A 67,430-nucleotide genomic window follows, 5' to 3' on the forward strand; every position below is an offset into this window, starting at 1 on the left:
GTGCTTCATAAAGCAATAATATATGGGAAATTTATGTCTTAGTTCTCACAAAACAACCTACTGAATATGTCATGTCTTAGTACTTCCTTAAACAACATTCTACTGGATATGTCATATCTAACAACTTCATAAAACAACATCCTACTAAATATGTCATGTCTTAGAACTTCATAAAACAACATTCTACTGGATATGTCATATCTAACAACTTCATAAAACAACATCCTACTAAATATATCATGTCTTAGACCTTCATAAAACAACATCCTACTAAATATGTCATGTCTTAGAACTTCATAAAACAACATTCTACTGGATATGTCATATCTAACAACTTCATAAAACAACACCTACTAAATATGTCATGTCTTAGAACTTCATAAAACAACACCTACTATATATGTCATGTCTTAGAACTTCATAAAACAACATCCTACTAAATATTTCATGTCATAGAACTTCATAAAACAACATCCTTCCAAATATGTCATGTCATAGAACTTCATAAAACAACATCCTACTAAATATGTCATGTCATAGAACTTCATAAAACAACATCCTACTAAATATGTCATGTCTTAGACCTTCATTAAACAACATCCTACTAAATATGTCATGTCTTAGAACTTCATAAAACAACATTCTACTGGATATGTCATATCTAACAACTTCATAAAACAACATCCTACTAGATATGTCATGTCATAGAACTTCATAAAACAACATGCTACTAAATATGTCATGTCTTAGAAATTCATAAAACAACATCCTACTAAATATATCATGTCTTAGAACTTCATAAAACAACATTCCACTGGATATGTCATATCTAACAACTTCATAAAACAACATCCTACTAAATATGTCATGTCTTAGAACTTCATAAAACAACATCCTACTACATATGTCATGTCATAGAACTTCATAAAACAACATCCTACTACATATGTCATGTCATAGAACTTCATAAAACAACATTCTTCTAAATATGTCATGTCATAGAACTTCATAAAACAACATGCTACTAAATATGTCATGTCATAGAACTTCATAAAACAACATCCTACTAAATATGTCATGTCTTAGACCTTCATAAAACAACATCCTACTAAATATGTCATGTCATAGAACTTCATAAAACAACATCCTACTAAATATGTCATGTCATAGAACTTTATAAAACAACATCCTACTAAATATGTCATGTTATAGAACTTCATAAAACAACATCCTACTAAATATGTCATGTCTTAGACCTTCATAAAACAACATCCTACTAAATATGTCATGTCATAGAACTTCATAAAACAACATCCTACTAAATATGTCATGTCATAGAACTTCATAAAACAACATCCTACTAAATATGTCATGTCTTAGTGAATCATAAAACAACATCCTACTAAATATGTCATGTCATAGAACTTCATAAAACAACAACCTGCTGAATATGTTACATCATAGCACATCATAAAACAAAATATTTTCTCAAATTTTATTATTGTAAATATAATTATGTAAACAATTGCAACAATTAGTAAATACAATACATAAATAATAAACAAAAAGCAAATGTGTAACTGAATTAAATAGATAAAAAAAAGCTAGCATATAGCACTGAAAATTACAAGAAAACAACATCTGTTTAACAAATGAGTACAAGATGTTTTATGAGACTGTAGAAAAGATTGTCTGAATTTAGCTGCCAGTTAATAATTTTTAAAACTAAGAGAAAGTACATTTAATTTGAAAGATCACCAGGAAGGAAGGAACACAAAATAGACATATAACCACATGGGCTAAATAGTGAGAATCTAATAAATAAAAGTATTACTGATATCATTAAAGCCGTCTGGTAAACTTCAGAAATTGTCGTGTAAAGCCATAGTATATATAAAAGTAAACAATGAGACAGTTACCAAAAATAGAAGTCACACAGCCCACAATAGGCCAGTTCAGGGAGACGGTTTTTAGACAAATCTGTCATGTGACTTCCATCACAACGTGACAAAAATGTATGCATCATAATTTCCAACACATGTTTAGCAAACGGATGAAAATTTTTTATTCTATACTGCACAAAATATTTTGCAAATTAAAATCTAATAAGATGGTCACCATCCCTCAGTCGTACAGGAATCAAGATTACGTATTTACAGAACATTAATTATTTCTATACTACCCTACAGAATGACGATTATGAAAGTGCTGGAAACTTTTAATAGAGCAAGGATACAGGCATGCCTTCTATCTGGTAAATGATTTCATAAAGGTGTGCGAAATTGGCGATCTTTTCCAGTGAAATTTTATTGAAATAGGTCATATGCAGAAATTGTGTATACAAGATGGCTACCCCTTTTGTAGATATGAAATGTTTTGTTATGAAAAACTTGTACCAAAAAATAAAATAGGCTGGTACACAACAGTAAAAGATACAAAAATTCTTTGAAATGCATTCTATTATACTAAATCAGATGTCCTGATACAAAGTTCTGAAGACAAACAATCAAACAAGCAAGCAAATGAATAAGACAAAAACATGTTTACATTGTCACAATGTACGGTAGATTAAGAAAGCTGGGAATAAAATATAACTAGAGGCTCTAAAGAGCCTGTGTCGCTCACCTTGGTCTATGTGAATATTAAACAAAGGAAGCAGATGGATTCATGACAGAATTGTGTTTTGGTGATGGTGATGTGTTTGTACATCTTACTTTACTGAACATTCTTGCTACTTACAATTATCTCTATCTATAATGAACTTGGCCCAGTAGTTTCAGTGGAAAATGTTAGTTCAAATTTACAAATTTTATGAAAATTGTTAAAAATTGACTACAAAGGACAATATCTCCTTAGGGGTCAATTGACCATTTCCGTCATGTTGACTTATTTGTAAATCTTACTTTGCTTAACATTATTGATGTTTACAGTTTATCTCTATCTATAACTAGAGGCTCTAAAGAGCCTGTGTCGCTCACCTTGGTCTATGTGAATATTAAACAAAGGAAGCAGATTGAAAATTGACTACAAAGGTCAATAACTCCTACAGGGGTCAATTGACGATTTCGTTCATGTTGACTTATTTGTAGATCTTACTTTGCTGAACATTATTGCTGTTTACAGTTTACCTATATCTATAATAATATTCAATATAAAACAGCAAAATTTCCTTAAAATTACCAATTCAGGGGCCGCAACCCAAAAACAGGTTGTCCAATTCATCTGAAAATTTCAGGGCAGATAGATCTTGACCTGATTAACAATTTTACTTCATGTCAGATTTTCTCTAAATTATTTGGTTTTTGAGTTATAAGCCAAAAACTGCATTTTACCCCTATGTTCTATTTTTAGCCGTGGCGGCCATCTTGGTTTGATGGCCAGGTCACCGGACACATTTTTTAAACAAGAAACCCCAAAGATGATTGTGGCCAAGTTTGGATCAATTTGGCACAGCAGTTTCAGAGAAGAAGATTTTAGTAAAAGATATATAAAATTTACGAAAAATGGTTAAAAATTGACTTTAAAGGGCAATAACTCCTAAAGAGGTCAACTGACCATTTTGGTCATGTTGACTTATTTGTAAATCTGACCTTGCTGAACATTATTGCTGTTTACAGTTTACCTATATCTATAATAATATTCAATATAATAACCAAAAACAGCAAAATTTCCTTAAAATTACCAATTCAGGGGCCGCAACCCAAAAACAGGTTGTCCAATTCATCTGAAAATTTCAGGGCAGATAGATCTTCACCTGATTAACAATTTTACCCAATGTCAGATTTGCTCTAAATGCTTTGGTTTTTGAGTTATAAGCCAAAAACTGCATTTTACCCCTATGTTCTATTTATAGCCATGGCGGTCATCTTGGTTAGTTGGCGGGGTCACCAGACACAATTTTTAAACTAGATACCCCAATGATGATTGTGGCCAAGTTTCAAATAATTTGGCCCAGCAGTTTCAGAGGAGAAGATTTTTCTAAAAGATTACTAAGATTTACGAAAAATGGTTAAAAATTGACTATAAAGGGCAATAACTCCTAAAGTGGTCAACTGATCATTTTGGTCATGTTGACTTATTTGTAGATCTTACTTTGCTGAACATTATTGCTTTTTACAGTTTATCTCTATCTGAAATAATATTCAAGATAATAACCAAAAACAACAAAATTTCCTTAAAATTACCAATTCAGGGGCAGCAACCTAACAACGGAATGTCAGATTCATCTGAAAATTTCAGGGCAGATAGATCTTGACCTGATTAACAATATTACCCCATGTCAGATTTGCCCTAAATGCTTTGGTTTTTGAGTTATAAGCCAAAAACTGCATTTTACCCCTATGTTCTATTTATAGCCATGGCGGCCATCTTGGTTAGTTGGCGGGGTCACCGGACACAATTTTTAAACTAGATACCCCAATGATGATTGTGGCCAAGTTTGGTTAAATTTGGCCCAGTAGTTTCAGAGGAGAAGATTTTTGTAAAAGTTAACGCCGGACGCAGGACGACGACGGACGACGACGACGCCGGACGCCGGACGCCAAGTGATGAGAAAAGCTCACTTGGCCCTTCGGGCCAGGTGAGCTAATAATATTCAAGATAACAACCAAAAACAGCAAAATTTCCTTAAAATTACCAATTCAGGGGCAGCAACCCAACAACAGGTTGTCAGATTCATCTGAAAATTTCAGGGCAGATAGATCTTGACCTGATAAACAATTTAACCCCATGTCAGGTTTGCTCTAAAGGCTGCGGTTTCAGAGTTATAAGCCAAAAACTGCATTTTCCCCTATGTTCTATTTTTAGCCATGGCGGCCATCTTGGTTGGTTGGCCAGGTCACGGGACACAATTTTTAAACTAGATACCCCAATGATGATTGTGGCTAAGTTTGGTTTAATTTGGCCCAGTAGTTTCAGAGGAGAGGATTTTTGTAAAAGATAACTAAGATTTACGAAAAATGGTTAAAAATTGACTATAAAGGGCAATAACTCCTAAAGAAATCAACAGACCATTTTGGTTTTGTTGACTTATTTGTAGATCTTACTTTGCTGAACATTTTTGCTGTTTACAGTTTATCTCTATCTATAATAATATTCAAGATAATAACCAAAAACAGCAAAATGTCCTTAAAATTACCAATTCAGGGGCAGCAACCTATCAACGGGTTGTCCAATTCATCTCAAAATTTCAGGGCAGATAGATCTTGACCTGATAAACAATTTTACCATTGTCAGATCTGCTCTAAATGCTTTGGTTTTTGAGTGATAAGCCAAAAACTGCATTTTACCCCTATGTTCTATTTTTAGCCATGGCGGCCATCTTGGTTGGTTGGCCAGGTCACCGGACACAATTTTTTAACAAGATACCCCAATGATGATTGTGGTCAAGTTTGGTTTAATTTGGCCCAGTAGTTTCAGAGGAGAAGATTTTTGTAAAAGATGACTAAGATTTATGAAAAATGGTTAAAAATTGACTATTAAGGGCAATAACTCCTAAAGGGGTCAACAGACCATTTTGGTCCTGTTGACTTATTTGTAGATCTTACTTTACTGAACATTTTTGCTGTTTACAGTTTATCTCTATCTATGATAATATTCAAGATAATAACCAAAAACAGCAAAATTTCCTTAAAATTACCAATTCAGGGGCAGCAACTTATCAACGGGTTGTCTGATTCATCTCAAAATTTCAGGGCAGATAGATCTTGACCTGATTAACAATTTTACTCATGTCAGATTTGCTCTAAATGCTTTGGTTTTTGAGTTATAAGCCAAAAACTGCATTTTATCCCTATGTTCTATTTTTAGCCATGGCGGCCATCTTGGTTGGTTGGCCGGGTCACCGGACACAATTTTTAAACTAGATACCCTAATAATGATTGTGGCCAAATTTGGTAAAAATTGGCCCAGTAGTTTCAGAGGAGAAGATTTTTGTAAAAGCTAACGACGGACGACGACGACAACGACGGACGCCGGACGCCGGACGCCGGACGCCGGACGCCGGACGCCGGACGCCGGACGCCGGACGCCAAGTGATGAGAAAAGCTCACTTGGCCCTTTGGGCCAGGTGAGCTAAAAACATTAAAGTAAGCTATATAGCTGCCAGTAATATGAAGGTAGTAATCCTTACTTGTGAATAAATTGTTAGAAATGAATACTTTTTGGTTGACAATGTCATATAAAATGCATACAGGTTTATTCATTAAAATAAAGAATGAGTTTCTCAAGAAAATTTGCCAGTAAATATTAACAGTAATGTAGTTAAGGGAGAAAGGCATTCATCTGCTATGTCTGAACAGAAAGATTGAATTATGAAAAAACATGCATTTCCCGTTTGAATGGTTTTACACTAGTAATTTTGGGGCCCTTTATAGCTTGTTGTTCGGTGTGAGCCAGGGCTCCATGTTGAAGGCCGTACATTGACCTATAATGGTGTCCTTTTTTTAAATTGTTATTTGGACGGAGAGTTGTCTCATTGGCACTCACACCACATCTTCCTATATCTATGTTATTATTTAGATTATTTTTCAAAATTAATATTCATTCTCTTCAAACAAAAGCAGCAGTCACAAAAGTTCATTTAAAAAATGTCACTTACTTAAAAAACGGTACAGTAAAAATTCATTATCACAAAATTAATATACTAAATCCCTGAGAATAAGTTTAAGTAACAAATATATCACATAGATGTAAATGGTTTCACATTTTACTCCATTAAGTATGTGTATACCTTTATTTTCATTTCTGATAATGTAAGCATATTGTGATGAATTGAAAACGTCAGTCATATTAATTCTTTTATTTGATGGAGGTGACAAGTTAAGGTCTTTTCAGATTCTTTTTTTTGCTCATTATATCACTTCACAATTAGACTCTGAGGTTTCTTTCACAAATCTGTTGAAAGAATGTATTACTCATCATCTCATGGTATATTTTTAAAGCATATTCTCCATTCTGGAAGGTAGAATTAATGAATGAAAGCTCTGTTTAAATGAAATATAATGATAAATGGAATTTTGTTACACTGTTTTTGTTCTTTATTATCTTTGGTCTAAAATTTGATTGCCCTTTTTAGATTCTCTTCATCTTTTTATTTGGAGGTTAGTGTTAAATGCAGCAATTCAGTGGTATACATATTCATTTTCTTTGGCATGATTTAATTGTTTTATGTTCCTTTCAAAAGGACTTTTATATATAATTTTCACACATTTAGGCACTATTAAAAAATAAAAGTGATTCCTATTTATCTAACCAATCTAAAGTTACATGAAAATATATATTTTTTGATTGCAATTCAAAAAGACATAATTTTTTGTCCTTTTTTTTTTTCATACTGTCAAATTAAAAACTTCAAATTCTTTCTGTAGATTAAGATTGCAATCCACATTTGCAGAAAACATGACGCCTACTTTTTTTAAAGATCTGACCAGCTGTTTTTTCAGGTGACCATTAAGTGTTCTCAAATCAGTTCTTAACCCTTTCCTCCATTAAAATTATTTTTTAACACACTTGATTCGCATAGGATTTTTTCTATAAAAAAAAAATCATCAGGTTTAAAGTAAATATGAATTTGTAAAACATATTTCACCAATGAAATTCCAGTCAGATATTCTTATGAATATCCTTTTTATATTAGATACAAATATTATCAAATCTGATTCAGATTTGTCTTAGGTAAGACGTTTCAACTGAGGCACAACACAGGCGTCAAAAGGCGTCATTATGAAGTAAAGGGGGTGGTGTCAAAAAGCGTCATTATGGAGGAAAGTTTATCTATTATACCAATTCAAATTTCTACAGTGATGTTGTTTGTAGAGCATGTAAATTTAAATATGATCCATGTAAACTCATTGATCCTTTCATTACATTTATTCTGTAAGGTTATCAATATAACAGGAGTAAGATCTTTGAATATTGTTTTATTGGTACTACCAGTGATTTTGTTTTTAATAAATAGAAACATAGCCAAATATGTATTTCTATATAGTTATGAAAACTTATGGTCCTACATCCTGTTGATACTATTTACTTTGAATTTGACATTGCATAAAGTAATTTTTTTCTCAGAGTGATTGTGATGTCCTTTTACAAAATTTGTTGGATGATACATTTTGTATGACTTGATGTAATACAGATTAGGGGTTTGATAAATCTTGACTGATATAGATATTAGCACAGATGGATGATACAGATCGATTGTCATTGATTGATTTACACATACAATTTACTTGTTTCTAATAATACATAATTATAAATTAAAACATTAATACAACAAATTATGATATTGTGTAGTTAACAGTGCTGACTATATACTGTGAAGAAAAAAAATTATACAAAAAATGTATGATTTATAAAAACATCCCACAAGTTTATTTATGACATAAACTTAATATAAAAAAAAAATACAATATGAAAGATTACTTTACAAAAATGCCTAAAAAATTTCCTTTACAAAACTAAGCTTTAGAAAACACAAAATAAATTACAAAACCCAGAAATACAAACAAAAAATATTGTAACATTATTTAAGTCAACATTTGGATACATCTGGCTGATAACATTCCTCCAATAAACATACTCATTATAGTTGCTATAGATAAGCTATTTAAAAGTCCCATACCAGATATCCCATGTCCACTGAAAGAACAAAAAAGTTTGATGAGTATAAACAATACTGTAATCATACAACTTCTTTAAAGAATACAAATTATACAGATCTATTTTTTTTCTTATTTTCATAATTGTTTGGTTCATTTGGTTCATTTGTTTTAATTTTTTGTTTGCCACTGGCAGTTTGAAAACCAGGTGAATTATATTCCAGAAATATTCTTACTATACAGTATGGGTTTTACTCATTGTTGAAGACCATATGGTTGCCTATAATTGCTTATATCCACTTCATTTGAAATCAGGTTAAGAGTTTTCTCATTGGCAATCATACCAAATCATCTTATTTTTACATGAACACAATTTTTAGGTTGAAACTGACTGTACTATTCATAAATTTAGTCATTTTACTTCCCCAAAACAAGACAGAATATAGTCAGTTTTTACCTGTACAGCTTTCACCCTTCAGCTGGTTATCATGATTTCAAACTTTTATATTTTTTGCTTTCCAAACTTTACTTTCAAGCATACCTAATCAATAAATTTGAGAAAATAATAAAGAGACAAAAACTCGACCAAAGAACAGAAAACAGCTGCAGGCCTGCAATGGGTCTTCAACACAGTAAGAAAATCCAGCATCCAGAGACCGCCTTCAGCTGATCTGCCTCATCACACTAAACTTCGAAACTTATTGCTTGGACACACACTACATTATCTTGTAAACTATTAGAGCATCAACCTGAAGCACAGGGAGGCACTCTACTAATTAAGGTTATTCCATAAACATGTGCCATGTGCACTAGAACTGCTACCATGTGTTCTCTTTCAAAAAAAGAAAACAAATGCTACAAAACCTAAACATAATATAATCTGAATCACAAGCATTTATTGACTTTTTTGCAAATCATGAAAGCAATAAAATAAGTACCTTGTGCAGCCTTCAGCAAGTCTAGCACCAACAATAATTAATACACCGCCAGAGAATGACATTAGTGCTGATTGGCCTTCTATAGTTCCAGAGGTCCCAGACAATTGAGATGATAAACTGGCTCCATGGATGGCTGCCACAACAAATACTACCTAAAATAAAATATTTACTGAAGTTGTTTTTTAATTACATGATATGTTGAGAAATAGCACACCATGTCAAACAATGGTTTTCAAATTTTAATTTGTTGTTACTTTAAAAAAATGGGGTTAAATGATAATTGATGACTTTATCAATGGCACTAAAAAGTTTAAGAAAAACCTGGTTTGCTGACATTTTTTTAATAATTTTTAAGTGGAGAATAGGCATCAAATGAACTGACCTCTCAATACCTTTCTGTTTTTCACTTATATTTATACAGAACATACTCCCTATCTTTTATATTCAAGTTTGACAAACATTCTGTTTATGTAAAATAAAACAAGTGTCTGTGCTTATTTTATGGTTTTATAGACATTGATATTACAAATCATTTATCAAATAAAGACTTCTTTATCCTAAAAAAATTAAAAGAAAATAATTATTATTTTATGCTTTCTTTGGTCTAAAACTTTTAATATAAAAGACTTACTTGCCACCAATTAGACAATCCTGATTTAAATTTGACAAGATATGGCACTTTTTGTTTCATTTTGTCTGTTATCAAAACTTGTGCTGTCACTGTACAATAACTACTGCTAGCACCTACAAAATTCAATCAATTTATCATGTCATTGTTGTTACAGTTTAATAAATTACAAGGTACAAGGTCTATATTGTATAAACAAAGAAATATATATCTTTGATCATATTTTAAAGTTAAATAAAGTTTTTCATTGTAATCATAAATTTTGAAATCAATATTCTATGTCAATGTAAAATAGTGTACAGACAAATATGCCTCAGACAGACTTTCAACTTTTCTTTTTACATTTCCACATTTATATCAATGAGTTTTTTATTTATTATACGAGATACAAATAGGAGACTGTTATCATAATGCACTAACGTAATGTTAAGAATGCTGCAAAATAAAATTTTTGTGTTCTATGCAATCTTTGTGAACTTTTAAGGAGGCTCGCAGGTACAAACATTTCAGCAAAAAATAAAAAATTTGTTTTTTCATTACAAATTTTATTCATTTCCCTATTAGTTATTACTTTATGATATGGTACAAAAAATCAACCACAAAAGTCCATTCGTTTTGGCCCCAAATAACTTTTAAAATGTTTATATCATTGAAAAAGCTCCAAATTATCTCCCTTTGGTGCAAAAATGCCATTTTTTGGCATTAAAATTGAAATACCTTTTTTTAACTCATTGGTGACCTATATTTTTTATTATTGTTTTCAAATAAGCTGTACATATAATAATTGTAAAATTTAAGCAATTTCTGTAATTCAGTTCTTTTTTTTATTTCGATTTTACATGTACCTCTATTTCTCCTGTTAGTTCAACAGAGAAAATGACATTGACAAAAATGTATGTTTCTTTTGGAGGCAGATTGTGAGCTTAAATGAAAGGTGACCCCATTTTTTATTTCATTTTTCTATTAAGTATATGATAAAAGTTATTTTATAAATAAATATAGCAAAATCCTATATTAGAAAAAAAAATTGATTTATACCCGCGAGCCCCTTAAGCCAGTAAAAATCAAATTTGGAACCCAACCTATACATAATTCACTATGTCAAGTCAGTTTGAAAACATATATCCCCAATAAAAATTTTTTAAATAGTTTCTCTTTTCAGGAAAACTTATTTTTTGTAGAGCTTAGGCACAGGCACTCGTCTCAGAATTTTTTTCCCTATATACCTTTATATAACAGGTATATGGGAAAAAAAATTTCTGAGACAAGTGCCTGTGAGCTTAGGTCACACATATGAACCCCATGTTTCATTGGAATTAGAACATGGCTTTGTTTACAAATTGAAAACAAGCCTGTCAAGTTAGAATAACATATTTTTATATCTAATCCAGTAAATAATTAAGAAACGGCTTTGGTTCGAAATAATACTAAAATACATGAGATTTCTGAAACATTCAAGTCCAAAACTAAGTTTTCGTCTTTGACCTGAACATTTTTTTCTCAAATATTGTAGACGTCATCATTTTATCATTATTATTATTATAACATTTTCTATAATATAACTTACCCAGAAGTCCACCTACTATCAGGATCAATGGAACCTCAAGACTTCCAACTATCAATCCAGTGAAAAATGGTGGCCAACTTGATGCTTCCCACATGCTGGTACTCTCTGAATCCTTCAAATATGTGCAATAAGGAACAGAAAGGTTTACCAATACTCATTCAAATTATATTTACACCTCAATTTGTACATTAACACTCTTTATTTAGGTGTTTACATGTATAAACCTTTGGTCTATACAGACAATAAATGAAAAAAAAGTATCTTTGTAACTTGCAGCTATGTATAGCGAAAGTACTGTAGGAACATTATGGATTTATACTGGACTACGTTGTATAGTTTATCAAATGATATATTAAGAGAGTTATTCTTAAATAATTGTGACTTTGACTAAGAGGATACACAAAACACATTCCTAATTCAGTTTTAGTTTATCTATAAGGATATCTTATATAAACTGGCTCACATTGATGACTTGTCTGTTATTTTTCTACAGCTGTTTGTAAAAATATTCTGGTACTTTGATTCGAAAAAACAAATAGCAATTTGGTTAGAGTTTTTAATGAACTGAAACACTAACAATCAAAGTCAGAGTAATTCACCTTTATTTGTATAGAAAAAAAGTTTCAAACAAACCTTGACTTCAGTATCCCAGGGATAAGCTATTTCAAGGGTAAAGACAATAACACTTAATATGGCTGCCACAGGAATTGCTGAAGTATGATATGGAGAACCTAACACATGGAATATACTGAAATATAATAAAACAATGGTGATAACACTTAATATGGCTGCCACAGAGATTGTTGAAGTATGATATGGAGAACCTAACACATGGAATATACTGAAATATAATAAACAATGGTGATAACACTTTATATGGCTGCCACAGGAATTGCTGAAGTATGATACAGGGAACCTAACACATGGAATATACTGAAATATAATAAACAATGGTGATAACACTTAATATGGCTGCCACAGAGATTGTTGAAGTAGATATGGGGAACCTAACACATGGAATATACTGAAATATAATAAACAATGGTGATAACACTTAATATGGCTGCCACAGGAATTGCTGAAGTATGATACAGGGAACCTAACACATGGAATATACTGAAATATAATAAACAATGGTGATAACACTTTATATGGCTGCCACAGAGATTGTTGAAATATGATATAGGGAACCTAACACATGGAATATACTGAAATATAATAAACAATGGTGATAACACTTTATATGGCTGCCACAGAGATTGTTGAAATATGATATAGGGAACCTAACACATGTAATAAACTGAAATATAATAAACAATGGTGATAACACTTAATATGGCTGCCACAGAGATTGTTGAAGTATGATACAGGGAACCTAACACATGGAATAAACTGAAATATAATAAACAATGGTGATAACACTTAATATGGCTGCCACAGAGATTGTTGAAGTATGATACAGAGAACCTAACACATGGAATATACTGAAATATAATAAACAATGGTGATAACACTTAATATGGCTGCCACAGAGATTGTTGAAATATGATATAGGGAACCTAACACATGGAATAAACTGAAATATAATAAACAATGGTGATAACACTTAATATGGTTGCCACAGGAATTGCTGAAGTATGATACAGGGAACCTAACACATGGAATATACTGAAATATAATAAAACAATGCTGATAACACTTAATATGGCTGCCACAGGAATTGTTGAAGTATGATACAGGGAACCTAACACATGGAATAAACTGAAATATAATAAAACAATGGTGATAACACTTAATATGGCTGCCACAGAGATTGTTGAAATATGATATGGGGAACCTAACACATGGAATAAACTGAAATATAATAAAACAATGGTGATAACACTTAATATGGCTGCCACAGAGATTGTTGAAGTATGATACAGGGAACCTAACACATGGAATAAACTGAAATATAATAAACAATGGTGATAACACTTAATATGGCTGCCACAGAGATTGTTGAAATATGATATGGGGAACCTAACACATGGAATAAACTGAAATATAATAAACAATGGTGATAACACTTAATATGGCTGCCACAGGAATTGTTGAAGTATGATATGGGGAACCTAACACATGGAATAAACTGAAATATAATAAACAATGGTGATAACACTTAATATGGCTGCCACAGGAATTGTTGAAGTATGATACAGGGAACCTAACACATGGAATATACTGAAATATAATAAAACAATGGTGATAACACTTAATATGGCTGCCACAGGGATTGTTGAAGTAGATATGGGGAACCTAACACATGGAATATACTGAAATATAATAAACAATGGTGATAACACTTAATATGGCTGCCACAGAGATTGTTGAAATATGATATGGGGAACCTAACACATGGAATAAACTGAAATATAATAAACAATGGTGATAACACTTAATATGGCTGCCACAGGAATTGTTGAAGTATGATATGGGGAACCTAACACATGGAATATACTGAAATATAATAAACAATGGTGATAACACTTAATATGGCTGCCACAGGAATTGTTGAAGTATGATATGGGATACCTAACACATGGAATATACTGAAATATAATAAACAATGGTGATAACACTTAATATGGCTGCCACAGGGATTGTTGAAGTAGATATGGGGAACCTAACATATGGAATAAACTGAAATATAATAAAACAATGGTGGTAACACTTAATATGGCTGCCACAGGGATTGTTGAAGTAGATATGGGGAACCTAACACATGGAATATACTGAAATATAATAAAACAATGCTGATAACACTTAATATGGCTGCCACAGGAATTGCTGAAGTATGATACAGGGAACCTAACACATGGAATATACTGAAATATAATAAAACAATGCTGATAACACTTTATATGGCTGCCCAAGGAATTGTTGAAGTATGATACAGGGAACCTAACACATGGAATATACTGAAATATAATAAACAATGGTGATAACACTTAATATGGCTGCCACAGAGATTGTTGAAGTATGATATGGAGAACCTAACACATGTAATAAACTGAAATACATGTATAATAAACAATGGTGATAACACTTAATATGGCTGCCACAGGAATTGCTGAAGTATGATACAGGGAACCTAACACATGGAATAAACTGAAATATAATAAACAATGGTGATAACACTTAATATGGCTCCCACAGGAATTGTTGAAGTATGATATGGAAAACCTAACACATGGAATAAACTGAAATATAATAAACAATGGTGATAACACTTAATATGGCTGCCACAGGAATTGTTGAAGTATGATACAGGGAACCTAACACATGGAATAAACTGAAATATAATAAACAATGGTGATAACACTTAATATGGCTGCCACAGGAATTGTTGAAGTATGATACAGGGAACCTAACACATGGAATAAACTGAAATATAATAAACAATGGTGATAACACTTAATATGGCTGCCACAGTAATTGTTGAAGTATGATACAGGGAACCTAACACATGGAATATACTGAAATATAATAAAACAATGCTGATAACACTTTATATGGCTGCCACAGGAATTGTTGAAGTATGATATGGGGAACCTAACACATGGAATAAACTGAAATATAATAAACAATGGTGAAAACACTTAATATGGCTGCCACAGGAATTGTTGAAGTATGATATGGGAAACCTAACACATGGAATAAACTGAAATATAATAAAACAATGGTGATAACACTTAATATGGCTGCCACAGGAATTGTTAAAGTATGATATGGGGAACCTAACACATGGAATATTATCAGATTATTACATGGCATTTTTCATATCGCATGTATTATCAGCCCTAGGTTCAATATCAGCCCAAGAGCCGCATGGCTCGAGGGCTGATATTGACCGAGGGCTGATAATACATGCGATATGAAAAATGACATGTTATGATCTTTTTATCATATGCTTCAACAGTAGAGAAAAATAACAGATTCATATATTGATCCTTTTACATGGTTCCCGAAGTTTAAAGAGTTAAAAAGTTCACGGCCGTCGGACCCAAAATTTGATACATTCAATATGAAATCTTTCTATCATATGCCCCAACAGAGAGAGAGAAAAAAAAACATTTTAATATGGACGAATCTACAAAAAAATAATTCAACAATACACATAATGATCATTGTTTGGAAAAGTCAACTTTTTAAGAAACTTTCTAAATTATGTTTCAGAAAAACTTTTAAAAATGCATTTATTAAATAATTTGTTTGGTTTGTTTTTTTTTTATTATTATTATTTTAAACAATATACTTTCCAGTATTCAAGTAATAGACCACTTTCGAGTTCATCCGTCACCGGAAAAAACTCGTCAATTATACGCGCTTTTATCACCGTCATTTGTGCGTTTTGGGGCGTCGTCACTTCCCTTCCAATGTTGAGCGAGTGGTTGGAAAACTATAATTCTATATTATACGAATTATTCGGCAAATTGAATTCTCAAAATTGACAATCAACACTGCTGTCATTAGGGAATTGTCAGTAAGTACCTACAGAGCAACCATTTTTTCTAGTTTATCCTGCACAAAGACGATCACTAAGACGCTTGATGAACGTCAATAGTGCAGGGATACAGGCGACCCCCTCTATCTGGTAAATGACGTCATAAAGGCGTGCATAATTGACGAGTTTTTGCCGGTGACGGATGAACTCGAAAGTGGTCTATTGTTTTGTACACTACTTTGTAATGTTTTTCACTGAAAACGTAGCACTGAGATGTATTTTCCGGAATTGGCCGAGTATTACCGGAATGCCATGTGATAACGTTACGGAAAGGCATGTGATAACAATCGAAGCATGTGATAAACTTTTCATATCAGCCCGCTAAGCACCAATTAAAAAAATATGGAATTTACGTCAATTTAATGCTATTATCATACGGTAAAATTTATATGTTATTTAGTCTAAGTATATGATAAACTGAAATATAATAAATAATGGTGATAACAGTAAGAATGCACAGATGTAATTGTTGTTTTTAGATTAAGACAAAACTAATGCAATATAATCCAACTTTTAGATTAAGGGTACAACTTTACATTCATATTTATATTAAGGTAGACACCAACATTAAATCTATGCACCAACATTTGTTGGTATCAATTAAAAAAAAATCCATCATGAAATAATATGGTTCATACTTCTAACAGACTGATAAGTTAATGGCTTAGTGAAAAATATACAATGTACATACAACTGATATTTTACTGGTTTGTTTGGTTTAGTTAATGACATCAAGGTTGGTTCCAAGACTCCATATAACAATGCCCCAGCTAAAGTTCCAAGTAGTGTATACACTGTAAAAAAGTATTTTATCATAAATCGCAGTTGTGTCTTGATGGATCCTTTAAAAAAGCAAACTTGAGAATACATTTTGTGTGAATCTATAATAAAAAGCAAACTTGAGTACACATTTTGTGTGAATCTATAATTCCTTAAATAAAGTTCAGAGTCACTACTTTTCATATCAGTGAAAAACATTCTTAAATTTGCCGTACTATCATCAAATCTCCAATCACCAATGAATTTTCCTTGTTCATACAGAAGTTTCCAATTTAATAATGTAATAAACTGATGACAATGTAATTTTGTATTTACCCCCCAGATACCATAAAATAAACTGGTGTTCCAAAATCCAGGTGAAAAAATACCACAAATATTGAAATAATCATAATCATGTTATCCCATTGTAGCTGTAAAATGTTGTTTTTTTTTGTTTTTTTTTACTACCAAATAAGTGACAAATTGGTTAAAATATATTAAAATGTGGGATTAGGTCTTTGGTTATTTTGTATATATTAGTTCATCTTATATGTATATAATTATATGTATACTTTTATACATTTTTCCTGTTAGTGCAATATTGTCAATTCAAGATGATCCTATAAATGTGCTTGGTTTTATATCTTGAGTCTCTTGACTCCTTTAATGCATAATAATTTTAAATAGAAAATGGCATTAAAATTACCTCAACACAGTTTCTTTATCTACATCTTAATTGCAATCTTCTATAGAACAAGATGACATAATAAGGAGCATATATATACTTTACTTACCAGCATTCTGTGTACCTGTACCAAGCTGAGCAAATACAACACCTGGACACTGAAAAAATGTAAATATAGCTTAAGTCTTTATCTTATAACTCAAAATAAAACTGAAGTGAAGGAATCAGTATGTTTTCCACAATATTTCATCTGATGTTGTTTCATAACCAATATATATTCTCTTACAATTATATTCAAATTTGAGCTTAAATATAGATTTTAATTTATTACAAAATTTCTGAATTTATCAACACACATAAAATAGCCATGTTTACTCATGACTGAATACAAATTTTGAAGCATTCCCCTAAAAAAATCAACAAAAGTAAAAGAAAACTTCAATATATCTGCAATCAATCTGTAATGTTTCAAGTTACTGGATGGAAAACTGCTGGAGGAGTTGATAACACAATGTTGGTATTGTCTTTTGTAAACTTTGCTGAAAATGAAAAAGTGAAAAAAAAAAAAAATAGAAAAAATTGCAGCTGCACAACTTCAATATGTGTGTAATTTTTCTGTGAAATTTCAGTGATATTGATTGAAAACTGTAACTGTAAGAGAAGTTGATTACAAAAAATGGTCCAATCTTTGTAAATATTGTCAAAAAAATTACTAAGATCACAAGTCTGGAAAAAGGTGATGACCATTAGGATAAAACCAACTATCATCTCAGTGATAACTTACTGTTCCACCTAATGCCATTCCAATTCCAAGGATGAAACCACCTAACATCACAGTCATATAGCCTTTTCCTTGTAAGTCATTCACCAAAGTCTGTCTAGCACTCAGGAATTTCTGTCTGGTAAATGGCAGCATAGACAGCACAGACATACAGAACATACCTAAAACAAAGAAAACAAGGTTATACAAGTATTAGCTATTGTATGGATATCTTCAAACTTCTGAGTATTAATTTGTGATTTTGTTCAAGCTCTCACATGAAAACTTCTCTTCCATGGTTTATTGAATTTTGAAACACTATTTAGATTGTACTATCTTCATTATTTGGGCTATTTGTCATATTAATTTCATTTATTTATTCAAAATTAAATTCCTTAAAATTTACAAAAATTTTGCCATTTCAGTACACTTGCACTTAGTCAATACAAATCCTTTGATTTTTTTTGGAATTTACATAAAACATGGTACCATGCATACATTTCATTGGAATATATACGTACATAAATGAATAGATTAACATTTAGATAGAAAATTCTATCTAATAAGAACTTTCAGTCAGGTAGGGGAGGTGGAGATGTTAGGATGTTAGCACTGCTTAGTAGACATTTTGTTTATATCGCCATGTCAACAAAAGGAAACAAGAAATGTATCTTACAGTACATATATACTCATTCTATATTACTATTAACTCTGTTCATATGGTTAGGAAAATGACACAAATATCAGGGCATCAATTCCACAGGCGCTAATAGTATCAGACAGCAATGTTTTATTTGAAGTTCTCAACTATCTGTTTCCAGGCACTGCTAAGATGTCACATGTAAACTCAATTTGTAACCATAAAATTGTCAATTGATGTTTGCAAATATTAAAAAACATATCTGTATTATCTTCTAAGTAACAAACCTGAAATTACAGCTGATAAAAACATCTTTAGCATAACAAATCTCTTCATGGACATTTGATCAACTACAACTGATGGTTCAAATACTGTAAGGACAAATAGTTTTGTACATGTATTATATTTCAAATATTTATTATAATCTAGATATATTGCAGTAAGATTATCATCACAATTATCCAAACTCACATTTATACTTTTGCTAGATTTGGTATCTTATATTTAAATTTATAATTTCTATCAGTGGCAAAACATATATGGCAATTAAAATACAAACATTGAAAAATATTTTTTTGTTTTTATATTTTGTATCATTCAAACTGTCAGAGAGAGCAAATTTAACCTTCTGATATAAGTGGTTAAACTTTCATTTAAAAACAACAAAATTGATATATGCCAATTTTATATGGGTTTGTTGATATTTTAAAATAATATGTGTGTTTCCTATTACATCTTTTAAAAATAGGGAAGGCAGATAGGGATTTTTTGTTATTTTACCATATTTTTACATTGAGTTTATGGGAGTGACATTCTGACTTTAACAGTGCTTATAGAAAAATGACAAAAGAACTTTAGGGTAGGCTATTTTTTAGCTTAAAAATAGAGAGGATCGGGTTATAGGAAACACACATCTTTTTTAAATTTTAAATTTTTCCTAAGAACTAGAGAATGGTATGAAATAATGTTTTCTTACATACCAGTAAATCGTGAGCAAGAGAAAATTCTGACATCAAGATATCATTTGTAAATAAGGTAATATAATCTGATGCAAAATAAAATCAGGTATTATTTTTTATTAATTATACCTTTACTAAATATGTTATAGCATTTGATGGTTTATCTTTTTATCCTGATTACACTCTATTTTACTAGAATTTGTTTTCCCTTTCTATACTGTCAGAGGGTAAAAAATAATGTCTTCCCACTGCAAAATCTCTAAAAATCCTATTAGGCTGCTTTAAAAAAATAATTTAATCCATATATCAGTTTGTAATTGCTTTCATAAATAACTTCCAGCTTACCTCTTCCCTTTTCAATAACAAATCCAAAGATTTCCCCACAAATAAAAACTGTGCATCCTATTATTATCCCTCTGAAGGAGCCAACAGAAGGTGGTGTTGATTGAGTCTGTATACCTGTCATTCTGTTAGAACCAATCATGGTGCATCACTTTCCCCTTAAATATAATATGTCTTTAGAAGATAATAATTATGCGAGTTTGTCTTTAAGAAACATATAAGTTTGAACATTGAAATGTCTCAACTGTTTTACTGAAAATTAATGACTACATTTTTATCTAAAATCTTTAAAATTAAGTTCACACTGCAGATATTTCAAAAATATATACATTTATCAATGATCTAAGAAAATAGAGTCAAGATAGATAAATCTTGTCAAAATCACTATACCACATTATATAGTTGACCTGAAGCTTAGTAAGCTATAGTAATTGAGAATTAAACATGTTACTAGTAAATAATATGAAAACTATGTTGATCATGAAATGGAGATCAAGGTCACAGTCAAATAAAATATGCCAGACAGACATGCAGTAACTGAGAAACTAACCTTATATTGAAAACTTAGCCTTGTTCAATTGAAACCATGAAAATTATGTTCCTGACAAACTATCATCATCATGTACACCTTTGCAATCTTTCTTTACACCAAATTAGTTTTTTTTCAATTAATTCCTCAAATTGCATCCCATTATTGTTTTACAATAGTTTCTGAAGTCCCCTTATCATAAATTAGTTTTAGTTATGACCGTTTGAAATTGTTTTAGCCATGGTGGCCATGTTGGTTTGATGACGTGACAAGGTCATTGGATACATAATACGGGCCGCATAATACATTGTTCAATCCAGATATATGGCAAGCTGTTTTACTATTCATTCTAACTTCAAGATATCTAATAAAATTTATAAGATATCTTATATAGCTTATGATTTATCTTAAATAGTTTATTAGATACCTTATATAGTTTATCACGTTTATATTGTTTATAAGATATCTAATATCATTTTCTTTAAAAGATATCTTATAAGTTATACTATTTGACATTTCTAATAAACTATATGAGATATCTTACAAAGGATATAAGATATATTCTATAAAAAATAATATTAAGATATCTTATTTAGTTTCATATAGTATATGAGATAACTTATATAGTATATAAGATATATTATATAGTTTGTAAGATATCTTATATATATATAGTATATAGTATATAAGATATCATATAGTTTATAAGATATTATATATATATCAAAAGATATCTTATATAGGTTATATACATCACCCCTAGTTTTTGGTGGGGTTCGTGTTGCTTATTCTTTAGTTTTCTATGTTGTGTCATTTCCATGGCGTTGTCATTTTATTTTCAATTTATGGGTTTGACTGTCCCTCTGGTGTCTTTCGTCCCTCTTTTATAAGATATCTTATACAGTTTATTAGATATCTCATAGTTTAGAAGATATCATAATATTTTCTTTATAAGATATCATAATATTTTCTTTATAAGATATAATATTTTCTTTATAAGATATCTCATAAATTATATGAGATATCTTATAAACTATATTAGATATCATATTTAAACTAATCTATATAAGATATCTTATAAAGTATATTAAATATCAAAAGAAAAATATATAATAAAAGTAATCTTATAAACTTAACTTAAGAAGATATTTTCAATGGAAATTGTGCCGTCTCAATGCATTCTTTATAGCACGAAAACCCACAAGTCCAAAAATAACAGTTACATTAATTATTTGAGACCTCTGATGAATGATGATTGATAAGAATATTTTGACGAATCATGATAAATTTTTAGTCAATTAAATAGATGCAAACAGTAGCAAAAAATGACCATTTGACAACTAACAATAAAGGACATTACTAACCTCTTTATATATGAGATATCTTAAATAGTGTCTATTGCCTATAAACGCATTTACACTTTTGGTATTAAGTTGAATTTTGTCTCCAAATGACCTTAGCGCATCCACTTGTATTTTTGTCCATCTGATGAGTTAAGCCTTTTTCAACTGATTTTTATAGTTCGTTCTTTATATGTTGTACTGTTATACCACTGTCCCAGGTTAGGGGGAGGGTTGGGATCCCGCTAACATGTTTAACCCCGCCACATTATTTAAGTAAGTGGCTGTCCCAAGTCAGGAGCCTGTAATTCAGTGGTTGTCGTTTGTTTATGCGTTACATATTTGTTTTTCTTTCATTTTTTTTTTATTTAAATAAGGCCGTTAGTTTTCTCGTTTGAATTGTTTTACATTGTCTTATCAGGGCTTTTATAGCTAAATATGCGGTATGGGCTTTGCTCATTGTTGAAGGCCGTACGGTGACCTATAGTTGTTAATGTCTGTGTCATTTTGGTCTCTTTTGTGCTGCATGGTTATATACTGATATGAACTCTTGCTTTATATGTTTAATGTTGTGTGCATCACTCGATATGTATGTTTTGTTTTACTTGTTGTTATGTCGGTTTTAAAAGCTCTTCAGAGCTTATGTTTGTAATTGCTTGCTTATACCGACTCTAAATAAAGCTTTATGTCTATTATGTCTTATGTCTCTTGTGGACAGTTGTCTCATTGGCAATCATACCACATCTTCTTTTTTATATTAGATCGCCTCCGAATAACCTTCTGACGTCAAGCAACAATCACTTTTTTATAGCGACGTCAAATGTTTTGAATTGTTATGTCAAAGTTTACAGGAACCTGTGTGATTTTATGTAATGGCAGACAAATTTGCATACAAGTGTAAATACATCTATAAACGTATTTACACTTTTGGTATTTAGCTGAATTTTGTCTCCAAATGACCTTAAATCGCCTCCGAATAACCTTTTGACTTCAAACAACAATCACTTTTTTTATTGTGACGTCAAATTTTTTAAATAGTTATGTCAAAGTTTACGGGAACCTGTGTGATTTTATGTAATGGTGGACAAATTTGCATACAAGTGTAAATACGTCTATCATTATCTATCTTGAAATTTTAATAAATAGTAAAACAGTTGCCATAAGGATTCTCTCACAGGCACTTGTTTTCTATCAATGGGAAGATCTTCTATCTCTATATATTACGAGATATTATAGAGATTATAAGAGATAATAGATCTTCCCATGGATAGAAAACAAGTGCCTGTGGATTTGTGGCTAAGTTTAAATTTGGGAAGTAGATTAGAGGATAAGATTTTGTAAAAGATTATAAGTCTGATATTTTAATGACCATTGACTGTGCCAGTATGAAAGAGTACCTGAAATGAGGGAGGTTTTTTCTGGGTGCTGCAGCAGTCACAGCAGTGTTTGTTTACTAAAATTACTTCCCTTGAACAAAAAATAATCCAATCACCCAACCAAAATAAATAACACCAAACCCACCACATAAAAGTTAGGTTTAAAGAAAAGTGGATAAAATGATTAGTTATTTTAAATACGAAAATAATCTTAACAATAATTTATAATCATTTTAGGACATACATTACTATAAGAAGGATAAAAAAATACAGTGCACCGGGGTTCGTTGTTTTTTGTAATACGGTAACTGGTGATTGGTTGACCCAATATTATCCAATCAAAATTTAGGACACCCGTTTCGAATTTTTGTTTTGGTTTTGTTGTGCTGCATGGTTATATACTGATATGAACTCTTGCTTTATATGTTTAATGTTGTGTGCATGACTTGATATGTATGTTTTGTTTTACTTGTTGTTATGTCGGTTTTAAAAGCTCTTCAGAGCTTATGTTTGTAATTGCTGGCTTATACCGACTCTAAATAAAGTTTTATGTCTATTATGTCTTATGTCTCTTGTAGACAGTTGTCTCATTGGCAATCATACCACATCTTCTTTTTTATATTAGATCGCCTCCGAATAACCTTCTGATGTCAAGCAACAATCACTTTTTTATAGCGACGTCAAATGTTTTGAATTGTTATGTCAAAGTTTACGGGAACCTGTGTGATTTTATGTAATGGCAGACAAATTTGCATACAAGTGTAAATACATCTATAAACGTATTTACACTTTTGGTATTTAGCTGAATTTTGTCTCCAAATGACCTTAAATCGCCTCCGAATAACCTTTTGACTTCAAACAACAATCACTTTTTTATTGTGACGTCAAATTTTTTGAATAGTTATGTCAAAGTTTACGGGAACCTGTGTGATTCTATGTAATGGTGGACAAATTTGCATACAAGTGTAAATACGTCTATTATTATCTATCTTGAAATTTTAATAAATAGTAAAACAGTTGCCATAAGGATTCTCTCACAGGCACTTGTTTTCTATCAATGGGAAGATCTTCTATCTCTATATATTACGAGATATTATAGAGATTATAAGAGATAGTAGATCTTCCCATGGATAGAAAACAAGTGCCTGTGGATTTGTGGCTAAGTTTAAATTTGGGAAGTAGATTAGAGGATAAGATTTTGTAAAAGATTATAAGTCTGATATTTTAATGACCATTGACTGTGCCAGTATGAAAGAGTACCTGAAATGAGGGAGATTTTTTCTGGGTGCTGCAGCAGTCACAGCAGTGTTTGTTTACTAAAATTACTTCCCTTGAACAAAAAATAATCCAATCACCCAACCAAAATAAATAACACCAAACCCACCACATAAAAGTTAGGTTTAAAGAAAAGTGGATAAAATGATTAGTTATTTTAAATACGAAAATAATCTTAACAATAATTTATAATCATTTTAGGACATACATTACTATAAGAAGGATAAAAAAATACAGTGCACAGGGGTTCGTTGTTTTTTGTAATACGGTAACTGGTGATTGGTTGACCCAATATTATCCAATCAAAATTTAGGACACCCGTTTCGAATTTTTGTTTTGGTCGGCGGCCCGATTTGGGAGAGGATAAAGAAAAAGCAATGGACGTGCAAAATATGAAGTACAGTGAAATGCAAAAACTTGCTAAACAAGTTGGCATTAAGGCTAACATGAAGGTAAAAAATCCATGGGCATGGGGAATCATAAAACCATAGCTCTTTGGTTCTGTGCTGATCCGAGGCGCGCAAAGGCATAGACCCCCCCCCCCCCTCTTTTTTCTAGACACTTGTTTCTGTCAATGTGGGGTTAACTTTCCATACCCTTACGAAAAAAATTTCGTACGGGTATGGATAGTAGACCCCACATTGACTTAAACAAGTGCCTGTGACTAGAAGACAACCCTTTGTTTATGTTTTTGTGTTTACTTATTTTTATGGCCCCGCAAAGAAGTTGTCGGTGCCATATAGTTTTACCCTTGTCCGTCATTCTGTCCTTCCATCATTCTGCAACAAAGCATGATATGGAGTTTTTTCTAAACGCCTTCAGATATTGGGCGAATTTGTGGTATGTGATGAGTTAACCATGATGAATAACACATCAAGATTAAGTTTCGTTCCGCTTCACTAATTTTTGTCGAAATAACAGGTTTTGGACTTTGATAAATTGTAGAAAATCACAGTTATACACACTTTTTTTCTATACACCTTGAGATATTAGGCTGATTTTTGGTACGTCAGTTAACCATGATGAATGACACTCAGACAGATCATGTTTTAGTTTCATTCCCCTGCTGTACAGGGTTTGACACAAACTAAATGTATCTACTAGCCAATAGGGCTAGTAAAATAATTCTCTACTAGGCCCTATTAATTCACTAGCCCAAAGGCATGACCCCATCTAGGAGGGTCTGGGGGCTTCCCCACCCAGAAAATTTTGATACAAATGAAGCAAAATCCTGTGTTCTGGAGCATTTTCAGAGGGTTTTGAACATGTTTTGTTTCATGAAATTTCCCTGGTTTGCTCATAAAAAATACACCGAAAAAATATTTTCATATTTTAATCATCTGTATTTTAATTGTGTTTGACTTCATTTGAAGACCCCTTTAGATGATTACAGGTCTCATCCTCATTTTACTCATCATTATTAGTGTCTTAAATGAGGATGGATAAAAATTTAATATAAGCAGCCACTACAGGGGAAAGGCTGTTTTTTTGTCATAATTCTTCAAGGACTCCATCTTTTCCCCTGTTGTTTTTCAGTTTAATCTTTTCTTTTGCAGGGAAAGATTTCATTCCTAAAAATCTGCATAACAAAAAATCTGTATATTTTCCCCAGAGAAATGTACCTATAATTTAGTAAATATACATGTATTACTCCCAAAACATTTATTATGGTTTGTTTTTCACAAGACAACAGGCCTATCATGCGCTCATGGCGCAGCTGTTTATTTTTCGTTCTATTGATTTTCTTACTAATATTGGAGCATATGTTTCCATGATAATTAATTTACTTTAGTGGCTGTCATCATTACAGAATTCTTTTCATTTTCTCTACTTAAATTTCTTTTAGCCCATTACTGTTAACAGAAGATTTCAAGCACAAAGTGACATGCACTGACTGCTCCCAATGTTTACAGGCATCAAATTGAAAAATTAATATGGAAAATCTTAGGAACTGATGATACGTCATTTGAAGATTCCATGCATTGCATTCAGAGCCTATAGGAATATAGCATGTGCATTTGCCACCTGATTCACATATATACTATGTATAATTATAAGTTCAATTGGCATATAAAGAATTATCTTCCTTAACAAAATTTCTGTTTGTCCCCTGTTTAATACTTGAAAGCTCAGTCTACCACTTTGCAGTTAATTGATGATCATTATTAACAATGCCAAATTGGTAATCGTTCCCAAATTGAGTAACTTAATGTATCCTTCTCCATTGAGCTATACTTTCCTAGCAGGGCTCACACTACTTCAGAATTATAGGGAGAAGTGACTTCTCTTTTTGAAACTGATAGGGAGAAGTGGTGAGATTTGAAAGAAAAGTGCTCATTTGCGCGGTGCGATACAATGTTTGGATTTTACAATAGTATAAAGGGCCATATGTAAATAATGTTCTTTTTATATTGTTCAATTCATATCTGAGTAAAAAAATTACAATTAAAGTAACATTTGAAATTAAAAGTTGTTTAAGTTTTACTAAGGTTCTTGTGAGAAACTACCAACTAAATATCTAGCACTAAAAAAAAAAATATATTTTAAAAAATGTAAAGAAATTATAATATATCAATTACAATTTAATTAAAAATTATCTTGTGTATGACATTCAGTGTTTCTCATAAAAAAAATATAAAAGTTATTAAGCTGGGCCAGAATATATTGATATTAGTATAATAGTCTCAGAGTTAAGCAACTTTAATCAATAGTTTGAAACAATCCATAAAAAATATAGGGAATTATATACACCAATCAATTAGATGTTACCAAAAGTCTCTTAATGCGTGTGGAATGCGTAATTTTTCCCTTTGGGATCAATATTCTTCTGTCAGCTGTTCCATCCGTGCGTCCGTAGTAATTATTGTAAAAGTACAGATTTCGGTCATAGCTGGTCCGGTTCCGATCCGGAGTTTAAAAATCGGTCAATGGCGGACGAATGCAAGAAAATTTACAAAAATAAACGATGTTTGACAAGTTATTCGGAAAGGAACATGACGTTTCTAATGCAATAAATGGACTAAAAATTTACTGGAGGCAACTTTTATCACGTTTAAATGAAGTAACAAACTTATGTTGCCGCCGAATTTGAGGTTGATGTACGTTTTCGAGTAACAAGCACCGGAACTTGCAGAAATGCACGAAGTGATAAAAAGTTGTATTTTTATCAAATAACCTGCTACACACTACGAAGACAATGCTTCAACCTCTTTTCTAAAGATAATGAATCGTTTATGTCTGAATTTCTTTAATTATCAATAAAAAATTGATGTTTCATCAACTTGGTAAAAATTGAAAATGTCCGATGACGGAAGCGACTGAAAGCGACTATCGTCAAGAACAGGGCGACTTGTTTTCGCTTTTGGGGGTCGGGGAAAGCGAAGTGACGGTCGGGAAGGCGACTTCTTCGCCCAAGTCGCCTGGTAGCGTGAGCCCTGCCTAGTGTTTAAAAAAATTGTTTCATCATCCTTATTGGATTCATTTTAGTTTGCAAGATTAAAAACAGCTCTGATAGAGTATTACCAACAGGAAAACAAAGAAAACAGCTCAACAACACCAACTTTAAAAGAAGAACAGATGATGGAAAAAACAGAAGAGGAAATAGCAATCACTGTAAGGAAAGATGAACATATATATATATGCGTTTTGTTAAAATATCTTTTTTTTGTGTTCACTGTTTATCAAGGTCACTATCAGTAAACTTCGGCAACAAAACCCAAAAGTTAATTACTGTGGAATTATTTATTTTTGTGCGTATTAATGTTTGTTGGTTAAGGAAAACAGACTATGTGGATATTTGATTTTGTGGTGTTTGTCGAAGTCTGCATACAAACCTGTAGAAAATTGGTTATTTGTTGTACATTTAATTTCGCGGTTTACATGTACCCATAAAATCCACGAAAATTGGTATCCAACAAATAATTATGAATCCACAGTACATTGTAACAGCCAAAGTTTTCAATCAACAATCACCAAATGCAATATGTTTGTTGATTTAATGTTATGGTTTGCGTAATAAATGTAAAAACAGTACTTTTCACTCTTTTGGTCTTTGGGAAAATGTTGTTTGTGCTGTATTTAGACCCTTCTACAACAAAATTTGCTTTACATGCACACGTTTAAAAATTGTGATATTTCTTATGTTTTTACAAAAATCTGCTTTCGGTTATCTTTTGAAATGAAAAAGTTAGATGTCTGTCCACGAAACCAAAATTTCCAGTAAATGTAAAAAATTTCAACCTCATTTATCTCTTAAAGTAGCAAATGAAGATATATTTTTATGTCATTTTTGAATTGACAAGGTGAAAAGTAGCTTGTAAGCAAACTTTCCTAAAAAAAAATCACCATTTCTGGAGATGTTACCTTTTTGCAGGTATGAAACAATGACATCTATTCAACACAACACAGAAAGTATTTTTAAGTGTACTGGAAATTTATCTATTCTGACCAGAATTTACGGTAAAAGTATCAATTGGAACAAAATTGGCTTTGTAAATTATAAATCTCTGATACTGTACATATTTGAAAGATTTTTTTCTTGTGCTAGAAATCATCTATTTTTCATCACATACTGCAAAAAGAAGTAATGAGAGTTTTGTTTTCAGGTGCAGACTTCTCCAAAGAATGAAGAGAAAATAGAACTATTAGAAGAAAAGCCTGCTATCAAAGGAAAGAGAAAAGCAAAGTCAAAAAAGACATTAAAGAAAAAAGAACAGGAAAGCAAGGTTAAAATATTAAACTTTGCTCTTATAATAGCCCATATAGAACTTAAAAAACTACATTATCATATGAAATGATGGTTTCCCATATAACCATACCTGCCAACTTTCACGATTTAGGTGTGTACTACACGATTTTGACCCTTTGTCACGATTGCACGATCATGATCGTGAAAAACCCTCTAAAACACGATTTTGTGAAAATCTACACGAAAAATATGATTGTTCCCGATTTTGAACTGTGTCCAATGGAATACAATTGTGTTCAGTCAATCAAATTCTATGTTTCTCATGATCATATTAATCAGCCAATCAAAAAAGTTTTCTCTCAAGAATATTCTAACATCCTAAATTTTGAACTTGTGTTGTATTCCTCTGTTTGTTAAAATCGTGAACATGGCAAATGGTTTTTCACCTGCAAGGAGGTTCTTACACAGAATAAGAATAAAAGCATGACTGGTTGACAAACTTCAATGATGCAGTACTACCATAAAGATAATAAATAGTAGTTTATCACTAATGTAGGTGTTGTTCCCAACCTGATAAAGGTCCTTCTTTGTGCATAATTTTAAATTGGAAGAGTCAACAATTATTTTATATCCTTACACATGAAATTGATTCCTGGTCTTGCAACCACATGTTCATTTTTTCTACTGATATATAATAACTAGAATCATGCAAATAAACTGAAGAAAAAGGCATGTAAGCTCATCTTACAAATATGACACTTTTTCTAGACCACAAAACAGCACGCGCAAAATAGTCGTCGCAAAGTATTGTAACCTTTGAAATTGTTGTCGCGCACTAAAACCCCCATGGGCACTTTCAAAAGTTGGCAGGGTTGTATAACATGTATAATAGAAAACAGTTAAAAAAATATTAAAGATATTACATGTACTGATTACTTTTCAACTGTTTGAATTATGAGTATTTTTCTTCTTGATCATGATAAAATGAAAACTATGGATTTATACAAAATTCAATGCCTTTTCAACATTTGCAGTAAAGGACACTTGTTAAATTGCTATTATATGTACATCTAATGTGGTGTTTGCCATGTAAACACCTAAGAGCAAGGGTGTATATAAAATAAGAAAACAGGGTATGGCCTTACACAATGATAGAAAAAAAATACTTTAGATGTAAGTGTTTGGAATAAGAGGAGTACAAAGTTGTTTTGTATTAATTATAAACATAAGTTATATTGATTTGACTTATGATAATCAAGAGTTGAAAAAGATCCCTGTTCAACAAAGGAAATATCTCAAACCTGTAATTAAGATTTTCTGAATACAAATGTAGCTGAGCAGGAGGCTGCAGTTTAATGTAATAAAATTATGATTTTGGGTAAATATTTTAGCACTAGAAAGAGTTTGTTGGTTGTTTTTTTCTCACAGAAAGACAAAAGGATTGTTAAAAATGAAACATCAACTTCAAAGTCCAAGAGTTCAGTTAAAGCAGAAATCAGAACACCAGGAACAACCAAATCAGGAAAATTAGGAACATCAAGTCCATTTACTTCCAAAGTTAAAAGTGCCAAGACCACTCCAGCAAAAGTTCAACAAAAATTGAAAACACCGCACCTTCAAACGCCATTGAACAAAAGTGAATTTACCCCACATGCTGTGAGAGCTAAAAGTTTTATTGGTACACCACAGAGTGGCAGTGCTACTGCAAAATCTGCACAAAAGAGAAAGATATCAAAGGTACAAAGCAATTTTTATTTAAATGACATTTGATATATTTGTAAAAGTGAATTGAGTTTAATATCAAGTACAGTTGCTCTTTTAGTAAAAGTCAATCTGCTTAAAGTTGATTGACATTTTCATGGCAGAAATCCAAGACTAAAGCTTTGAGCCTTGTACAAGTCATAATTTTTGCCATTTCTGCTGTCAGAAGGAAAATTATCTGCTGCAATTCTATATGATGAAAAGCTATCATACCAAGTATAAAAGCTTTCTAGCAAAATGGTCTCAGAGGAGTTGCATAGTATTTTCAAAAGTAATAAAAAATGTTAAAAAAACATGAAAAATTGAGAACTAAAATGTTAACACTTTCAGTACGGAATTGTTTTTTTTGGCGCGTTCGTATAGCCGGAGATTTATTAGCACGAGCAGTTTCGTGGCCGGGATTAATTTGACATGTGCTCATAAAAAAATCGCCTCGGAACTTCAAACAGCAATTACCGCTATTTGAGATCGATTTTCATTAAAATATTTTAAGGTTAAGTCGTACCCTACTTGTTTTGAGTTGTGGTGTGGTTAGAGCGATATGAAACGGAAGAAATATCAACAGTTTAGCTCTATGACGAACGAGTTTTTTTTTTATAACTGAATGTTTACAAATACATGTCTGCGAAGGGGAGAGTTTCTTCTGACCGTTCCCTTTCTGGGATATTTACTTACGTTTTATGTTTCATTTTGTTTCAAAGAATAAGATGAAATGTCTATAACAACACCATAACTGATTGGGAAGACGATAAACGACCGACAACACGAGAATTACCAGCGATTGAAATCCGCCATTTGCAAAGCGTCGTTCATGTCAACAACAATTAAAGAGAGATAACTCAATTGTAATTTGGCGGACGACAACTCTTTTTAAATACGTTGCCGTATGTTTTTAAGTCACTTGGGTAAAACAGAATTTCTTGTTACGGTTCTATGACAAATAAAAATTTGTACTTGTTCAATGATCAAACAAATAATCTCTGTACTTGTCAAAGTAAATTACCTTCCTTGAAAATATTCATTTCAAACTAAGTAACAGGCATGCAACCTAATAGCAATTTAAGCAGATAAAAAAAAAATACTTTTAAAAAAATCAAAATCAAATGAACAATTAGATATTTGACCAAAAAATAATATTATTTTGATTTAATTTTTAAACTGCTATAAGGTCATGTAACAAACAAAAATAACAGTTTTCACAATTTTTTGTTACTTGCCTCTTTTCAAGTCTTTAATTTTTTTTTCATTGTCCAGTTAACTACTATTTGTTGTCCTGATCTCTCTATAAAATTCCTTCTTTATTTTAAAATGTCTCTTGATACCATCTTTTTAAATATATCCTTCATCAGTTATTCTTTAGTTTTGTTCATAGTTTAAATAAATAAATTCGCAAATTGAAACGGTAAAGTCAATAAATTCAAAATTGTCTGGAACTAACAACACAGCTATAACACTAACAGTAATTTTTAACAGAATGGAACACCGTGAAACACTCTGGGAGACAGAGGTGCTTTCCACAATCTAGACAGCCAAATTTTGTTTGTCTACGCGTCTCTTGTTGATTGTTTTTCACTCTCATGTGACAGACATGGCACCAACTTTTATTTCCAAAGGAACCTGGCAAGTGTCTCTGTGTAAGACGGTCATCAACCGGGACAAGTGATGGGCGGCCTTTACGAACTGAACCACCTGTATATCCAGCTATCAGTCCTGCTGCTACTGCCTTGGAAAACTTCAAAAAGGTTGTTGGTCTCTTACCAGGGCCTGGTTGATGATGAGGAGAAGCCAGAAAAAGCCTAAAGGCATCAAATTTCAACATTTCTATCATTGTGAAGAAAATCCTTTTAGGCCATTTCAGTGTTTTGTGTTGGAAAACATAGTACTGGATGTACTGGTCAGCCCTATCAACCCCTCCCATGTACTGTGTGTAATCAGAGATCATCTGTGGACATGGTATCTCTTGTCGTTGAAAAATACCATCTGCTTGTTGCACATTCCTCTGCACTGCACCTACTGAGAAATCATGTATGCTTGAAATTAAGTTTACATTTTTTTTGTCCTTCCATACAACAGCAGCCACTGCATCTTTCTGTCTAAATTGCATGTCCCCACGATTAATTACACCTTCAGGGTTTTTCTTCATAATATCTTTAGGAAGCTCTCTCCTATTTATTCTTACAGTCCCACATGCAGCAGTGTTAAAATGTTGAAACAAGTCTGTAAATAAGGCGGGAGAAGTGAAGTAATTGTCCATATAAACATGGTACCCTTGCCCTATAATATTTGCCTTTTCAATACAATTTTTGACTACTCTGTTTGCAAGACCAGGAGCTGCACCAACTGTTTTCCCACAGTATACCTGACAGTAGGAAACATATCCTGTATTAGCTTCCGCTATCGCCCACATTTTTATTCCCCATTTGGTAGGCTTGGCTGGCATATACTGCTTAAAAGACAGTCGTCCTTTGAATGGAACCATCACCTCATCAACTGAAAGTTGTCGTTTAGGGATATACTGGCTAACCATAGAATCTGTGAACATATCCATTAACGATTCAATTTTGTATAATTTAGAATAATTTGGATCCCCTGGCTGTGGGGCTTGCTCACTATTTGAAAAATGGATGTACCGCATAATTTGCATATAGCGATCCCTTTTCATGACTTTACTGAAGTAGGGGGTTTCCAGCATAACATCTGTGCTCCAGTAGGATTTTATGTCTGGTTTTACATTGATACCCATTAAGAAACATAAACCTAGAAAAGCCTTCATTTCTTCAACAGTTGGTGTAATCCATGGAGACTTGTTTTCATCAGGATGATCACGAATTTGTTTATTAGCATACCTGTCTGTCTCCTGTATGATGTATTGCAAAATGGCATTGGTAAACAGCAATGAGAAAAAATCAACAGGCTCTTTATCTGGATCTAAAACTGTGGTAGGACCAGTATTTCCACGTGGTAAAAATATGTGTGGTAATCCCCTCTCATAATAATCAAAATTTGCATGCCACCCATCGGCTTCAGCAGGACGGTCACCAGCCTCATCAACAAGTGGGTCATTTTCATCAGAAAATTCATTATCACTATCAACAACATCTAAATCACCTATCCCAAGCTGTTCAAGCCTATCATTGTACCGCTGTGCAGCTAAATCAACTTCATTTGGCGAAAATCCGTCAAACTCCTCATCCGAAGATTCAGACATTTTTTGTTTGTTTTCCCAGACGACAATACTACGTTTTTCACTACAATTTTACTATAGAACCGCCTTTTAGCCTAGAAAAATTTGATTGGCTGCATAAAAATATGGATTTCCTTATTTGGGAGAACACCTGCAGGTCGTGTGAAATTTATTTGTCGGCAAAAACCGTAAACTTCCGATCGTCAACAGAGCGTAAATCAACAACATGCGAAGATGATACAGAAAGAGACAGCCATTACCGGCTTATCTTTTTTATTAAACAGTCATAAGTAAATATTATTAATTTTTAAAACAGCGGTACACACATGGTTTAAATATTTTGTGTGTAAGGTAATGACCTTTCATTTTTTAAAGCGATCACGTTGACTACACATGTCAACAAAATTAAAAAAAATGGCGGCATATTATTTTATCATGAACGCAAATCGAAAGTACGAAGAAATGACATACCAATGACTTTTATTGTCAAAATTTATACATAATATTAATAATTGAAACCTGTTCACACATTGTGGTAACGTACGCTTTACAGCTTTACGTAATTGATCTAATATTAAAACTGAAAGTAGGTCAGAGTATTTTTCGTTTTCCATGATGCATTATGGCATCACGCGGCCGTAGCAAGGTGATGCATTAAGGCATCATACGGCGGTACCAAGGTGATGCCTTATGGCATCATACGCCTTGAATGGGTTTTAATTAATATAGTATGGTCAACTGTGCAATGGTGACAATCAATCTTATCAAGTATAAACATGATAAAAGCTTTCTGCCCAGTAATCTAAGAGACAAATCAAAAGTTAAATCAAAGCCACAGTATAGTATGGGGAAACACCAACTACTAATGCTGACAAACAATCTTACCTAGTTTGAAACACATCTTTCTGCCCAACATTTCAGAGGAGTTGCATTTATAACACGTGCTTGTATCTAAAAGGTTAGTGTCCTGAAATTTCTGTATAATCTGTCAATCCAAATGATATTTTTGTATGGGCAAGAGAATATCATGTCATATATCCAAATATGAAATTTTCCTGTCAATAATTCAATGATGAAAAATTTCTATCGATTTACCCATTGTGGAAAGCTTTCTGTTCAATGATTCCAGTATAAAAGATGTTTATGACCCACCTACTATACACCAGAAAAAAACCCAGAACTATTAACAGGGCCTTTCCTAAGACTAAACACATGCAGCAGTATAAAATAACAAATCTGACTGAATGACCCATTATGTTTTGTTCTTTGTACATTGTAATGCACAAACTGGTTCGCCTACTAACTACTAGGCTTTGTTCATAGCATTAGATACAAGTGGATTCCAGCTTCATTATGCAATAATATAAAGAAAAGAAAAATTAGAAATTTTTTATGAAACAGAAACATTAATTAATTTTGATACAGGAGGAAGAAAGGCCAGCTAAAAGAACAAGGACATCTTTTGAGAAATCAGCAATTTCTAGTGAGCCCTCACCAAGACCATCATCTAGAAGGTCAACCTTCAGTGTTGAAAAGACCAAAAAGGAGAAAGATCGTGGATCAGTAAGTCCAAGCACCCAGGATTTAGTCAGTTCAATGGATACAGACAAAAATGATGAGGAGATGAAAAAAAATTTGATGCAAGCTTTGGACAAAAGAATAAAGGGGAAAAGTGAGTATAAACATGATAAATATATAACCATAAATTTTGATATATTGGTTTTATTAGCACCCTTGATGAAAGTGCCATAATTAAGCACTCAATTCTCAAAACAAATAAATGTAACAAAAAAAACCAATAAGTTTCTGGGGTATCTTAGTTTAATATATTTACTAGTTTGTAATTTACTTTTTAGTTTTAATACTAAATGTAGAAAGTGTCACTATGAAAGTTTTCTTCAAATATATGTTACACTCCCAAACGTGTCTATCCCCCCAAAACGTGTCCGTAATATTCAAGTTTGCCCAAATATGTCTGATTTTATAAACCCCCAAATGTGTCGGATAATTACTATTTGTCGAAACGTGTCCACTGTTAAACACCAAAGCGTCTCATGTCTTTAAGCACTCAAACATGAATGTCCTAATGACATCAATAACGTTAACATTTATATATAGCAATTCTATGATGGGGGACACAGTTGATGAAGTAGTCATTTTCAATCATTTTCATCCAAAAAATTTAAGAGCGAGTAAAAGACCAATTTTTTTATGACTTCAGAAAGAAACTACTTCAACCTACGTTATGTAATAAAAAAAATCCAAAATACATCTGATGGCAAGAGTGAAATGCTGCAAAGGTTATTATGCCCAGACAATAAGACAATCATCTTCACGAGGTATCTGATTTTAATAATACCTACAATTTAACTGAGCATGGCTGCTAACATTTGCATCCAATATAGCGAGCGAACATTTTTTTATTTTACCAAGGTTATACTGCCTAAAGTAATTTATTTCTATTTTTTTTAATAAAATAGTAAAATGACTAAACGTTAAGGAAAAAACAATTACCAAATAACCTCCGTATTTATAAAAAGTTCCAATAAAAGAAAAAAAAGCTTGATATCATATGGACACGTTTGGGCGTTTATACATTTGACATGCTGTGGCGCCCTTTTACATTTAGACATGTTTTGTAGTTTAGTGACGTTATGTGGACATGTTTCGGGGAATCAGACATATTTTCTGAGTGTTGCATATATAAACTGTTTAAGGATGTATTCTTCTGATGTTTCAGTCTCCTTGAAATCTTGTTCTGGAATTATTTCCAAAATATGTGATACAAGAGGAAAATAGCAATGGATTTTTAATAAATATCATAATCAAACTAAACTCTGTGAAAAAATTGGGAATTTACAATAAGTAGTATTTAAGTAATTTTTTTTATTATTATTTTATTACCAATCAAGGCAGCCTGTTTAGCCAAAAATATGAGAAAAAAGGTGAGGGGTACAAAAAATGATTTACTAGAAACATGTACATCCCATATCACTTTTGTCTTTTCAAAATCTTTAAAACTTGGCCCAAAAATGGGCAAAAACTGATGAAAAATGGCAAAATCATCAAAATTGGGTACTTTCAAAGGGCTGTAGCAAAAAAAGAAGTGCATCACCATATGATTTTTGTCGAGCCTGCAACTTTTGTTGCAGAAAGCTCGACATAGGGATAATGATCCAGAAGCGGCGACGTTAGCTTACTTATTAAATGCTTTATATTTAAGAAGGTGGAAGACCTGGATGTTTCATACTTTGTATATGGATGCCTCATGTTAAGAAGTTTCCATCAGTCAAATGTCAAATGTCCTTGACCTCATTTCATGGTTCAGTGACTACTTGAAAAAAAAGTTCATATATCTCAGATCCTATAAGCAATAGGTCTAGTATATTCGGTGTATGGAAGGACTGTAAGGTGTACATGTCCAACTGGCAGGTGTCATCTGACCTTGACCTCATTTTCATGGTTCAGTGGTCAAAGTTAAGTTTTTGAGTTTTTGTCTTTTTTTCTAATACTAATTGCAATAGGTCAACTATATTTGGTGTATGGAAATATTTTATGATCAATATATCAGTGGTGCAGGTTTTATTTGACCATGACCTTATTTTCACGGTTCATTGCTCAGTGTTAAGTTTTTGTGTTTTGGTCTGTTTTTCTTAAACTATAAGCAATAGGTCAACTATATTTGTTGTATGGAAGAATTGTTAGCTGTACATGCCTGCCTGGCATGGTTCATCTGACCTTGACCTCATTTTCATAGTTCATGGTTAAGTTTATGTGACAGTTGTAATAAAGCTTTATATTAAGGACTATCAACATAATATCAATGATTAGTAAAGAAGGCGAGACATTTCAGCGTGTGAAGTCTTATTTCTTCACCAATTACTGTTTTTCAGTCATATAAACCCAAAAATCAGGTTAAGAAAAAAAGTTTAAATCTAGAAATGTTTAGCTCCTCAGACAAATGTCAGAGGTGTACATCCTTAAAGAAAAAAATGCATTTACAGAATGATTATATAGTCCTTAAATATTTCATTTTAGCAAGATTAAAATTGGATTTTATCATTTCCTATGGTTACAAAATCAACCCACCAAAACAATTTAAAGTGATGACCCTTTTATTGCGACCAAATGAAACTTTTTTAAAGATTCATCTCCTCTTGGTCAATCCATTTAAATTTTTGTCTGTTATATTGTATCATTGAATAAATAAAATAGCAATTGTTCTCTGTAGTTTTTTCACAGAGACCTATAAATTTCTTCATTGAGAAATCTTATCAACCATTGATTATTAAATTTACCTGAGTAAAAAAAACTTTTAATTGATAAGCATACATGTTTTAATGAATGAACATGTAAATAGTACCTGAATTAATATGGATACTTGATGTGAATTTATTACCTCAAACTCTTATGTATTTATCTTTTTATTTGATTGGATAAGTGGTTGGAAAATAAGTTATTGATGTTTTAAAAGTATATTCAGCTTATTTTTGTTTACAGCAGAAACAATAGGTTCAAAAGGAAAAATTACAAACAGTACACAAATTCCAAGATTTGCAGCCTTTTTAGAGAAAAAGAAACAAGAACAAAGTAAACCAATAACTCCAGGTAAAATAGATAAGTTAAACAAGAACAAAGTAAACCAATAACTCCAGGTAAAATAGATTAGTTAAACAAGAACAAAGTAAACCAATAACTCCAGGTAAAAAAGATTAGTTAAACAAGAACAAAGTAAACCAATAACTCCAGGTAAAATAGATTAGTTAAACAAGAACAAAGTAAACCAATAACTCCAGGTAAAATAGATTAGTTAAACAAGAACAAAGTAAACCAATAACTCCTGGTAAAATAGATAAGTTAAACAAGAACAAAGTAAACCAATAACTCCAGGTAAAATAGATTAGTTAAACAAGAACAAAGTAAACCAATAACTCCAGGTAAAAAAGATTAGTTAAACAAGAACAAAGTAAACCAATAACTCCAGGTAAAATAGATTAGTTAAACAAGAACAAAGTAAACCAATAACTCCAGGTAAAATAGATTAGTTAAACAAGAACAAAGTAAACCAATAACTCCTGGTAAAATAGATAAGTTAAACAAGAACAAAGTAAACCAATAACTCCAGGTAAAATAGATAAGTTAAACAAGAACAAAGTAAACCAATAACTCCAGGTAAAATAGATTAGTTAAACAAGAACAAAGTAAACCAATAACTCCAGGTAAAATAGATTAGTTAAACAAGAACAAAGTAAACCAATAACTCCAGGTAAAATAGATTAGTTAAACAAGAACAAAGTAAACCAATAACTCCAGGTAAAATAGATTAGTTAAACAAGAACAAAGTAAACCAATAACTCCAGGTAAAATAGATTAGTTAAACAAGAACAAAGTAAACCAATAACTCCTGGTAAAATAGATTAGTTAAACAAGAACAAAGTAAACCAATAACTCCAGGTAAAATAGATAAGTTAAACAAGAGCAAAATAAACCAATAACTCCTGGTAAAATATATAAGTTAAACAAGAACAAAGTAAACCAATAACTCCAGGTAAAATAGATTAGTTAAACAAGAACAAAGTAAACCAATAACTCCAGGTAAAATAGATTAGTTAAACAAGAACAAAGTAAACCAATAACTCCAGGTAAAATAGATTAGTTAAACAAGAACAAAGTAAACCAATAACTCCAGGTAAAATAGATAAGTTAAACAAGAGCAAAGTAAACCAATAACTCCTGGTAAAATAGATTGGTTAAACAAGAACAAAGTAAACCAATAACTCCAGGTAAAATAGATAAGTTAAACAAGAACAAAGTAAACCAATAACTCCTGGTAAAATAGATTAGTTAAACAAGAACAAAGTAAACCAATAACTCCAGGTAAAATAGATTAGTTAAACAAGAACAAAGATTGGTTAAACAAGAACAAAGTAAACCAATAACTCCAGGTAAAATAGATTGGTTAAACAAGAACAAAGTAAACCAATAACTCCAGGTAAAATAGATTGGTTAAACAAGAACAAAGTAAACCAATAACTCCTGGTAAAATAGATTAGTTAAACAAGAACAAAGTAAACCAATAACTCCAGGTAAAATAGATAAGTTAAACAAGAGCAAAGTAAACCAATAACTCCTGGTAAAATAGATAAGTTAAACAAGAACAAAGTAAACCAATAACTCCAGGTAAAATAGATTAGTTAAACAAGAACAAAGTAAACCAATAACTCCAGGTAAAATAGATTAGTTAAACAAGAACAAAGTAAACCAATAACTCCAGGTAAAATAGATTAGTTAAACAAGAACAAAGTAAACCAATAACTCCAGGTAAAATAGATAAGTTAAACAAGAGCAAAGTAAACCAATAACTCCTGGTAAAATAGATTGGTTAAACAAGAACAAAGTAAACCAATAACTCCAGGTAAAATAGATAAGTTAAACAAGAACAAAGTAAACCAATAACTCCTGGTAAAATAGATTAGTTAAACAAGAACAAAGTAAACCAATAACTCCAGGTAAAATAGATTAGTTAAACAAGAACAAAGATTGGTTAAACAAGAACAAAGTAAACCAATAACTCCAGGTAAAATAGATTGGTTAAACAAGAACAAAGTAAACCAATAACTCCAGGTAAAATAGATTGGTTAAACAAGAACAAAGTAAACCAATAACTCCAGGTAAAATAGATTAGTTAAACAAGAACAAAGTAAACCAATAACTCCTGGTAAAATAGATTAGTTAAACAAGAACAAAGTAAACCAATAACTCCTGGTAAAATAGATTAGTTAAACAAGAACAAAGTAAACCAATAACTCCAGGTAAAATAGATTGGTTAAACAAGAACAAAGTAAACCAATAACTCCAGGTAAAATAGATTGGTTAAACAAGAACAAAGTAAACCAATAACTCCAGGTAAAATAGATAAGTTAAACAAGAACAAAGTAAACCAATAACTCCAGGTAAAATAGATAAGTTAAACAAGAACAAAGTAAACCAATAACTCCAGGTAAAATAGATAAGTTAAACAAGAACAAAGTAAACCAATAACTCCAGGTAAAATAGATAAGTTAAACAAGAACAAAGTAAACCAATAACTCCAGGTAAAATAGATTAGTTAAACAAGAACAAAGTAAACCAATAACTCCAGGTAAAATAGATTGGTTAAACAAGAACAAAGTAAACCAATAACTCCAGGTAAAATAGATTGGTTACTTGGCTTAGATAACCATCTCACCATGCATGTGTAACTGTATTCCAGATAACTCCAGGTAAAAAAGATTGGTTACTTGGCTTAGATAACCATCTCACCATGCATGTGTAACTGTATTCCAGATAACTCCAGGTAAAAAAGATTGGTTACTTGGCTTAGATAACCATCTCACCATGCATGTGTAACTGTATTCCAGATAACTCCAGGTAAAAAAGATTGGTTACTTGGCTTAGATAACCATCTCACCATGCATGTGTAACTGTATTCCAGATAACTCCAGGTAAAAAAGATTGGTTACTTGGCTTAGATAACCATCTCACCATGCATGTGTAACTGTATTCCAGATAACTCCAGGTAAAAAAGATTGGTTACTTGGCTTAGATAACCATCTCACCATGCATGTGTAACTGTATTCCAGATATTGTTTTTTATTGTCCACCTGTTTATTGATAAATGACAAAGCAGAATTAACATGGCCAAAAAACAGTTCTGCTGTACCTAATATTGCAAAGTTGTAAACATCCAGATTTCAGAGTTTCCCTTAAGAATGTGCAATTAGCAAAATCATTAGATCATTTTCATCAACTTATAAGTTCAGTTCAAAAGCTGACATTAAGCTTTATGACTGTTTTTGGTAAGGTATTTGGGTTGAAAGAACAGCAATTGAGATATATACAACTGAACAAAATTGTGTTTGTTTATCTACTTGCTTGAACTTTGTTCCTATTTTATTTTTGCAACAGTACATATTATCTACTGAGTGATGATAATGTAATGGCTTCATCTTGTTCCAGTTCCACACTTTGTTCTGAATGATGACCATAAAATTTTCAGAGCTATAGTTAGCTTTTAAAAGTTTATTTATAGGAAAACCATGAGAAAACATCATCTTTGCTAGCCAAGGGTTACGATCCGTCCCCGCTCTTTCCACCCTTGGCAGATTAATCCAACATTTGTGAAAACAATGTTGCGCCGTCTATCGGAAGATTAAAGTCACGTCCATTCCGAATACATTATTGTTGACCAATGGTAGCACTTGAACTCTTCAATTTGGAGGTAAAAACACGGTAGCGTCTAGATTCTACGCACTTGGTAAAGCCGGAAACGAAAATATATGTCATCATTCATGCATTTGTGCATGAAACATACACAGGAACTTCTAATAGTTGATTAAAAACATTCAAGTTGTCACTAAATTAAATATAGTAGTATGTTTAGGAATGTAAAGACTTGTTGCACAATAAACAAGTGACAATTGTTTAAAAACACCTTCTACATTTACACGTGATCATGTAATAGACACTTTTTGATTGGATGCAGCGAGTTTCAACTGCAACCAATGAAAATCCTCATCCTGTGTCTCTGAAATTTTATCTCAATCCGCCAAGGGTGGAGAGAGCGGGAGTGGATCGTAACCCTTGGCTAGCGAAGATGGAGGAAACATATGGTTTATTTTAATGGTTAGAACATTAAACATTTTTATAACTCCAAAAAATGTTGATAAGCACCACCAAAATTGGTTTATAAAGACAAATCCTTCTACAAATGTAATGATTGTTTTAATAGTTTAGAACCTTTTGGTGAGCAATGATTTCTTCAGCTAAATTTTTAAGCATATAGAACAGGATATATGTCAGGCAATATGGATCAGAATGTTTCTAGTCAGTAATTAGTTTAATAAAGAATAATGTTTGCCAATGCAAATGCATAAGTTTTTAATATTTTTATGAAAAAAAACATAACTGTGTTTGGAAATTGTTAGTTTTCCTGTAAATATCTGAACAAATGCCACCAACCCATGAAAAGAGTTAAATAAACACCAAATCATTGTGTTAATATTGTAGTTTTTATTCATACACAGATTTAGGAGTTCCTTGATAGTGAATCCTTTAAAATTACAGGGAACAAAGACTGGACCAAGATTCATCAAAAAGAATTTGAAAAGTTTGACTCCATAGATGTGTATCTAAACAAAAAAAGAAAGCATCGAGAAGAGACCAATATGTCTGTAAAGAAAGCAAGAATGTTGGTAGAACAAACAAAAGAAGCTATTAAAAGACTAAAGAATCATAAAACTCCTGCAAAAGAAAACAAGGTTCATATTGAATAAATCTCTCTTAATTTTCATAGTACGGAATCCTTTACTTTTGGTTACCATTTCTTCAGTGGTGATTATACCCCCGCTTTAAAAAAGGAGGGGTATACTGTTTTACCTCTGTCTGTCAGTCCGTCCGTCCGTCAGTCCGTCCATCAGTCCGTCAGTCCGTCAGTCAGTCCGTCCCATGAAACTTTCGTCACATTTTTCTCAGGAACTACACATCCACCTTTTCTGTAATTTGGTATCAACATTTATATATGTCAGCCATACCGTGTGATGCGTTTTCAGATTCATCACTTGACAACTTCCTGTTTACCGAACACTTGTCTGATTTTACACATGATAGCCAAGTTGAAAATTTTCGTCACATTTTTCTCAGGAACTACAATACAAGGATTTCTGAAATTTGGTTTCAGGATTTATATAAGTCAGCTATACCGTGTGATGCGTTTTCAGATTCATCACTCGACAACTTCCTGTTTACCGAACACTTGTCTGATTTTACACATGATAGCCAAGTTGAAAATTTTCGTCACATTTTTCTCAGGAACTACAATACAAGGATTTCTGAAATTTGGTTTCAGGATTTATATAAGTCAGCTTTACCGTGTGATGCGTTTTCAGATTCATCACTCGACTACTTCCTGTTTACCGAACACTTGTATGATTTTACACATGATAACCAAGTTAAAAATTTTCGTCATATTTTTCACAGGAACTACAATACAAAAATTTCTGAAATTTGGTTTCAGGATTTTTATAAGTCAGCTATACCGTGTGATGCGTTTTCAGATTCATCACTCGACAACTTCCTGTTTACCGAACACTTGCATATTTTTACACTATTAATATTATCCACTTGCGGCGGGGGTATCATCAGTGAGCAGTAGCTCGCAGTTTCACTTGTTTTTCTAGCTTTTCTTTCTAGCTTTGAATTTAATATTAAAGTTGTTCTATACAGGCATACTAAAAGGGTTTTAACACATAATATGGACATATACTATGAAGATGTCATAACTTGTACAGTAGATTCCACTTAATTGCATACCGCTTAATAGCATAATTCGGTTAATTGCATAGTTTTCTCCTGCACAAAACCATTTCCCATTCATCTAATGTTAAATTGTCCGGTTATATGCATAGCTCTACAAGTGGCCTTTCGGTTTATTGCATAGAAAATTATTGCCGTCTAGATATGCTTAGTTAAAACTGACGAGATTTTTTACCGGAAACGGCAATTTGGTAAGTAGAATTTTCTTGAATGCATCCTTATTTTCGTTATTATTTCATATTTACTTTTGTGTTATTAAAAGTTTTAAAACAGTTTCTTTCGTGTTTATATTATGGAATTTGATTTAAAAATAAACCTCGATGTCTACACAGGTAAAGTTTCCCATGTTCTATTTTAAGCCTCGAGGTCATAAAAATGTCAAACAGGTAATTGTTGTAAAAACACTGACCATTCTACATGTATCTCAAACTTGAAAGGGTGTTAATAATTGATTGGATTTAAACAATCGTCCATAGATTACATTTAGGGTTAATTTTAAAAACAATAATTATCGATCATGACATAACCAATGTGAACTCTAGTAATTGGGCTTGGGGTGATCTGTATATTAATGTTAAATATTGTAGGGCATTTATATATATGGTTAAAGAATTTTATACATCAATCATTTAATTTTGATATTTTATGAAAAGAGCATTCACTATTAATTATTATATTTTCTCATTTTCAACACTTGTGTCCAGCAAATAACCCGTACAGGGCCCCATATACTGTTTTGCATATACGAAACTAACGAGGTGTTACTTCACTGTCCAACTGCATATCAAAGGCAATTCATTACACATCTATTGATAAAATAATTATAAACTGTGAAGTATTGTTTAAAAGTTTATTTTAATCAAAGCATAGCAATGTACAATGTACATATGGGTCATAGAAACAAATCTATTTTTAGAACAGTTTATTTTCGTATCCCAGGTAAAGGAAAAGTCGGAACTCAAATAAACTAAAACAAAATGTGTTTATAATCTTTATTTAAAGAAACAAAATAAAATAACACATATGAGAATATTAGAATAAATCAACATTCAGTATGTTGTATGTGGATTACAGGCGTTCATCTTTCTTCAGGGATTTCCTGATCTGTTCTATCGATGTTATTTGACTCTGTCATTTGGCATTTCGGATATAAGCATACTCCGCTTTATTGCATAATTTTGTCTGACAAATAGGCTATGCAAATAACCGGAATCTACTGTACTACTTTCTTCAATAGTTAACAAAAAATTGAAAATAAACAGAGGTTCAATTTTTTCTGCATTCAGAGATAAATCAAATTAACATTTGGTAGAAAGTCATCAACAAGGAAGACATAAGGGGACCAAAATGAAATTTTAGTTACCCCTTGTAAGTGAGTAATAAAAGATAATGTTCAGATAAATAAAAATAGTTAAGAGTTATAGTTTCTTATAGACTGGTATTTAACCATGTTACTTGTTCTCCAAGAGCAGACTGCTTAGTTCTGAAACAAAATAGTTTGTCTAGGTAGTAGTTGTTTCTCTAATTTTTGTGCTATTTTCACATTTCCTGATCTGTGTGAGAAAAATATTTTTCCTCACTAGTGAAAAATCTGTTCTCGGCAAATGATTAGTCCAAATTTGATTATGATGCTAAATGTTTTGTTTGCTTCTGAATTTTCCTATTGTGACGTCATGAAAAAAGGCGACCATGTCTGATGACGTCGCATATAAAGAACACAAGTTTCTGAAAATCTTTGAAAAAGAAGGATAAAAATCATTAGAGAAACAGATTCCGACACTATAACTCATGTATTACGATATTTCTCCACTCTCGACAGTTAAATTTTAGTTATTTAAAGAGCTCGGCAAGCCTCGCGCTTTTAAATAATAAAATTTAACTGTCTCGAGTGGAGAAATATCCTAATACACTTGTTGCAGTGTAGGAATCTATATATCTTATTGCTGACTATTACCTTGTGATCTAGCTCGTTTAGAATCCATTTCAGTCTGTGCTTAAGTTCAATGCATGGTATATCAATATGACAATTTGTTACCCTGAATATACAAGAGAAATATTTCCTGGACATTTTTTATTCATACATTTTCCTTATTTCAGACAAAAACAAAGACTTCTAAAAGTGCATTACTACTAAAGTCTCCAGGTTTCAACTCTACAAAAGTTTTTAAACCTACAGTATTATCTACAAAGCAAATGAATCTTGAGTTTTCAAAAACCAGAAAATCTCCAAGGACAAGTGTTACTGGGTTTAAGCCAACTGTAACATCAACAGACAAGATGAATTTGAACTTTAATAGCATGGCAACCCCAAGTAATGTGGGTACCAAGACACCAAAGACTGACCCTAGGAAATCAACTGGATCCATGCTTCAAAGAAAATCCCTCGGTATGTGTTGTTTAAAAGAGACATCTGTGAGTGTCACAGATCTCATTAGCTTGAATGAAAATGTTTTGTAGGGTAATTAAGATAACAGTTTAAGAATGAAGATATCAAGAGCATATTTAACTTAAACACTTAGAAGAAAGTGTAATACAACCAAAGAGGCAAATGTGTTTTATGAAATTTATAACTAATGGCTATCAGCTTAAATTAATCATTAAGCTTACACACATATAATGGAAAAAATGGATTCTGTTTTGATATATATAGCAAGCACAATTTGAAATTGAATAAGTCAAGGGTGTAGAATTTAATGGGAAAATCACCTGTGTTTATTTGTGATATATCTCTTTTGAAATTTTGTGACTTGATGCAAAAGGTGTTTTAGCAATGGCTATTTAAATAATTGTTTGATCTTTTATAGCAACACCATTCAAATTTAATGCCACATTAAACTGCACAGTAGACGTTAACAGATCAGTTAAGAGGCCATCTTTTGACCTTAAAGCTAGTCTATCTAGACCAATGACCTGGAAAAGTCACAAAGGAAAACTGAAATCTGTGGCTGAAACCTATTCCAGCAACAGTGCTAAATCAGTCAAGGTACAGGCAAGGTCAGTGGAATTCAATCATTTTATGACTATTTTCTCTGTTTTCAACTAACAGATGTACTTTGATTCTTTCATTATTTCAAATAAAAAGCGATAAATTTGGCACTCCTTCAAATTGGCCTCAATCAGAAATAATAACATGCTTCAGAATCACAGCAAACAAGGATTCATTTTTCCAGAAAACTATAAATCCCAAGTCTTTTCAGTGAAATGTTCAAATATACAAAAACAAAAGCTTTGAAATTTATCAGATAATATAGACATTTTATTTACTCATATTTGCAATGGCCATTAATTAAAAATTTAATCATTAAATAAAAAAAAAGAAATAGATCTTTTAAAATTATGTTATCTTGGTAGTGGTATCAAAACATTGATTAATAATGGTGAGCATATCTGTTCTGTGAGATTGTTAACTATAATTGTGTTTGCATGTTTTAAAAAAATGATATATGATCTGTTACCTTTACAGTTTACTTGAGTTTTAAATTTTGAATGTTCATTTTTGATGATTTAAGAGTTAATTTTATATCAGTAGCAGACCTGACTGTACCTTTATGTTTTTATTGACAGGACTTGACACTACCAAGTTGTAGCTGATTTTATCATTGGGTCAAAGTTAATCAAAAGACGACAATACTAATCTAGCTAATTGCCTTCTACGCTGTATTATTGTTGGGTTTAAAAAAATAATTCATAAAAAATAGTGTGAAAGAAACAATAGGATGGTTATGCTTTATTTTGATATTTGTTAAATAAAAGTACAATGTCAATGAAGTAAACAGTATTCATAAATAGAATTTCAAATATTTTTTCATAAAATATTTCACACTTATTATATTTGAAAATTTGTAGTAAACTGGTATAATATGTTACAATTTCTTGGAAAAATCCTTATATTAAATACAACTGAAAAAAGTTTGTATGCGTTATGACCTTACTTTTCTGCTTCAATGCAGGTTGTGACCTGGATTTTCATTTTCAGAGGTTGACAGGTATACATTTGTATTTTATTATCAAAATTACATACAGACCCGACAGATCTGTGTGTCGACTGTTTATTTGGGTATTATGAGTCAAAAGACAACTATATCTGAAGGATAAATAAAATGATGTGAAGGTTAACTTTTTGTCAGACAGGGTTCATCTGAACTTGATCTCATTTACATTTGGTGCATAGAATGATTGTAAAATGCACATGTCCGTCTGACAAGGTTCATATGACATTGACCTTATTTTCATGTATCCTTGATAACCATAATGTTATATTTATGTTAAATTAGTCCCTGGTCCCTTGAGCTGGTCACTTCAACATATTTGTGGTAGGGTGATCAGCTGGGGCATTGAGTACATTTTAAAGATATATTTTGAATAACAAACAAGAATGTGTCCATAGTACACAGGTGCCCTTACTCACACTATCATTTTACAAGTCCAGTGGACCGTGAAATTGGGGTCAATACTTAAATTTGGCATTAAAATTAGAAAGATCATATCATAGAGAACATGTGTACTAAGTTTCATGTTGATTGGACTTCAACTTCATCAAAAACTACCTTGACCAAAAACTTTAACCAAAACTTTAACCTGAGCTTCGCACTATTTTTTTCTTTGTTCAGTGGACCGTGAAATCGGGGTCAAAAATTTAAATTGGCATTAAAATCAGAAAGATCATATCATGGGGAACATCCGTACTAAGTTTCAAGTTGATTGGACTTTATCTTCATCAAAAACTACCTTGACCAAAAACTTTAACCTGAAGCCGGACGAACAGACAGACAGAGGAACGGACGCACAGACCAGAAAACATAATGCCCCTCTACTATCGTAGGTTGGGCATAAAAATAAACCTAAAGCTATTATATTTATGCTTTTTCATGGAAAGATAACTGGTTTTAACCAATCTGATGCATTTATGACAGACTGTAGTTACAGATACTTATGTTTCAGTCAGCACCCTTGTCGCATAATAAACCTTAAATTCCTGACCATGCTGCATATCATGTAGCTGGAAAAGTTACCTTTTTGGACCCTGAATGAGTCAAATATAATGTCATTCATTCCTTTTTTTATCATAATTATTGCTGTTTTAATTTCAGAGAAGAAAGACGAACTTCTGCTATGAATAAAAGATCAGACCAGAAATTTAATGCACATATGGCAAATAGAAGTGTTGTTTACTAAACAGGAAAATGTCTTCTCAAATCTCAGTGTTTTTACCATGGAGTAATAATTTTTAAAATTTAAAACAGAAATTACCGGACATACAATTTTTGCTGATTTTATGTTGACTTGTTGATGTTTTTGTCTTATTATATAGAAATTTTTACACTGTAAATAGATTAATGTTGATATATACAATGGCAGCATGGAATAAATAATAAACCTCTATTTAGAATAAACTATTCTTAAGTATAACACATGAACGTTATCATTGTGAAACAATGTTTGTGTAATGTTTATATAATAACTCTGTTTGACATCCCATATTTACTTGTTATGGATGTCTTAACAATTTTAACATTTTAACATTTGATCACATTTATTTGGATCCATTTTGCATTAACAAAAACATACCATCTCAGAAATTTTGTAACTGCATCATTCTATCTCTAAGTAGAATGCAGAGATAACTCATCTTATTGTGTCAGAAAGTTTATAACTACATCATTCTATCTCTAAGTAGAATGCAGAGATAACTCATCTTATTGTGTCAGAAAGTTTATAACTACATCATTCTATCTCTAAGTAGAATGCAGAGATAACTCATCTTATTGTGTCCGAAAGTTTATAACTACATCATTCTATCTCTAAGTAAAATGCAGAGATAACTCATCTTATTGTGTCAGAAAGTTTATAACTACATCATTCTATCTCTAAGTAGAATGCAGAGATAACTCATCTTATTGTGTCAGAAAGTTTATAACTACATCATTCTATCTCTAAGTAGAATGCAGAGATAACTCATCTTATTGTGTCCGAAAGTTTGTAACTACATCATTCTATCTCTAAGTAGAATGCAGAGATAACTCATCTTATTGTGTCAGAAAGTTTATAACTACATCATTCTATCTCTAAGTAGAATGCAGAGATAACTCATCTTATTGTGTCAGAAAGTTTATAACTACATCATTCTATCTCTAAGTAGAATGCAGAGATAACTCATCTTATTGTATAGCAATATAATATTTCCCACAGAAAGTAACCAAAAGTAAGCATGCAATAAATTCTAATATTGCATTAGTGCAATAAATCTTCAAAATTCATGACGTCATCAACGACAAAATCTTAGTTTAAACAAACTTTTACCTTCAAATATTATATTGCTATACAATAAAAGGGTTATTGCATGAATATTGGGGAATATTGTCCCTCGTAGAACATATATTGCACTCGCAAGCTCGTGCAATATAAAGTTCTACTCAGGACAATATTCCCCAATATTCATGCAATAACCCTATATTATTGTGTCAGAAAGTTTGTATGAACATCATTTTATCTCTAAGCAGAAGTCAGAGATAGGTCACCTGTTTGTGTTAGATAGCTTGTAGTTTAATGATTCTATATTTCTTTTTTTTTCTCTTGTTTTACTTTCTTCTTATCTGCTGTTCCTTTTCACAAAAAATTAATATGTTATTGATTGTAGAAATATGTTCCTTTTGTAAATAGTCTTATCTCATATTATAATTCATTGTACAGATACATTAATGTCTCATTTAAACATTATTGATTATTTTAGGTCTCATTTCATTTATCTAGTTTTTTCTTCATCAGTGTGATCTGCAAAAAAGTTCTCTTATGTTGAATTGTGCATTGAAGCCAATTTTATTGAAAATTAAATTTTAAGCAAAAGTGTAAGACTATATTTAAAACTGGTGCTATTTTTTGTTATCTTCTTTAACACTGATATAGTAGGAAAATTTTGTATATTATGCTGAACAGTTTTTTCACTATACATACTACAGAACTGAGTTTTTGCAAATGTATTATTTAACTTGTTTACATTGAAATGTTGAAAATGAAACATACAGAAAGCTGTTATTATAATCTGTTTTAACTTAATGTAGTTAAACACATTGTCATTTAGAAGCATATTACACTTATTATCCTTTTATTTAACTATATCATTGAATAGACATAACCTTGTTTTTAAACATAACATTTTTGTACTTTTGATATTTTAAATCATTTTAAAGTACAAGTTTTCTGTCTCAAGAATCTGAAAATCAAAAGGTCATACATTTATTTTAATCATTTTAAAATTATAGGCTACTAAATGAGCTCATTTTGTTAATGTTAAATAATACTTTTATTTCATGTCTTCGGAATATTTATTTTAGGGAAAATAAACAGAAATTGATAATGGAATTTGTTATTGTTATTTTATTTGCCATTCATGCCATTTTTAAAAGTGTGTATAAAAGACTAGTATGGATGGATAACTCTGCATTAAAGAGTGTTTGAGATGTTGCTTATTATAGCACACAATTTTTTTGAAAAACAAACAGCTTCATCAAATGCTGATACATGTACATGAATTGGATTATATTCAACAGCTTGTAATCTTAAACCGTGTTTAACTGACTAGGTTAAGTTTTACATATTATTTTGTTCTCTGGTGTTTGTGTTAAATGTTACAACAAAAAAGTTAATTCTAGCTTTACCTTAATTGTGAGTAAGTACATGAATGAATATGAGCAAATAACAGCTCAGTGCATATTGCAATGCAGCATTTTGTAGATAGGCAATGTCCAAGGTCAGTTCTCAGTTGTCCTCCAATGCTATGACACTGTAGAGTTAGATTTAGGGTAACTTCCCACCATTTCATGATTCATTGACAATAGTTAAGTATACAAATTTTATTTAAACAAATCATATTATTTGTTATACCTGTAGGAGCATTCTTGCAGCAATTTCCAGCATATAAAAGTAGGTCACTTTCATTCATTATTCAGTGACTTGGTTATTTTCATCATAGTTTATCAGTGGCTGAGTGATCTTTTAAAAAAGTTTGTATAAAGAGTTCACAAGCCTTTGTTGAAGGTTACCCAATACTTTGACTAAAGTGACAACTACTGTAGAAACATTAATTTTCGAGGGGTTAAAATTTCTTGGTTTGGTCTCTATATAAGAATTCATTGGGAATTAATTTTGTGGTTTCCAGTAATTAAAATGGATATTATATGTAGGTTCAATTTTCATGGGTTTTTTAATTTCGTGGATATATTCTTTCCATGAAATAAATGAAATTAAATCCTCCACGAAAATTTCTGCTTTTACAGTATTTCAGCGCATTCCAGACTGAAGTTAAATTTCCATATCTCTTAAATATATAAGGTATATCATGTCAATACCAACTGCTTTGTTGTTAATTTCTATCATTTTGGTTCCTTGTGGAGAGTTGTTTCATTGGCAATCATATCACATCTTCTTTTTTTTATATTTCATCCCAAGTTGAGTCAAGCTAGGCTTGAACATTGGTATTTGATGCTTTTTCACTTGGCATGCAGCATTTAGGAGTGAGAGCAAAGATTAGTCAGCTTGGATTCAGGATAATGTGTCTGAGATGATGGATATATCTTACTGCAGACCTTATGACCTTGTCAATTTACAATTTCAATGTATTTTAAAAATAAAAATTAATACAATGTATATTCTTGTTTAGTCACAATAAACAGGTAATGTCACAGCTTATTGCAAGGTTTTATATATAATTTCTCCCTATTAATTATGAACTCAAAATACTTCTAAAAAAATATTGAATTTGGTTAATATTCTGATGATATTATGAAATCAATATTTAAAAAAAATTATGTTTGTATTACAAATTTTGTAAGGAACGAAATAAAATGAGTAAAAAAAATTTGAATGTTAGAAAAATATATTTTAGCCATGTGATTTTAAATTTATAGTTTCTGTTCTCATTACATCATCAAAAACAAAATAAGTAACTATAGAAAAAAATTTAAAAGGTACATAACCGCATTAACTTAACTCCCCTGAAACGGGTTTTGACTCCCATATATATATTATAATTCTGTGTTAATTTTCACCAAGGATACATCATTGTGATACATATGCTCAAAAGAGAACACTTAAATGCTTTGCATTATTGAAATTGAAATTTATGTAGCATCGCATCAATCTTCAAGAAAATCTTATGGTCTTAAGTTTGGAAATAGTCTTGAAAGATAAAGGAGGGGGGCAATAGGGGTTAACAACACCTCGATTTTGGCAAAAACAGATAACAAAAAATGCAAAAATGCTGATAACAGTTAACAAAGTGGGATGAAAACAGTTACTGAGTTAGCTTAAATTGATCTCAGACAACAGTTAACAACATCTTGAAAAGCGCCATAACAGGTTAACACAAAAAGGTATTGCCCCCCCCCCTACCCCCCCTAGATAGTTTAATAGCAAATATAATAATAAAATGGTTTCAGCTAATGTTCATAGTTGTATACAAAATCTGTGATAAATAGACACCTATATATACAATGTTCTCCTCAATTTTACATAATGCACATCATTGGAAATGCTGATTCATGTCTTTATTTTGTATGCTAATACTCAAGTCTGAAATCATTCTAGCGACCCTGTTTATTTAAATATTGAATTAGAATATACACAATGTGAAGGTAACAATTCAACCATGAAACACATGAAATTATTAAATCTTAACATAAAATGTTTATGGTATAAAAAACTACATTATTTATAGTATATTTATAAATATATAAAACTACAATAACAAGAGATCTTATGTTAATTGAGATTAAAATTACTGAAGGCAAGCATAAGAAAGATCAGTAAATATGAACAAGTTATTCATTAACATATGAACACAACATACCATGCATACCAGTGCATAACTTTAATACCTTGACAATTATACATGTTCAGTGCAATAATTATAAAACTTGGATCCATCTTTCATACACATTTTTCACATACTTGCACAAGAGTCCAAATTAAGCACCAGTCTATGTAACCCATACTATTAATTGCAGTATTATCAACACATAGATTTTCCCTTCACCATATTCTGAGAACAAGTCAGTGGTAACTTTACTCCTCTTTCTAATAGATTAATTAATTCATTACATCCATGACAACATGCAGCAAATGGACTAAGTAAACAGTAAAATATAGCACAAATAAATCCAATTGGCCATCCAAATACCAGTAAAATTATAGCCCATAATATACTCCATAACCAACCACAGTCTGCCATAACTGTCTATACTAGATAATTGGGCAGATCCTGAAAATAAATAACAATTACTTGGATAATTTATTTTTTACTTTGGGAGAAATATCTGTTTGCATGCAGCAATGTGTTAAAGTAGTGTCAGGCCAGACTGACTTGAGCCTGCACAGGGACTTTCTATACTAAGTTAGTGTAGATATCATAGTCCCTGGCCTGTCCCACTGAGGGGCGCATTACGTTTGCGCGCATTTGGGGATTAAAATGTTTTACGTTTGCGCGCAGCTTTTGATTACATTTGCGCGCATTCATTTTACAGGTAAATTCAGGTAAAATTTAAATTAAATTACAATTGACTATATATATTTTTCATTTTCATAATAAACATGACTATCAATTATTAATTTTGAAAATATTTCTTAATTCAAATTGTAATTTGTTCATATAAAATTGTAAAACAAATTTTAAAGTGAGCATTATAAACTCCGTAGTATAGCTTAAGACATACATGTAACTTCATTGCGAATGTTTCAGAATAAAAAGTGTTTCAATGAATAGTGATCGTTTTTAAAATTAGTAAATAATTTAAGTTATTTTTTTAAAGTTACACCAAGGCACAAACATGGAGTTTCGGCACGTAACAACATGTGAAGTAATGAATTTATCAATTATACCTTTACCTTTTTTAAGATTAGCTATGTTTAAGCATTTTAACAATTTTATCTGTATAGATTTCTAGGATTTAGTGCTTGTGCAAAATAAAACGGAATTATCTTGCTCGAAATACCACTTCCACCTCATCGTTGGTGAGCAGGGTAAATAATTGAACAAATTATAAATAAATAAGTATTATTACCTGTATTTTACCTGGGTTTACCTGTCAAAAAAATGCGCGCAATTGTAATCAAAAGCTGCGCGCAAACGTAATGATTTTTGCGCGCAAATGTAGTGGTAATGCGCGCAAACGTAATGCACCGCCACTGAGTGAGGGCCCTCATGGGGTTTTTGATTATGTGATTACTTGGCCGTTTTTTTAATGATTATTTGATTATTAACCCAAATATTTCATGATTATTTGATTACCTAGGACTGTATTTTTAGTTTATGATTATTTGATTACTAAAGATAAGCAAATATTTAATGATTATGTGATTATATTGGCAAAAAAATGGTGATTATGTGATTACTAGGACCCCCCATGAGGGGCCTCCTGAGTCTGTCCACGCATAGATGTAATATACATCTATGGTCCACGGTAGCCTTTTGCATTTGTTTATATCTAATTATTTTCGTTACATCAACAAAATAATATTATAACGCGAAGTTGATAAAAAAAATATATTTTTGTTGTGATATTTCAAAATGTGAAACCTTACTCGTCGAATATTCATTCGTTATAAATAGGGGAATTCAATAGCAGGTGCATTACGTATCGCTCAACGTTGTGGTATAAGGTTTCACACACACATTTGTTCGTGTAAATATCGTATAAAATAGTGTATAAAATGTTACTTACAAACAAGGCCTTCGCTTTTACGTGATTTAATTTTTTTCCGGGTGTTAATACCACATCCTCGTTGTTTACACCGGGAATAAGGTCATTCATGGGAGACAACTCTATAAGTAAAAAACCGGCTCAGCCTTAGCAGATTAAAATTTTGTTTAACAATTCAATTCAATATTTCATTGGAAAGAGCACAATAGAGGCGTGATCCAAATACAGACAATTATAATATTAAAACAACATATAAAGATAAGATAAGATAACTTAATTAGCACTAACGCATTGACAATAAATGGTTATGGCAACAAATTAAAGACAAACTACAATAACATATATACAATGAAGGAGTGACAGTGGATAATTATGAGAGAATATATATAAAATAAAAGAGAAGCATATACATTATTACAGAAATCAAGTACCTTTTAATAATGAGTTTCTCACCATCAAGCATTCATTCAAATAGTTGACAATAATTTTTAATATTGTTGGGGAATTACTATTTAGAATTGATATAAATGAAATAAAGATGCATGCAACAACAAGTCATAAGTCAATTCTATGTATACCATTACATTATGAACTGATATTGATGGTGTCTTCCTCCTATTCCCACTTTTTAAAAATACTATTCCTTCTATTCCCACTTGCAAATAACAATAGATGTTTTGATAAATAATTTGTTTTTATAACAATCAGGGTTAATTAGAATTTCACCTAAGATTTACCTGTACTTTTTTTTTAAAGCATAACATATTTGGTACACTGTTTAGGTATAATACCTTGTTTATTTGTAATATGTTTCTTTTTTCATCAAATAAATACTTAAAAATAGAGAAAAATTATGATAAATAGATTGGAGTCAGATTTATTTTTAAATTTTTGAATTTGTAACTTTAAAAAATTGTCTGCTTTACTAATAAATCATGATATAAATAATATTATAACCAAGTATAATCTTATATATATATATAAATCTTTATTCTCACAAACCAAATAACAGAAAGGTATAGAGATAATTCTACATATTTCAATACAATTACATAAATATATAATGTACGAAAGTAGATAGAGGCATTCACAATTGTTCACCCAGAAAAGTTCAATTTGTTATTGATCTCCTTTATAAGTTTACAAAGTTCGTTCAGTTCTGTACATTTTGGGGAATTCATTAAGTCATAAAACTTCAATGTGTTTGTTCTATTTGTATTGTAAAATGCAATACATTGTTTTCTACAATTATCGAAAGCTGAACAATTAAAAATGTAATGGTATTCATCACCAATGGCATCTGAATATTAACACAATACACATTTTCTGTTTTCTCTTTCTATGTTTTGCCATCTTCCAGTTTCTATTGGAGATTTCATGTTCAAAGTTCCAAATTTAAGAAATAAGGATATCTGCCATTCATCCAAAATAAATATTTCTCAAACTCCAAAGTAACTTTAAATTAACGATAATTTAATGCTTTTGGTGATTCCTGTTGGCTTAAGATGTGGAATAAAAGTATACTTTAAAACATAATTACTTGGACCAATAATCAAAGATATAAAATAATGGGTGAAAACTGTTAACTTTACTTCATTATTTATTTTGTTTAAAAAAAACAGAATTCATACAGTTGCAAAAATAACTTATTACCTGTTCTAATAAAAAAAACACTGGTCAATTAACAGTTGATTCAAAAATGTTTGTACAGTATAATCCTTTGTTTGCACAAGTTTTCCTTCTATTCCCACATGAAATTTTACCTTTTCTTACCAGATTTATAAAAAGTGGGAATAGAGGGAATGAACCATATTGATACCATAAACTTATACATCAGTATTATTCTAAATTTTCATAAATTTACTTAAAACACACAATCACCTATATAAGATATATGTGTATCTGCACGAACTACTGTAAAAGATTATTATCTGATGAAACGGTTTGGTGGTCTCTCAAATCAAGAGCTTCTTCAATGGGGGTCTCGTATAGGGGTTTTGGTCCCGGATCCTGCTTACTGTTTTGTCAGATTCCCGTATCCCGCTTACACTATGTAGGTAAGCAATTCTCATTTTTTGAAATTTCCCGTGTCTGCTAGACTTCATTTCCCGTTTTCACGGCACACAAATTTTTATTTTCACGTGTCACGCTTTCAAAAAATCGGCAATCCCGCGTCACGCTTAGACCCCGATGAGACCCACTTCAATATACATACATTACAAATAGATTTAATTCTTTTTCAGACATGATTTAACATTTTGGTAAAATTTTCATCCAAATTATTTGAATTAATAACATTAATTTTATATTTAGATCTAATTTTGTTATATTGCGGACATTCAATCAGAAATGTATCTTATTTTAAATTTTTCCTGTGCAAAATTTACAAAATCTCTCATTAGAGGGTATTTTTGATCTTGTATACCTACCAGTTTCTATTGCTAATGAGTGTGCACTTATCCTTAATTTAGTGAGTTTTTTTCTAAGGTATTTAGAAATATTAAAGTTTAAATATTCTTGTTGTTTAAATTTAGTATAAATTTTATAAAATTTTTTTAAAGTTTACCACAGTTTCCATCTTTTATCTTAGGTAGTTCAAATATAATTTTATTTTTGTAGAAATCTTCTAGTTTCTGTTTGAAATTACTATATACCAATGCTTGTTTAAGGGTATTCCAATATATTTCATTAATTCTCTATTTGTGAGAGTTTTGTCCACTTCAAAAGCAGCCTTGAGAATTTCATGTGGACCACCACCGTTCACCAATATCACTGAGACGCATATAGTATTTATACATAAGTTGATAACATTTAATGCTAATGGGTATGTGCCCAATTCACACCGCACTGCTAGATTGGTAGACTTTCCATGAACCCCAAGTATGTTTTTAAATATGGAGTTTTGTGTTTTTTCTAATTTACTTTTGTCTAATGCTTCAAAATTTGGTTTGAATTCTGATATCCATACTTCTGATCCATAAGTTAAAATAGGAATTACCATTGAATTCAAAAGCTCTTAACAGACAAATTTTCACTATATGGTAGTTTTGACTTCAGTGCAAAATATGCTTTTTTAGCTTTATCTGAGAGTCTTGACACTGCCTCTATAAATTTTCCAGAGCTATGAAAATCAACTCCTAAGTATTTATAACAATCAACAATTTCAATTGCATTAGAACTGTAATAAAAGTAAAAGTTTTCTTTATTTACTTATTTTTAGAGAAAATTATAATTTTTGTTTTCTTAAGGTTCACGTCCATTCAGTACTATATTTTTGTAAAGAATCAAGAGAGTTCTGGAGACCATCTGCAGATTCCGATATCAATAATAAATCTTCAGCATACAATAAATGGTTCACTTTTTGACCTTTTAAATTAACTGCACTAGTTGAGTTTGTATCTAAGTATTTTCCCATGTCATCAGCAAATATATTAAATAAAGTTGGACTTCAACTGTCTCCTTGTTTGACTCCCTGATTGGCAAGAAAAGGCTTAGTAAACATCTATAATATACTAAAATAACGAGGTCCAATTTGTCAGCCGTAATCAGGTTAAACCGGCAAATCAAAGAATTCAACTTTATATATAGCTAATATAGGACATTGGTGTAGATTAAAAATTACACCACTCCAGAACCTTTTGTTGTCCACATATTAATTAATATTGCCACTAATTAACAGGTTCCGAATCGAATCCGATACCGATACCAATAGTATATTCACCTGTTACCTATTACCTTATCTGTACGTTCCGCATCTAACAGGCGCACCACCATACGGTGTATTTAGGATTTTGCTATATACACGGGTCATAACCACAGGGTTGACACTACTAAATTCAACCACTGTCACATTGTTTCCTATTGTAGTATTTTAATCAGTATAACTTTCTAAGATGACAATACGAATACTAAAAATCTGGACTTAAATTAAGGCGTATAGGTACAGTTTTCAATTTGTTAGCCGGCATGACGTAAAACAGCGAATCAAAGATTCTACTTTATTTATTACTAATAAAGGACAATGCTGTTGATTAAAAAATACTCCGTTGACAAGTTCCAGGTCGACGGGTTCAAACAGAAAGCTTTTGAAAGCAGAGAAAACAAACTGTGCATCTTATATTCGGCATGACTTTATCAGATAATACGCATAGTTATATACTTTAATTCAGTCATGGACCCGCGATATCACGGGTGTGTTCTAGTATTTTGATATTTACATGAATATAAGGTATTAGAGTACATGTCATGCAGTATATTATAAAATTTGCCTTGTATTCCTTTATTTTGTAATTTTAAGAATAGAGCTGATCTCCAGACACTGTCAAAAGCCTTTTTAAAATCTACAAAACACACATATAGTTTCTTTTTACATTTAAACAACTATGTGTTTATTATTGTTTTTAAAATAAAGACATGATCTACAGTTCTGTAATTTTTTCTAAAACCACCTTGATTTGAAGATAATAAATTATGTGTTTCAAGAAAATCACTAAGTCGTTTTTGTAAAATGGAGGTAAAGACTTTACCAAGACAGCTTGTTATGCTTACACCTCTATGGTTCCCACAATCAGATGGGTCACCAGATTTATATATTGATGTCAATAGAGAAATGTTCCAAATTTTGGGGAATTTTTCTGAGTTAAGTATCTTATTAAAAAGTTTTGTCAGAAGTAAAACTAGAGTGTTTGACCCCACCTTTAGAAATTCATTAATTATCAGATCAGGACCTCCAGATTTTCCCTTTTTTAACTTCTTATTCAGTCTTTGATTTCTTTACATGTAATAGGGAGGGATGTATTAGTAAAGTTATGGTTTTTGTTCTCTATATTTTGATTTGTATCAGTTTTATCATTATCACTTGAAGCAAGCAAATTTTTATAATGAATTTCCCATTCTTTGGCGGAAATAGCAGGCTCACAGTTATTATTCTTTTTTTTTTTGGTAATTATTAATGCTTCCCAAAAATTCTTTGGTGTTCTTTGGGTTTATATCATTTATTTGTTTTATCAAGGAATGAAAAAAATCCTTTTTCGGTTTATTTTTAAGTTTATTGTATTCTCTTTTTTCTCTTTTATAAGTCAATCTTAATGCATTATTATTAGGGGCTTTAGCTATTTAAATCTATTTCCAAGCGAACGAACTTCTTTTCTAAGGAGTAAGCAATCATTTGACATCCATACTTTTTTAGGTTTTGCCTTTTTTGTATGTCTTTGCAACCTTATGGATTTTTTAAAATATGCTTTAAAAGAAACGGATTTTTTTGCAGCTTCTAAATAGATTTCATTAGTTTTGGTCACTAAGAAGTCAAAATCATTAAAATTATCAATTAGTTTGTTTAAAGATATAATGTCTTCTACATTGTTTTCTTCTAATAAAGCATCAATATCAATCAGACGACAACCACTGAACATCAGATTCCTGACATTAGAACAAGTGCAAACAGTTGCAGCGGGATTAAACGTTTTAATTGTACCAGTAGTGTAGCATGTTTTTTAATGCCCCACTCCTGTCCATCCGGATTAGGATACATTGTTTGTCTGGCTATCTCGTCCTACAGTTTGGAGGTACAACTTTAATATTAGATACACAATGAAGGTGTGCATGGCCCAAGTGGCATGGCCACAGGATTTAGATTTTTTTTCTTCAAATATTCAGAAAATAACAGGTATACTTAAAGTTGGACTTAATTCTTTTTTTTTTTTAAGAACTAGCTGCTTAACGAGATCATGATTTGTCCGGCTATCTCCTATAGTTTTTGGAGGTACAGCTATTTTATAGGATGTTCATAAACGTAATGGAGGTGTGCATAGTCACAGGAATTTGATTTCTTTTGAATATTCTGTAAATGACAGGTAGTTGTATTTTATCATTATTTTGCATAAAGCGATTGTGGTTTGTCCGGCTACCTTCTCCTACAGCTACATCATCAAACATAGTGTTAAATTTATATTTGAAAAAAAAGTAAATTTCAACATTTTTAAAGTATCGCGTGTTAAATAATAATTGACCGTGTTGGCGGAAGATTACTCAGTGGCGGATTTAGGGGGGGCAGGGGGCCCGGGACCCCCCTTTTTGGGAAAAAATTTGGTTGCTTATATAGGGAATCACTGAAGCGTGACTGGAACGGGCCCCCTCTTAGGTCAGTCAGTGGGCCCCCACTTATGAAAATTTCTGGATCCGCCACTGTTACTGTCTTTTGTTTCAATAAACATGTAGTTTAATTGCCTCTTGCAAAATTTATATTTACTTAGGCAGGATAGTTTGCCGAAAGTCAATGAACCACACCACACATTAACCGAAACAAAAGACAGTAATTGTGTAACATATACCAACAAAATTATACAAAACAAAAAGGAAAAGAAAAAACGATTTTCAAGAAGTTTGACCAAAACTTTGATTCATACAGTGAACTTTAACAATGACAATAAGTGGGGTACATTTAGTTCACATCGATTTCTAAATTATGAGATATTATTTGCTTATTGGCATACTTTATCTGGTTTAAATCTTTATCTTTCTTTTCCAAGTTCAATGTTTAGTCCGAGACTGCTCTGACGTCTGACGGTTTTTTAAAAGGATCTGCTGGAACCATTGGACATCAGAGCAATCTGGTACTTGTTAAAGTACAATTTTTATTGCTGAAAAGGTGAATTCCAAACCACCATTGCAACGACTGCAATATATATAGTTATACACCAAAATGTACCGGAATGATAAAACATAATCTGGAATGGTTACCGATAAAACACTATTTTAGCTCTTTATTCACCCTTTTAATAAGCTTTGGATTTTCAATTATTTTGGCCACGAGCATCACTGAAGAGACATTGATTGTCGAAGTGCGTATCTGGTTCAGAAAAATTGGTACCGTTCATGTTATTCGCAAAATCAGACTTTAAATAAAATTTTCGTATTTACTCACTATTCCGAGATCTTCCGAAGCACAAATTGCCCGAAGCACAAATTGCCCACAAAGGTGCATTCGCCTGTGAAGCATGAAGCATTTGACTTAATGTAAGGGAACTAGCATATTAGTCTCTTGGCTTCATAGCTAAGCCAGGACCAAATTTCGTTTTTCTACCCTCCGCAATTAAAGTTTGGTGTATATAGGAATCACCATGTCCATCTGTCTGTATGACCATTCGTCCATCTTCGTGTCACGAACTTTTGTACAGTACAGCTTAGCCAAACTTGGTTCAGAGCTGCATCATGGACTACGACATTGACTTTGACTCTCATGATTATAAAACCTTGTCCAATATTTGTGCAGCTCTTATATTGTGTACCATAAAAATCAGGTATGCAGTTGCATCATGGCCTTGCCAAGTTGGGATATATCATATACCAAATTAAGTTCACTCTGACCTATGGCCCGTATGTTGAATGATAAATCTTGTGTAATTTCGGTTCTGCACACAACCTTGGTACCATATACAACTTATATAGTCCAAACTTTGTATGTCGAAACATATTGGGATGGGGATGTGTCATATAGTCGCTCTGACATTGAATTTGACATGTGACCCTCTGCTGGTATTTAAGCAGTCAGATTTTCCGTGTGTGGTGTATAACTTTTGTAATATATCACTCAGCAAGATTGACAAAATCTTGCATACAGAAACATCATACTGACCTTGATCATAACCTTTTGAATTATTAGTATACAAAACTCAGACGTTGTTGCTGGTCAGTTTAATTCTTTCAGAGTGACCTATCAGTATTATGTGTCAATCCTACACAGTTAATAATGATTGTATAAAATAAATTGGTGAATGTCAAAAATCTCAAAAAGTCATCATCTCAATACCGAATGTCACAGCAGCAATTAAATGTATGCATGAGACCATTGGTCATGTTGGTTGTATAAGTCCTGCTCTGTGGACAGCTCTAGTTATTCTTCCAATAAAACTGTAGATGTGGATCAATTATACATCCCAGGGGCGTAGCTACCCGGAGGCACGACAGCACGTGCATCCACGTCGTTTTCACAAAAAAAAAAAAAAAAAAAAAAAAAAAAAAAGAGAGAGAGAGAGAGAGAGAGAAAGAAAGAAAGAAAGAAAGAAAGAAAGAAGGAAGAGAGAGATGAATTGGTTAATCGGAATCGGACAGAGTGATGCATCTATTAATTTCTATTATGAACATGATATTTGTTGAACGTTCGGAGACTGTGTCTTTTCCATGCCGAGAGCTGCCGGTAGACAGCGACATCGTGTAAATGTACCACCTGAAACGCCCAGTCAGTACTGGAAACGTGCAATGTTTCTATCATTTCTTGATCTCCTGAAACACGAACTTACACGCAGATTGGTTTCTAACGAAGAGCGGTTTTCTGCCCAGTATTTGAAATCAACAAAGCCAAAAAGGATTAATTAGGAAGCAATCAACATATCATTTGAGACGTATATAAATGACCTTACTGTTAACAATGTAGTTTCGCGAGGAAGTTGAACGATGGATTTTAAGGTGGGATATAGCAGCGGCCTCAAAGCCATCCTCTCTTTCGGAAACTCTGCCAATGACAAACAGTGACTTATATCCAAACATTTACATTTGTCTGCTGATTCTAGTAACAATGCCGGTGACAACAGCAACAGCAGAGAGAAGTTTTAGCGTAATGAGAAGAGTGAAAACTTATGTCCGCTCTACATTACATATCTATACAGAAAGACTTTCTAGTCTGTCCATCCTTCATGCATACAAACATTGGGAAAATGATTTTGAAAAAGTTATTGATGCATTTGCTGTTAAGAAGAAACGTCGTTTGGGATTCCTTTTTTTCTGACCAGATTTAATATGACTTAATACAAGTTTGAAATTCAAAAGTATGAATCATTATTTTGATATGTTTAGGCTAACTCCACATGATATAGTATTGTGTTTATGATTATGTTTTTTTTTTATACATCTTTGCTTACATCCACTTCATTTGAACTTTACAAAATTTCTTACATCCACTTCCATTTACACTTTGGTTAATAGTTGTCTAATCGGCAATCATACCACATCTCCTTATTTTTATATCTACTTTGCTCAATACAAATTCGTCCCCCTGGCCCCCCGGTGAGTACCAGGGCTTGGCCCTGGAACCCTCACCCTTCGGTTGGTGATTCCACTTCATTAACACAGGGCTACGCCCCTGCATCCCCAAAGTGTTTTATAGTGCTTTTTTTCATTTTTTTGTATTATTGTCTTGCATTTTCCTTATGTGCTTTGTCTAATAAATAATGTCTATATGCCATTTTGTTTTTTCAGTCTTGACATAGTTTTTTGTTCTTATAGTGATTAAGATTATAACACAATGCTGACTACTTCACCCCAATTTTTACATTTTTACCTTTTATGTCTGGTTTTTTTTCACACACATTGTAATGGAAAATCATGGAATTCTAGGTGACTGTCATAAAAGTGAGAGGTTTAGCTAGCTACAAATTCAAATTTAATTAACCCACCATTTTCTACATTAGGAATTGCCTGAACCAATTCAGGAATATGACAATTGTTTCCATTGTTTTGAAGTGTTTGAGCTTTTATTTTGAAATTTAATAAAGGACTTTCTGTTTTGAATTTTACATTGGAGTTCAGAATATTTTTAAACTTTTGATCAAAGACAATACTATATGGATTCATTTAAACTTGTGAGTACCAATTTTCTTGGATTGGGGGAAACTTCCTTTTTGTTGATATGTGATTTCATGGTTTTGCAAAAGTCTGCATACCAACTGACAAAAATTTGTATTTTTTAAAAATTTAAATTTGATGTTTACCTGTATCAAAGAAGCCCACTAAAATTGGTATCCAACAAATAATACTGAATCCACAGTATGTAAATTATACAATGTACCCACAGGGGATGACTTTGAACTATTTCAGATAAGACCAATACAATGATGTCCTTGCAAGGAACATATATATCAAATACAGTTATCCTATGACTCATAATATGAGTACATGTATTTCACTTGACAAAAGTTAGGGAGCACACACTGAAATGTCTCACCAACTTTACTAACTATTTTTTTTTTTATGTTGATAGTCAGGAGCCACTGGCCTTTGTTAGTCTTTTATGATTTTTAATTTTAGTTTCTTGTGTATAATTCGGAGTTTAGTAAAAAGTCCATTATCACTGAACTAGTACATATTTTTAAGGGGCCAACTGAAGGACGCCTCCGGGTGCGGGAGTTTCTCGCTACATTGAAGACCCATTGGTGGCCTTCGGCTGTTGTCTGCTCTATGATCAGGTTGTTGTCGCTTTGACACATTCCAGTGGCGGATCCAGAACTTTTCCTAAGGAGGGGCCCGCTGACTGACCTAAGGGGGGGCCCGCTCCAGTCATGCTTCAGTGATTTCCTATATAATCTACCAAATTTTTCCCACGAAAGGAGGGGGGCCCATGCCCCCCAGGGCCCCCCCCCCTTGATCCGCCTATGCATTCCCCATTTCCTTCCTCAATTTTACTAAATATAGAGTTTGACTACAAGTATAACATAAACATTTATATATCCAAGAAAATGAGGTTAAGCTCAGATAAACCAAACAAGACAGACAGACATGTATAAGAGAATGGTAAAGGGTTACTTTCGTGCAACATTTTCAGCCTTTTTATTTCACATGTTTTCATGATTTGGCGTTTTGTTTCTTGTTTTCTTGTGGTTGGTAATCTAAATTTCTCGTGCTTGTCCCTCATATGATTCAAAGGTAAAATAAACTAATTCAAAGTCGGTCTTGATATTGTAGATGTATGGTAGGCAATATACCCGGTAGTCTATGAAATTACTATGAACAGTATATTTTTTTCAAACCACATGCAACTA

At 31.8% G+C, this 67,430-nt stretch overlaps 2 protein-coding genes and 1 long non-coding RNA gene across 7 annotated transcripts; 1 reads left to right on the top strand and 2 right to left on the bottom strand.

Annotated features, from left to right (window-relative positions):
* Positions 1-1,481: 1,481 nt before the first annotated feature.
* LOC143067501 (uncharacterized) lies at positions 1,482-25,709 on the bottom strand. 3 transcript variants are annotated; one of them, XM_076240820.1, is made up of 11 exons: positions 25,691-25,709; positions 20,425-20,579; positions 19,408-19,491; positions 18,505-18,662; positions 17,830-17,878; positions 16,968-17,070; positions 12,364-12,478; positions 11,731-11,842; positions 10,167-10,279; positions 9,536-9,687; positions 1,482-8,637 (listed from the first exon to the last, which is right to left on the bottom strand). In XM_076240820.1, exons 2-11 carry the CDS (start codon positions 20,561-20,563, stop codon positions 8,526-8,528), a joined length of 1,137 nt encoding a protein of 378 aa, XP_076096935.1. In that variant the 5' UTR covers positions 20,564-20,579; positions 25,691-25,709; the 3' UTR covers positions 1,482-8,525. The 3 variants fall into 3 exon arrangements, with proteins under 3 accessions (XP_076096935.1, XP_076096933.1, XP_076096934.1); XM_076240818.1 differs by lacking the exon at positions 25,691-25,709 and adding an exon at positions 24,927-25,010; XM_076240819.1 differs by lacking the exon at positions 25,691-25,709 and adding an exon at positions 23,688-23,753.
* On the top strand, positions 25,232-52,285 carry LOC143067500 (nucleolar and spindle-associated protein 1-like). 3 transcript variants are annotated; one of them, XM_076240815.1, is made up of 11 exons: positions 25,232-25,393; positions 28,428-28,553; positions 29,546-29,665; positions 31,057-31,365; positions 35,999-36,245; positions 39,074-39,181; positions 43,679-43,872; positions 47,024-47,312; positions 47,731-47,920; positions 48,278-48,303; positions 50,017-52,285. In XM_076240815.1, the coding sequence occupies exons 1-11, from the start codon at positions 25,319-25,321 to the stop codon at positions 50,040-50,042; spliced, it is 1,710 nt and encodes a 569-aa protein (XP_076096930.1). In that variant the 5' UTR covers positions 25,232-25,318; the 3' UTR covers positions 50,043-52,285. The 3 variants fall into 3 exon arrangements, with proteins under 3 accessions (XP_076096930.1, XP_076096929.1, XP_076096931.1); XM_076240814.1 differs by lacking the exon at positions 48,278-48,303; XM_076240816.1 differs by lacking the exons at positions 31,057-31,365; positions 48,278-48,303.
* Positions 52,286-54,499: 2,214 nt separating this feature from the next.
* On the bottom strand, positions 54,500-56,837 carry LOC143067502 (uncharacterized). Its single transcript, XR_012975958.1, has 2 exons — positions 56,641-56,837; positions 54,500-55,181 (listed from the first exon to the last, which is right to left on the bottom strand). It is a non-coding gene; the product is annotated as an uncharacterized LOC143067502 (long non-coding RNA).
* Positions 56,838-67,430: the final 10,593 nt, after the last annotated feature.

The sequence above is a fragment of the Mytilus galloprovincialis genome, chromosome 3 (assembly GCF_965363235.1).
Source record: "Mytilus galloprovincialis chromosome 3, xbMytGall1.hap1.1, whole genome shotgun sequence".
In the NCBI taxonomy this organism is placed as follows: domain Eukaryota; kingdom Metazoa; phylum Mollusca; class Bivalvia; order Mytilida; family Mytilidae; genus Mytilus; species Mytilus galloprovincialis.

Bases quoted from the DNA above. Each gene is read 5' to 3' on its own strand.
- LOC143067500 (XM_076240814.1), top strand. From the start codon at position 25,319: ATGGACGTGCAAAATATGAAGTACAGTGAAATGCAAAAACTTGCTAAA. The intron at 29,666-31,056 runs GTTAAAATATTA...TTTTTCTCACAG, and splicing joins AAAAAGAACAGGAAAGCAAG to AAAGACAAAAGGATTGTTAA. The intron at 39,182-43,678 runs GTAAAATAGATA...TTAAAATTACAG, and splicing joins AAGTAAACCAATAACTCCAG to GGAACAAAGACTGGACCAAG.
- LOC143067501 (XM_076240820.1), bottom strand. From the start codon at position 20,563: ATGATTGGTTCTAACAGAATGACAGGTATACAGACTCAATCAACACCA. The intron at 17,071-17,829 runs GTAAGTAAAGTA...ACTTTTTTACAG, and splicing joins TACAGGTACACAGAATGCTG to TGTATACACTACTTGGAACT. The intron at 8,638-9,535 runs GTACTTATTTTA...TTGTTCTTTCAG, and splicing joins CTTGCTGAAGGCTGCACAAG to TGGACATGGGATATCTGGTA.